The sequence below is a fragment of the Aedes aegypti genome, chromosome 2 (assembly GCF_002204515.2).
Source record: "Aedes aegypti strain LVP_AGWG chromosome 2, AaegL5.0 Primary Assembly, whole genome shotgun sequence".
NCBI lineage: Eukaryota > Metazoa > Arthropoda > Insecta > Diptera > Culicidae > Aedes > Aedes aegypti.
Window position 1 is genome coordinate 288168360 of NC_035108.1, and position 72089 is coordinate 288240448.

At 38.2% G+C, this 72089-nt stretch overlaps 1 protein-coding gene and 1 long non-coding RNA gene across 3 annotated transcripts in view; both read left to right on the forward strand.

Annotated features, from left to right (window-relative positions):
- The first annotated feature begins 1065 nt into the window (after window positions 1-1065).
- LOC5565398 (myosin heavy chain, cardiac muscle isoform) lies at window positions 1066-38355 on the forward strand. Of its 2 annotated transcripts, none has more exons than XM_001649646.2 (6): window positions 1066-1204; window positions 1261-1557; window positions 23156-23292; window positions 23353-23480; window positions 23550-23601; window positions 38070-38355. In XM_001649646.2, exons 1-6 carry the CDS (start codon window positions 1132-1134, stop codon window positions 38190-38192), a joined length of 810 nt encoding a protein of 269 aa, XP_001649696.2. In that variant the 5' UTR covers window positions 1066-1131; the 3' UTR covers window positions 38193-38355. The 2 variants fall into 2 exon arrangements, with proteins under 2 accessions (XP_001649696.2, XP_021700976.1); XM_021845284.1 differs by having other exon boundaries at window positions 1131-1204; window positions 1281-1557.
- A 20417-nt stretch (window positions 38356-58772) lies between these two features.
- Window positions 58773-72089, forward strand: part of LOC110676633 — a 13615-nt gene continuing 298 nt past the window's right edge. The window contains exons 1-3 of the long non-coding RNA XR_002500589.1: window positions 58773-58936; window positions 58997-59115; window positions 59185-59236. This is a non-coding gene — a long non-coding RNA (uncharacterized LOC110676633). The remainder of the gene's footprint in view (window positions 58937-58996; window positions 59116-59184; window positions 59237-72089) is intronic.

A 72089-nucleotide genomic window follows, 5' to 3' on the forward strand; every position in this document is an offset into this window, starting at 1 on the left:
CTGCAACGAAACAGTTTCGTGAAATGTATGCAACCAGCTTCGTAATATGATTCAAGCTCGAAATCAAAACAAACAATGATTGTTATAATGTACTCAACACTTCGTAATCGAAATTAGTTTGTTTCGTATTCAGAACGAACATTTATACGCGCTTCTTCTTACCTCCCTCGGTTGCGGTCGTGTCATGTTACATTTTACGAAATGTGTCTACGAAACCTTTCATTGCAGAAAACAACGAATGATTTCGTAGATTAAACGATCAGTTTCGTAATACTAAACAATTCGTGATACGAACAATACGATAACGCACATCTACGAATTGTATATCGTACATCTTACGATTATTTTGTAAAGTATCTGAATTGCTAAATTCTGTCAAGTACAAATAATTCGTACAATGAATGAAAATAGCGTCTTGTTATTTCGTAAATTGGATTTTGGATAAAATACGAAGAGATGTTTTCAGTTATAACTACTATGAGGAAATTTGTGTCGAAAAGAGCTTAATGTCATCGCTTTGAATGTTGATTTACAGGCAAACAGGGTTATGAAAAATGAGTTTTCTAAGTTACTACGGTGAAATAAATTTTGAATGGTATCAAATATATCTATTATTTTCGGTATTTCTCAAACATGTTTACTTAACTTGTACAATCAATCGAATGTTGAAAAACAACATATCTGTTCGTACTTTTTTTACAAGCATAAATGTTCATTTAACAGGATTTAAATTAATTTTCAGTGCATTCAAAACATTGTATCACTTCTCAAACTTTACTTCTAAAACCAACACGCAGTATGACTGTTTCCTAGTTTTGTTACGTAAATAATAAATACAACATAGAAAAATGAACATATAAAATGAACACTTTTCATTTGGGAGTCATGGATAAGCGAATGTGAGAACAACCCTACCATTCAGATTGGCAAAATCTTGCACTCAACAACTTGTGAGCAAGCTTACGTGCAAGCCAAGCGATTCTTTTGCCACTCACCGCCAGATGGTGCATCATGTTTTATCTTATCACCTTCCTACACCAAAGATAAGTAAATCTTCGATCAAATGTAGAATCATACGAATGCAGCAAATTATCGCTCTCAGTATAGATTTAGTAGATTGAAGTTCAAGAAATGGAACGATATGAGGAGGACATATATCGTTTGAACTTAAGAATCAAAGAGCTGATATCCAGAAACGATTTGCGTGAGTTGTGAACTAACTTAGATTAAAATATGGTCGATAAATAATGTTGCTTTCAGTGGAATCACAAAACGAACAGCTAGCCATCGAAAACCAAACATTGTTGGTGGAAAATGTTCAACTAAAAGCAGAAACCAGTAGTCTATCTCAGAGCAATGTGCAGTACAAGATGCAACTTGAGAAGGAAATCGCCCAACGGGAACAGCTATACGAGGCCAATCAAAGGCACAAAACACGCTATCGGGCGCTGTTGGATCGCTTCACCGAGCAAAGCGAGAAGGTGAAAATGCTGGAACACAGCCTTCGGTCGGCGGCGTCCACCAAGAGGATCAATCACGTGCCGGTGGAAATAATTGGTATGAATAACTGCGGAGGACAGAATTACCTTTTCATAAGGGATGGTATACAAATTATGTCACGTTAAATTTGAACCTTTTCTTCCTCCTACCACCTTGCCATGTATTTATATGAGGCTTCCGAATATTTTGAAAGGCTTGTCACGCTACGTACCCCTTCCTCTTGAAGCATGACAGATTTTTTCGTAATCCCTAAAGAGAAAATGTAGAACGGCTGAAATGCTAACTGGCTAACTGAACAAGTGAAACAAATAATTGATGCAATGTTGAAATCCACCACTATGACTGAAACAGTTCAAGTTGGGGTAAAGTTAACTAATCAAATTGTTATTGGATTACGTTTTTTTCTAAGGGATCCAAATATTTTTTTTAATATTTTTAATTTTTGATCGTTCTTTGAATGGTAAAGAGGACGAACTGCTTAGCCAATAACAGCAGTTATCACTAAGACTTACTTGCAAACTGGATCAAACTCAAAAGAGATCCAAAATTTTTGGTTGGTTGAAACACAGCTTGGTAATAGTAGTTTACGGAACAAGTTGCAGAATGATGATTTTTACAGCACGTGTCGTAAATTTATCCTACGAGGCTTGCCGAGTAGGATAATTACGACGAGTGCTGTAAAAATCGAGTTCTGCAACGAGTTACGTACAACATTTTTTGCAATTTCGTAGAAGACCACTTGAGGGTATCAGAAATTATATCGGAATGCATTCACCATCATTTCACAATTCTGAAAAATTGTTGTGTAATGATTCATTACGCAACTCAAAACAGTTGCGTAATGAGAAAGCGTTGCGTAATAAATCATTACAGCACTGGTTTCAGTTAGGTAATGACTATTCCCGCACTGCATACTTCAGTGCAGGAAAGTAGGCCGTTTCATGACAGATTGGCGTGATGAAAAACAGCCTATTACGATGAGAAATTGCAAAAATATACTTTCATAGTTGCCTATTTGCCTTTTCAATGCTCTGGACAGCAAGTTAATTTGCTTCATACTGACTAGCAAAAATTGACTCGCAATAAGTCATTTTTTTTTGTCATTGGTGACTTTGATGCCAAAAATCGGTCATGGGATAATTCTCAAAGTAATTCCAACCGCAGAATTTTATTTGATTAGCGCTCTTCAGGATATTTCTCAATTCAATACCCTGATAGCCTCACATGCTTTTCCTCTTTTAGAAACCCTTCTAGGATTGATTTGGTCTTAACCAACTCTAGTCACCTTTGTAGACATCTGATTACTCATGTTATTTTTTCAAATATCCCATGAAGCGATTCTCAATCCTATCAGCCCCACTTTCAATTGTTTTCGAGCCGACTGGAATATATATGAAACATATATTGACTCTAATCTTGATGTTAACATTTCTTTACAAACTAAACTTGATATTGACAATGCTCTTGAAAGTTTAACAAATTCCATTGTTGAAGCCCGGAGCATTGCAATTCCAAAATGTGAAGTAAAATTTGAATCCGTGATTATAGACGATGATCTTAAACTCTTGATCCGTCTTAAAAACGTGAGAAGAAGGCAATTTCAACGCACTCGCAATCCTGCTATGGAAATTATATGGCAGGATTTGCAGAAAGAAATTAAAAAACGAATTTCTAATTCTAAAATGTTGAAAAAACCTCAAAAGCCAATACCGGCATTGAACGAGGAAAACAAATTATTACTAACTAATTACGAGAAAGCTCAAAAACTTGATATGCCGTTGAAAAGCGCGCACAATTTTAATTTAGGACTTACTAGTCCAATAGAAAATCAAGTTACTCAGGGCTTCGAAAATATTCTCAATCAAGAGAACGTTTTCGAAAACTCCTGGGAGATTGATTTGGAAGAAGTGAGAACTGTTATTAAAAAAATCAAAAATATGAAAGCTCCTGCCGATGATGCAATTTTCTACATCCTCATCAAGAAACTTCCAGAAAGTAGCTTATCATTCTTAGTTGATATATTTAACATATGTTTTCAGTTGGCATATTTTCCTGACAAATGGAAAAATCCTAAGGTTGTACCAATTTTAAAACTAGACAATAATCCTGTAGAAGCTTCTAGCTTTCTCAGTTTGCTTTTCTCCATCAGTAAACTTTTTGAAAAGGTTATTTTGAACAGAATGATGGCCCACATCAACGAAAATTAAATTTTTGCCAATGAACAGTTCGGATTCCGCCATGGACATTCAACCACTCATCAACTTTTACGTGTAACAAATTTGATCCGTTCCAACAAATCTGAAGGCTACTCTACTGGTCTTGCTCTTCTAGACATAGAAAAAGCATTCGACAGTGTTTGGCATGAAGGTTTGATTGTAAAATTGAAAAACTTTAATTTTCCAACATACATTGTTAGAATAATTCAAAGTTATCTGTCAAATCGTACACTTCAGGTTAATTATCAGAACTCCAGATCTGAAAGACTTCCTGTAAGAGCTGGTTTTCCCCAAGGCAGCATTGTACCATTCAATGCAAATGTAAACATTCTCTAGGCCTTCTTTATACGGATTTATGCTGATTAAAGGCGCTGTACATACGAACGAAAGCTTCTATGCGATCCTTTTACCAACAAATCTGGCGAATCTACTCAGCTACTTTTAAGCTGTGTTGGCAGCTCTTATTCATATCGATCATTGCTCTATCTCGACAGTCATACGATAAGTAGCTGTGTAACATCTTCGGGAGGCGCTTTCTCAACCATTTTGCAACTGTTGAATAATTATTATACAGCTTCGCTGTATTATCGATTAAATATTATTTTCAAGCTGTTTTACAGCTTCCGGAATTCATATCATAAGTATCTGAATTTAATGTTCCCAACGTTACCTGCCACCGCTCGAACTCATGATCTCTGCATCCACAAGTCTCGACGCTGTCCTTGTTGCCACCACAGTCTATATCGAAAGGCAAAGAAAACACACCGTTTTGTTCTACATCGAAAACGGTTCACACAATATTTTATAATGATCGTAAAAGATGCCATAGCCACGCTTACACCACTTCATCAGGCTGTAAAAGGGTGCGAAACGTCAAACGCAATGTTTACATCCAACAAGCTGAGTAGATGCGCCACAAGTTGTTGTTTTACAGCATACTGCTGTATGCTCGCTGTATAACTAACGACAAAGCGCTTCTTAAATATATATTGAGCAGCATAACAAATCATATTGTATAGAAGCTAAGGGTATGCGAAATACCGAATGATTCCGTCAAATACGCTTCGAAACGAAATTCCGCGGAATTCCACGGAACTCGCACAGGCGAAATTTGTATTTTGCTATTTCGTTTCGTTTCGCCAAATTGTTAAAATATTTCCGCGGAAAATTAAAAACAAACGGAATAAAACGGAATTTCGCGAAATTCAAGTTTAATTTCGAACAAAAAAAGGCAAAGCGTTCGCTTCTACTCCTAGCTACAGTCAAAAATGGGTCCGTATTACGGATCAAATCGACTCATATCATGGATCAGAACACTATAACAGCAAATTATCTTCGAGGCAAACGAATGGTGTGCTAGTGAAAGCATACGTTTTGGTGTTTCTTTAGGAATCGTTTTATCTTAGATTCATAACTGGTCGGTGTTCAGACAGACTGAACCAAGTGTTTTTTCATGGTTCCAGAAAAACGTTTCCCAGGCATGCGAAGTATCGAAATATTTGTGTTATTTGCTGTAATAATGGAACTTATCTATTTGATGATACATCTGTATAAAAATAGCATAGGAAAAATCACATTTGATTGAGTCCTTAACGTATCTTTAGAACGCCAAAATATCATCTAGTCCGGTCTGTCTGAACACCCACCAACTGTGGTATGGGTTTCAATGCCCCACAAATATGAATCGACGCGTCTAGGCATATGTATGAAATTTTATATCCTACGAATGGAACAAAAGTGTTTAAGGATGTTATTGTTGATTGTGATGCTGTATAGATTTATGGTTCGCGTAGGTAAAATAGGTTCTGCGTAATTGCTACTCTATTTGATGAGATATTCTCCGTTTAATCCAACTTTGATCCATATCTGTGTGCATTGGCGTAGGAACAGGGGGGACCAGGGGGGCCTAGCCCCCTCCAGAATAATCCAGGCCCCCCCCAGAATTTTTGATGATAATAAAAAACACAACAAATTAACACGTAGCAGAATCTTCTGAATCAATGTAACTACTTAAGAGATTTTTGTCAATAACAAGAGTCATGGTTACTGACAAAAATCTCTTCAGTAGTTACGTTTTCTTATGTTGTACAACTGAAGTGAAGAAACCTCGCTTGTCTCACATAGCAGCAGCGTAATGGTTCTGACTTCGGTGAATCGCACAACAACCGATAGCTTAACGGTTGCTGTCGATCGAATGGTTACTGTTAGAAATATTTTTTGTTGTATGCGATAAGTGCAATTTTTGGACAATATTTTTATAATTCGTTCCAAATCCAATTAATATTGTTTCAACATTAAGCAGCATGTTCCCTGCATTCTCATTTATTATGTTTTTGGAGGATACCCTGCTCGAGGTGTCCGGTTATGAGAATTCACTAGAGAAATCCATACATTATAGTGTCCAACTCGTATAGTGTCCGAAAAAAATAATTGAAAAAATAAAGACAGAATTTCTAAAGGAATTTATAAGACAATACATAGCAAAAATTTTTGTTGAAAATTAAGACATAACTTTCATGGAATTTTGGCGTATCCAAGTTTTCTTTAGATGATGTGAAAAGATGTAACACAATTATCGCATAAACTATGCTTTTCCAAGAAAACTTATTACTTCATAAATTTTAATTTGATTAATTTCTAACAGATTTGTAGAATTTTTTAAATAGCTTGGATATTCTTTACAGAATTTTAGTATAATCAAATTCCTCAAGGAATATTGAAGGGTGGCTTCAGAACTTTTGATGTCTTGTAAATAAGTCAAATAATATTATGGGACTTGTTCATATTTTCATAGTGAATTTCTCCTTGTTGACATTCATTCCTTACCGAGCAGAAGAAAATAACTACTGAATACCAAATTGAGGTATTCCATACCAGATAATTTTCAATACTTACAACCTGAATGAGGTATGAATGAGCCCTGCATAAGAGGTAAAATACCTCAAATAATACCTTCTGCATATTCTACAAATGCCAAGCTGATAATTAGATCAGGTATTGTAATACCTAAATAATACTTGATGGATTTTCATATAAAAGTGATTTTTTTCAATAATAGTTCACCTTCAGCAGTCCTCAATATCTTTCGAATACCAAAATGAAGTATTTATAATTGTTTGAAACATTTTTTTAATGCCTCTATAATACCAAAACGAGGTATTGAAAACTGAACAATACCTAATTATGGTCTTCTTCTTCTTTCTGGCGTTACGTCCCCACTGGGACAGAGCCTGCTTCTCAGCTTAGTGTTCTTATGAGCGCTTCCACAGTTATTAACTGAGAGCTTACTATGCCAATGACCATTTTTGCATGCTTATATCGTGTGGCAGGTACGATGATACTTTATGCCCTGGGAAGTCGAGAAAATTTCCAACCCGAAAAGATCCTCGACCGGTGGGATTCGAACCCACGACCCTCAGCTTGGCCTTGCTGAATAGCTGCGCGTTTACCGCTACGGCTATCTGGGCCCCTAATTATGGTATGATACCAAAATATGGTATGCATAAATTATTGCGAGTTATTTTTTCCTCCTCGGGTTGTTTGTCTATTTTTCATTAGCATATTGATTTCGGAATATGTTCCCGGATTTACCTAAAAAATGTTACTAAAATTTCTCTTCAAATCCCCGGATTATTCTAGAATTGAAAAAAAGGTTTTAGATGTCGCTTGCCTGCGAAATTTTTTGAAAACCCCAGAAATAGTTTTGCTTCCGAAATTGGCATAGCGGTTCAGGAATCTGTAGAGAAATATGTAGCAAAATAACTGAGAAGTAGAAGAGTAAAGAAATTTGTATTGATCTTCCTTAAAACACTTCTTTGGAAATAATGTTATCAATTATTACCAGAATGCATTAGGGCGGAATTTCTATAGGCTCGCTGGCAGAATTCTAGAAAACCGGAAGTCAAGGAAGAATATTTTCCAGAATAAATTCTTAAGAAGATGATGCAACTTCTTGAGAAATTTATTTTATTTGTCAATTAATTAGAGAGGTTTTAACTATCTTGTAATTTACCTCTAGAAATAAGATAAATCATCACTTGTTTTTCATTTTACCATTAACCATCTATTGCTCTACTTGCTTCAACCTTTCAACCTGCTTTTGTTTCTCCTTCCTTCGCAAGACGCTTTGAGGAACTTCGTATAAAAATCTATCCATACTCCAAAAAAATGCAATATTTTAAAGAATTTAAAAAATGGTGAATTATAAGACTTATGATCTATAAACATACTGGCAATGTTTTTGCGTTAAACTCTTGCAGTATTACAGAATAATAGACCCTTCAAAAAGTTTGTTTTGAAATTCTGAACGTAGGAAAAAATCTACATCAATATGTTCACCAGAGTATCATAAAACTTCGGAGTTGATACAAAATATTATCTAAGATTTAAGTTACAAATGTTTTCAGTAAAAACACCAATAATTTTCTATTATAAGAGACGAGGAAAAAAACAAGGACCACTTCACTTTTCTATGAGGTACAATGTCAATTCTTGAATTTTACGACAGGAATTCTGTATTTTTTTTTCGAATATTGTTTATTTAATAGATTACCAACAAAGTACTTTCAAACCTTTTTTTGTATGTGTTTCTCCAGAAATCTGATATGGAGTGATTTGTAGGGGAATATGTAGAGCAATCCCTAAAAATATTGTGATATTCCCGGAGTAGTTTTTGAACCAAAAAATTGAGAATGGATATTTTTTTTAATTTGATTCATGGAAAAATCCTGAGATTACCATTACCAAAAAAATTAGAGTTAATTCTAGACCCTGAAAGAATATTTGATGGAATTTCTAGAGAAATTTTTAAAAAGCTCAAGAATGAATTGCAAAATATTAGTAAATCTGATGAAAATTTTTTTCAAAAATTTCGAAAAGCATCGTAAGTACGGTTTAAACAAAAAAAAAATCTCTGGAAAATATTCAGATGAATCTCTGGTGAGTTTTTTCAGAAGAATCTTAGGGAATCTAAAAAAATATCTGTGAAAATATTGCAAACACAAATGCGGAGAATTTCTCTGAAAAATCATGAATAAAATTTTCTCAATTGTATTTTTTTCACAAATGCTCATGAAATTCTTGTGAAATATTACGAGCAATTCTTAGAGCAACACCTAATACCTGGAATAATCATTTGATTGTTTTGCAGGAAGTCCGGATAATTTTTACTGAGGTTTTTTTTTTTAACAATCCTGCAGAGATATTTAGGAAGAACTTTGAAAGCAAAGTGGGAAGAACTGTTGATGAACTATCTGAAGAATTCGTGGAAAGAATCCTTGCTTGTTGATCTTGAAGACATTTTTAGTGAGAGTCATAGATTTTTTTGTACTATTTTTTGATGAAATTCTTAGTTATTCCTGATCCATTTTTTCCAAATTTTTAATGGACAACTGGAGGATACTTTTAACTAACAATTGGAATTTATATGTAATAAGTATGTAGAAGGCCTTCCAGGAGAATTTATTAAAATAATTTTTAATGCATTCTCTGGAAAAAATCTTTTTTTTTATTTTTTTGCTATTTGATAGAGAAACTTTCTAGTCATCAATAAGTCTAGGAATGATTTTTCGTGAGAATCCCAGGATGAGCTCAGTGGAAACCGGTAAAGGGATTCTTGGAGAAAGCACTAAAAGGTACGAAAATAATTGAGGAAGGAATTTCTTCTCCAAGAAGGAATCTCTTCAAAGCACATGGTTGAATACCTGAATAGTTCGTGGAAGTACCACAAATGACATTCGTTGTAAGTTTTTTTTGCTAGAATTCTTGAAGAATTTTTGACTGGATTACAAAAAGAATCCAGTAGCGAAGATTGAAATTTACAAATATCGCTGATGTGCCGTGAAATGAGACAAAATAATAAACAAATAAAATCAATACAATTCTGATAAAACAACGAAATTTGGGAAAATCGTGATTATTTTTAACCGACATTACTTCTATGAAACAAGTTTTTTCTAGGCCCCCCCCCCCTAGGCCCCCTCCAGGAAAAAATCCTAGCTACGCCAATGTCTGTGTGCTATCCATAACTGTTGGATGACTGTAGTATTGACTGGTCCGCAGAATATGATAAACTGAACTGCCGTTGTAAAGTTTCCAAAAACGCCAATTTGTCATAAATTCCTCGCGGCGAATAGCCCAGGAAAGAAAAAACTGCGTTTGATGAACTACCGCAATGTTATCTTCCATAAGAATGAAGAAAGCAAAACCACGGTTTCCTCCTGGAAACATCGCGTGTCCTGTTGAGCAAATCCGTTAATATATCGCAAAAACTCTTTGTACACAAATGTAAAAAAAAGCTGCGGAGCGTGAGTCCCTGATGTTCTGGATTTGCTCAGGTGGTGCAGATTATTGATGCGCGCGCATTAGTTCTCTCTCTTGCTTTCCCGCTATGACGTCACTTTTAACACAGTATAAGAACAGCTCTTCCAAATCAACGCGATTTTTTCCGCGATGGCGACAAAAAATCGCCGAGATTTCGTTGTTGTGTCATAAAACTCTACATGTAGCAGCGAAATCGCAGCGATTGTTTGTCGCTGTCGCCGTAAAAAATCGCGTTGATTTGTGTGATCCAAAGCCACACCTCAAATCTTCAAGAGCACAAATCTAAAGAACCAGACGTCCATTCAAGCTGAAAACTATCGTTTGGTTACTCGATGGCCAATCGATCAAGTGTTCAGCTTGAACCGCTGTCGAGTTCGTTAGATTTGTGCTCTTGAAATTCTGAGGTATGCCTTCGATTTATATTCACCTTAAACAACGAAGATGCATACACTTTTTCTTATCGAAAAGTGAATCTAGGTTTATTCACGCTGTACCACACCACCAACTCCTCTCTCCTCTTATAACGTGACATAATTTCCTCACCACCCCCAATTAAAAAAAAAATGCGAATATTGATAATATATCATTACAGGTATTAGAAGCCAATTGCCGCAAGGCAAAAGTCTTAACCTTTTCAATACAGACATCAAGTTTCAAAATTCTCTAGTTTCGCCAAATCGCCAGTTATAAATTTGATTCATGTATTGCATGGACCATCAAAATTGATTCCGGATATAGATTCAAGTTTGGTGGGGTAACTAGGGTATTTCACAATGGAAAAGCGCAACATTTTTTTGGATTTTCGCACATCTAAATTCCAAGAAAAAAAAAATGAGCCGAACATTAAATTTAGCTCATTGAAAGACGGATTGTCTGAACGAACATGGGTGAACTTGTCAGCCTTAATTGCGGTTCCTCTATGCTATGTAGTCCAGGTTCAAAACTTTTTTTTTCGAAATTTTCAAATATTTTTTAAAATACTCTCGAGGCTCAAAATTTAGTGAAAATGTGATTTTGTAGTCAGTTTTAAACAATGAATCTGACAATGAGATAATATCAGCAATCCTTAATTCTTCCAGAAATCGTCCAGAAATTCTTTCACAGATTTTGGAATAGGATCATTTCTCCAATATTTGCTCTTCAAAATAATAGAAATACCTTCAGTATTTTCTACAAGGTTTACTCTAAAAGTTTGCTTTCGTCCAAATTTGATCCCTCCAAGAATTAATTCACAGTTTATTCAAGGCTTTTCCAGAAAATTTATTAGGAACTTCTAAATTAACACCAACAGCAATCCTAATTAAGTTGCTGCCGCAATATCTCTTGGAGTTTATTACTTTTGCAGTTATTTTAAATTTATCTTGATTGATTTCTTAGGTAGGGGAACTTACGTATTCTCGGCAGCTTAAGCCGATGCCGTGCTTCTTTTGTAATTTTCTCGGACATAAGCAGACAAATTCCGTGTTTGTCTATTTACATTTATGCGTTGCTCAATCCTCTATCGATTCACACTTACAGACTTGTCAAAATGCTTTTGGAAACGTTTTAAGAACGCTGCGAACATCCCTTGTCATTGTGACTATTGTCGGCAGCCTCAATCTCTTCGGCAACTTTCCCATAACAACTGCTGGTGAATCTCTTCGGCAGCTCCAAATCAGTCGCATTTTGTGGCGTGCTCATTTGAATTGATGACATCTCCGGCGATATCGTTTGTTTAGTCTCGGAAATCTCGCCAGCGGGAAGCGGGCAGAACAAAGAATCATCTGAATGTTTCCACTGATGTGTTTTGATAGAAAAATACTGTATATTTGGCGTTTGAAATTTGGTTGCCGATAATAGTCGAAAGGTGCCGAAGCCGTAAGTCTCCCTATGTGTTGATGGATTCTATAAAATTTAATTTAATTCAATACTCCAGCAAATTCTAAAGCAAATATTCTAGTGATTCCTCTGTTCTACTTATTTTTCTTCTTCTTTCTGGCGTTATGTTCCAACTGGGACAGAGTCTGCTTCTCAGTTTAGTGTTTTCATGATCACTTATCGACTTGTGTCCCCTATCTCATTTATTCATGCCACAAAGCATACAGTACAGTAAAAAAAATGAATATCATTATTCCATGTGTTATGGTATGCATTAACATAACATCATATCCGCATGATTAAAAAAAAATGTAAGGCATTTCTTAAAATCAAATTAATTTTGGGCTCCCCTCAATATTTTTGAGATTGTTTTAAATGTTTGTAACTGCTTTTCGACCCACTTCTTAGTTGTAACATTTAAATTAAACCCACTCATTGCCTTGTGTGAATGTCAGATATGTTGAAATGAAACCTTATAAAGTTATTAAGAAAATTTCAAACAAACAGAAAAGAGTCTTACCAAAACATGTAAGTATTCCGCTGAGCAACACTAAGGTTTCCATATGGTAGAGGATTAAAAAATACGATTCTATGACACTACCCCGAATGCCACTACCCCGAATGCCACTACTCCGAACGCCATTACCCCGAACGCCAGTACCCCCGAACGCCACTACCCCGAATGGGTCATTACCCCGAACGCCATTACCCCGAATGGGTCACTACCCCGAACGCCATTACCCCGAAAGTATAATATTTATGGATATTCATATTAATATACTTGCTTCCTTTTATTATCTTATGTAACTGTTTAAGATATGTCTGATTTTCCGTGTTTAATTTTTTTTTGTCATGATAATTATCAGCCAGTTATTTTCTGTTAGTACCGGGAGCGAAAATCAAATACAACAGGTCAGTTCAACTAGGAAGAACAGCCTATTATTCAAAGAAGGTGAAATTCTGTATTGAAGTATTATAAGTATTACGGCCTTTTTATCATATGCGTTCTTGCGTCTACTTTTAAATGAAGGAATAAACTAATGCGGAAAACTTAACAGCTGCTATATGAAAGATTCGTAAGAAAGAACAGCTTATTCTCAAAAGAAGGGTGAATTTCAGATTAAAATATAAACAGCTTTAATGTGAGCCACTTCTGTGCTGATGTTACAACATGAAGAACACACTTTATAAAGAAGAGAAAATTGAAATACAGGATTTTATCTTGTTGTATAATAGGTAACTATATACCAAAAACTAATGAGGCGCTCTCTCTCCATATATCTAACGACCACCAAAAAATCAAGCAATGTGGGTTTACACCCATACAGTTATCCCTGTGATGTACAATACCTAACCTTCACTTCTTTCGGTGGTTGGATCACTTGCTATTTGACCCCTCAACAGTGTTGCAGCTTGGTAATTGGAGTTTCAAGTGAAAAATGATTTCGAGTGAATCCGAAACATACTTCAGTATCTCTGATGGCGGAGAATATTCTGCCCATCTATTTTCAACACCTGAAAGACCACGTTTTTATCGCCGTATTCGAATGCTATCGAATTCAAGCTCTGATGATTCTTCAGCACCAGAAAACCAGCAGCAAGCGTCTACCACGAGCCACGTTTCAACCGATGAGGTTAGGGTTAACAATGAGACATCGGAAGGTAAACTAATACATTTTAAAATTTATAACTTAACTTATTCTTTCAATGTTCCACTAGAATCTATCACCATAAAACCAATTAAGCGGAAGCGACGCTCTGGTTTGTCGTACGACTCCGTTGGCCGGATTGATCATAATAATCATAAAGAAAATGCATTGTCTCAATCAAAACGCATAAAACTTCATCGGCAAAAGTTCAGAAGCATGGTGATTGAAAAACCACAAGACTCCGCTGAAAGACATCTAGCTAGTGATGATGAGACTATAACAGTTTCACCGTCAACAAGCTCTGAACCCGCTACACATGACGCAGACGATGAAAATATCAAACTTATCCTGCCCATAACTGCATAATTGTAACATTCGACAAAAGTAGGCATTGAGTAAATGGAATACTAAGTGTGCATTTTATTGCAATATGGGAGGAAACTAAAATTTCAAAAAATTACCAGGAACACAAAAATGCTTATTTGAGGCTGATATTATGTACAACGCATTTCGCATACTAGAGGAATAGCCAGAAAATAATTCTGATAGAAATTTCATTGCTATTACATTACGAGGCTCATTTATAATCTCAATGTGACTGTTATGCGGTTATAATTACCAATGTGACAAAACAACTTGGTATTTTTTTCGAATTTTCTAGAACAATCTCACAGATTTCAGTAAGTTGATCAAAAGTATTTATCATTTGATGACTCTCCACGGTATTAACTCCATTTTGTCAAAAATGTCGAATGTGACTGTTTTGCAGTTATGGGCAGTATCCGAACAGTGAGAGGAAAGTTAAAATGTTGCTATAACGGTTTTACATACCATCTCAACAAAAAGGTAAACTATTGTTTTTTTTTTATGTCAAATTGTTTAACTTCTTTCTTTCTAATAGACGAATGACGCTAAATATTGGGACTGTGAGCTACGACGAACGCCTGGACCAGCCGGCCCTTGCGGTGGTCGTGCAATAACACGTGGAACAGAGCAAAATTCAAATATCACCATTACTAAAGAACACAACCATGAGCCAAGTTCTCTCCGAGTCGAGTCGGCAGTGTTTCGTTCAGAGTTAACAGAACGCGCAATTGGTTCATCGGATAAGCCGGAAAAAATCATACGTGAGGTTTCAGCGTCTACAGTACCGGAGGTAATTGTATTAATGTTTTATCTCTCAATTCTTCTCTCATGCTACGTGTGTGTGTCTTGTCTTGAAAATTGATTAGCCTACTGTTCTCTCATACACTTGTGTGAGACCAGAATGAATATAAGGGGTTGTCTGTTAATTACGTAAGACAATTGTGTCGAAAAACGGCCCTCCCCCATGGTAAGATTTATTGTAAGGAAATTAAAAATGATTTGTATGGCGCGTAAGAAATCTCACAACTACACTACCATAAATACTCTTACGTAATTAATGTAAAGCCCCTAAGTCCAAGCAAATATCACTAATACACTTTCTATCAAATAATCTATAGGTACAATCATCGCTAAGCCGAAATGCACAGCGCAAAATCATCCAAAAACGCAGGAGAGCCGATTTTCCAAAAGATCCGGAAGATTTGGACAATATAGACAACATTGACATTCGATTTCAAAAATCTTTGGACGGCAAACCGTTCCTTCGACGTGTACTAAACACTGACGAGGGGACGATAGTCATTTTTATTTCGGACATGCAGCTGCAACTGTTGTCGAAAGCCAAAGTCTGGATCATGGACGGCACGTTCGCCACGGCACCTCGTTGCTTTAAGCAAATATTTACCATCCATGGTAGCATTGGCGAGACACAGTCAAGACGATTTGTTCCTCCCGTATTCATGTTGTTACCCAAGAAAAATGAGTCGACGTAAACAACGGCGTTTACCCACTTATGCGAAATAGCTGAAGAACACCACGTCGAGCTAGATCCCGAATTAATTTTAACGGATTTTGAGCTCGCAGAAATAAATGCTGCTAAGAATTTGTTCTCATCTGCAGAAATACATGGCTGTTTCTTCCATTTCAATCAAAGTTTGTTTAGGAAACTAAAAAAACTTGGGCTACAACGCGAATACGGGAGGAGCAAATCATTGGAACTGTCGTTCAAACAGCTCGTTCCCTTGGCCTTCTTGCCAGCAAAATAAGTACCAATGGCTTTCGACAAGCTGCACAAGCAGTGTCCCAACAAGTTAAAAGATTTTTTTCGATACTTTGATGAATACTATGTTAATGGTCCAGCACAGAAAAGGAATGGCCGTAGACCAAAGTTTCCACCAACATTGTGGTCGGTCTACAAAAACGTATTACGAAAGCTTCCTAGAACTTCTAACAACCTTGAGGGATGGCACACTAAATGGAACAGTCTTCTACGTTCGGAAAATCCATCATTTTACACGGTCCTTCATCAGTTCCAATTTGAAGAGCGGAGTATAAATGTAGAGTATCTACGCGTTCTGAAAGGAGAACCTGGAGCAACAAGACGCAAGAAGCACATTAAACGTGATAAACAGCTCGAAAAGATAGTGAAGAATTATGATCGTAATGTAGATCACCTTGATTTTTTGACTGGTATCGCCTTATTGTTGATAAATACTTAGATTTACTATGATGTAATTTTTGATTCCCTTATAAAGTTGTACATCAAACCTATATTGTTCATTTCATATATAATATTTAGAAATTTTTTAGATGGATAATTTAAACATTCGGGGTAATGGCGTTCGGGTAGGGGCGTTCGGGGTAATGACCCATTCGGGGTAGTGGCGTTCGGGGTAGTGACCCATTCGGGGTAGTGGCGTTCGGGGTAATGGCATTCGGGGTAGTGGCGTTCGGGGTAATGGGATGGAGCCAAAAATACGTAAGCCTATGGTCAAATTTCCAGCTTTTGACAAGAAAAAAAAACTTAAACGTGTATTCCGCGAAACAAATTCAAAAATGTCGTTTCGTTTCGAAATATTCCGTGAGATATTTGATTTCGTATCGAGTTACACGAAACATTTTTTTTAAATTTCGTTTCGTTTCGTTATTATCAGCGCAAAATATTCCGCGTATCGTTTCGTTTCGTATCGTCATGGAAAAAATCCATATCGCATACCCTTAATAGAAGCAGCCGGATTGATGATGGCGAGTTTTATTCCACATCATTAGGTGTCTATCCTTTAGGTGTTGAGTTACAGCTTAGTGAAAGCTGCAAAAGCGATAACTGATGAAATTTATTCAGCTAAGATTTGTAGCTGAAAAACGTTTGCGTTACAGCTGTATTAACGCTAATCGTTCTATTTTTGTCAGCTTTCATATTTTGCTGCGTTCGCTGCTTCAATTCAACTGTTATACAGCACAAAGCAAATAATCTTGGCTTATAGCGCTAAAATTGTTAGTTGGGTAAACTTATTGAAAAGGTCGTTTTGAACATAATGATGGTCCACATCAACGAAAATTCAATTTTTGACAATGAACAGTTCAGATTTCACCATGGACATTCAACCACTCTTCAACTTTTACGTGTAACAAATTTGATTCGTTCCAACAAATCTGAAGGCTATTCCACTGGTATTACTCTTCTAGACATAGAAAAAGCATTCGACAGTGTTTTGAATGAAGGTTTGATCGTAAAATTAAAAAAAACTTTAATTTTCCAACATACATTGTTGGAATAATCCAAAGTTATCTGTCAAATCATACACTTCAGGTTAATTATCAGAACTCCAGATCTGAAAGCCTTCCTCTAATAGTTGGTGTTCCTCAAGGCAGCATTTTGGGACCAATATTATACAATATTTTCACATCTGACTTACCTGAGTTACCTCAGGGATGTCAAAAATCTTTGTTTGCGGATGACACAGGCCTCTCCGCCAAAGGTCGAAGCCTGCGTGTCATATGTAGTCGATTGCAAAAAAGTTTGGATATTTTTTTCTTCATACTTGTAAAAATGGAACATATCTCAACCTAAAGTAGTCCGATTGATCTAAAATTTTCAATACACCTCCCAAATAACATGAATTTCACTCAACTGAACAATCGCAATATTTTAATCACCAACTTTTGAACTATTATGAATCTCAATTTTTGTAAAAAATGGCATAAGTTTATTTTGGAAACTATCAGTTTTACTGAAAAAAAAGTGATTTTCTACAAACTTGGGTATGTTTCTAAATGCACAATTTAGCTCGATATATTTCCATTTAAGAATTATTTTTAACTTAAAGTTTTATATTTTTCATCAAAATTTGAAATTTGCCTCAACTCAAAAGTTTGAATACAAAAAGCCCCGAACTTGCAGGTTGGCAATTTAAAAATACTTTCAAGCTGCGGTGAGAATTACAGGTTAATCGGATTATTAGAATCTGAGATCCAAGTCTCTCAACTTGGCAATATTGTATAGATAAATGTTTTTTGTTCAACTTACCTTCATATTATATGGTTAAACATACCTTGAAGTCTCGTACAGTTCGATTATTTGAACATCATCTTAAAATCAAAAACCTGTACTTTCGTATGCAAATGAAACTATCTGCATCTTTTAGCCTCTGGTTTAGTTGCCCAAAAATACTTCATAAACTGCAATAAATTGTTCTGTTGTGTTGTTTATTTAAACTTTATTTCAATGTTCCTAAAATATTCTAAAGCTTTGAAATCAAAAATGCATTTATGCCGAATAAAACACTTTTAAGGAATTATTATCTAATACTGTATTATACAGGTATGTGTGTTCCGTTTTTATCACGTTCCGATTTCGTAAACAAACAATTCCGTTTTTATCAACACACAAAAAATGATATTTTTATTTTCAGAATTTTAAGAATTCTAACTAAATTCTTATTTTGAAGCAATTTAAATGCTTTTCAATAGCCTCAGAGTTGAATTTTCGACATTATGTTAATGTTGAGCACCTACGACACATGGTAGGTTTCGACTCATATCGTTTCAATAAGGTTTGACATCTTTTTATCGACTAATCAATCGAAGTTCTCAAACTTATCATGGTCTGTTGGACAAGATTGACCCATCCTTTGACAATCGAGAGTTGCTCTGGCCACGTCCTAGCAAGAACTGGAATTTATGATTAGTTGAAAACGCACTTAAGAGGGACTTCTCCTTTTTCTTATATAACATGGCATCAAAAAATTTTGTATGTAAATTCGATACACATCATATTCAGTTCTTTTTTATTAGGGATGCACTTAGGAATGAACTTAAGAATGTTTGGGCAACGGCAAGAGACATGATCGAGATGTTATGTTGGACATTATCTTCTATCTCTCAAACTCGATAGCATTGCACAAATTTGAGCAAACCAGCAATTGAACGATAGCGCACTGACAACCAAATCGGCGATGATTTCGATACGACCGACGAGCATGGACATCCTGTCACACTGGGAGAAACGATGAAGCTCACGATGCTGCTGTTTTCGGAAACGCGGAAGTTGATAGCACTGTGATGAAGTTAAGAGTGTTCACGAAAAAATCGAAGCCGTCAAAATATAACTAAAAAGCGACATCAAGTCAGTGAAAGACGAGTGTTCCGTGAAGTTTCATCAGCAAAATGCCACATTGGAGTCCCAAAGTGTGAGGGTGGATTCTGTGTCAAGCAAGATCGGAGCACTGGAGAATCGTAACGTATTAATCATCAGCGGACTTCCCTCTATACCTGGCGAAAACCTGAGCTATACACTGAAGGCAATCGTAAAACTTTTGGCGGTAAAGGACTCGACTGTCCAAATGGTTGAGACCAGACGAATGAAATCAGGTTACAAGTCGGACAGAAATATCGGATTCCCACTGAAGACAGCACGGGACGATTTCTACAGTGCGTATTTGCGGACACACGATCTGAAGCTGCACCACATCGGCCTAGATTCCGATCGTCGTGTGTACGTCAACGAACGTCAACGTTCAATATTCGAAGCGCGGAAGCTGAAGTTGGCAGTTCTGCGGTTCGGCCAGGTCAGTCTCCTTGCTTTATAACAACACGACCTCATTTTTGCATCAGTAGACTTATGTCCGGCAACTCGAACCGATGCACATATCGTGATTATGTCAATTTTGATCCGCACGCTCTCGAAAACGCAATTTTCTTTCTTCCATGGAATCTGCTCTATAGTATCGAAAACGCAAATGAAGCCATGGAATTTTTCAATGCCCTCGTAAAAACGGTGAACGATACGTATATACCTCTTCGTGATAGTACCAGACATCTGCGACACAACCCGTGGTTTTCGGATATTGTACACCAGGCCCTACTTGAACGTGACCTTGCTTATAAAGACTGGATTTAGGTAGCAGCGCACTTGAAGGTTGAAAAACGGCAATGATACAAGATAATGAGGAACCGTGCTAATTCAAAAATTGCTCAGGCCAAGCAGCAGCGGACGAAGTGAATCGCACATTTTTGGAGAACTTCACAAGCTCAATTGCTCACCGTGAGATAAGGCCTGCGCAATTGTCACTGGCCTCGTCATTCTTTTAGAACTGTGCAAGATTGAGAAGTTGTCAATGCTATCTGGAGTATAAAAACAAATACTGTAGGTTTTGATGGCTTATCGATAAATTTCATTAAGATTATTCTTCCGCTAGTTGTGGAACAAGTAACATACTTGTTTAATTTGTTCATCCATACGTCTACATTTCTGAGTGCTGGAAGCATGCAAAGATTCTGCCACTTAAAAAGAAGCCACATTTGAACAACATTACAAATATACGCCGAATCAGTATTCTCTGTGCTCTGTCGAAAATTTTTGAGAAACATCTCAAGCTACAAATGACAGATTACATCGAAGAGAACAGGCTTCTGTCAGAGTTTCAAGCTGGGTTTCGTAAAGGACAGAGTATCAAAACCGCTATTCTCCACGTGCATGACGACCTAGCATCCATCGTTGATAAAAGAGGCTGATCGCGCACGGGTGGGACATTTCTTCCTACGTTGTGTTTGGGTAATTAATAGATACATTTACGTTTGACCGTCCGGCCATGGCGGAGGTATAGAATCAACTGGCTTTTATTGAGCAGATAGCAGATACAACACATCAGCAGATGAATGTAGTGGGGGCAACACATTTGCACAAACATACCGACCCCCAAAACCTACGGTTTTCTATTACATTGGCATTTATAATCAACGAACAGGGAACAGATACATACAATGATAGAACACTATGATACACAACAATATCGCAAGTCTCCGGCAATCGCACACGCCATTGTAGAGGAACATGGTTCTTGACCAAGCTTGCTGCAGCTCATGGCGAATCAGGAACGCATCATGTTCTGCCAGACGGCTACCTTGACGGCCACACCATCGTAGCTGGGAGGGAAGCGGAGTCCTTGGAGTAAATATCACAAAATTATTGACGCACTGGTCGATAACGGAACAAAATGTTGAAACTGCATGTCAGTATCATTCTCCAGTCAAAGTGATGAATTCATTGCTGCTGTATTGATTGCTTGATTGCGAAGACAGATAGATGTTCGACGAAGCAGGTAGTTCGATTTTTTCACTGCGTTCGGATCTGTTTTGTACATTTTCGATCCATTTGGATTACACTTCCTAACGGCTGGTCACTGCACCATTTATGATCGCGCACGGGTGGGACATTTCTTCCTACGTTGTGTTTGGGTAATTATTAGATACATTTACGTTTGACCGTCCGGCCATGGCGGAGGTATAGAATCAACTGGCTTTTATTGAGCAGATAGCAGATACAACACATCAGCAGATGAATGTAGTGGGGCAACACATTTGCACAAACAGAGGCTTTAGTATACTGCTACTACTAGACTTATCCGAGGCATTTGGTACCATACCTCACACTAAACTAATAAATAAACTTCAAGTGAAATTAAACTTCTCTCCTACCACCGCGAGCCTGATTGAATCATATCTGTACGGTAGGAGACAAACGGTGTTCTGTGGTGATCTTTGTTATAACAGCGTTGAGGTGCCCTCTGGTGTACCGCAAGGTTCAGTCCTCGGTCCTCTACTCTTCAGCTGTCACATCAGTACCTATTGCTTTACACAAATCCATGAAGACGATGTAGAGCTCTACATTGCTCGGTTTGGTCCTTGTACACAAAAACTTGTTCGAATGATAAATTATGACCTTGAACGTGTAGCAGATTGGTCGAGGCGCAACAACCTTCGTGTGAATCCAGCAAAAAGTAAGGCTTTGTTCATCACTAGAAGACGTCGTACCGCTGGTAGTTCTATTGTACCTGGAATCGTGATGGATGGTCAAAACATCGATTGGTCAGATAGAGCTTTAGGATTCATTTTCCAAAATTACTTGCAGTGGGATGGACTGATTGCACAACAATGTGGAAAGATTTATGGCAGCCTGCAAACGCTTTTGGTGTCTCCGACAAAGCTGTTTCAAACAGCATTTTGTACAATCAGTGTCAAGACCCCAACCTTGTAGAGTTCATAAAGTTGAATTTCTTTATCACTTTTGGGGGGATGGATCAAAATGCTGAATATGTACATAAAAAGAAGCGCATTTACTAATTGAAAAACTTTCTAGAATGTTAAGAGCGCTAAAATTACGTTATCTCCCACAGTGCATTCACTAGCTGGGCTCAAGTGCCGTATTGCTTGACGAAGCCAATATCACATGATGATTACATAGAATTGTGATACATAAGGTAATCATGATGATAACAAGTTCCAAAAATAATTGAATCTAGTCAATCAGAGCAAGAAAGCTTCATTAGAACATGAGAAATTTATTTCATGACGTTTTTCCATCCTTTGTAAGGAGAAGTTTTATTGTGCGGCATGCGACTATTGGTGCAAGTAAGCTAATTTTTGCGAAGGCTTAGTTATTCATATGACTTTAAACCTTTAAACACCGTAAAAAATATCATGTGATTTTACGACTTTTGGATACACATAAAAAAGCGAGTCAAATTATGTAAATTTGTGTCACATTTTAGACACAACAGCGTCTGATTCAGGCAATGCCTATCATAGTGACATTGTTTTCGTGTCCTTTAACATTAGTATTTTTATTTTCCTTAGCCATTCATAAACAATCTTTAATTATGTTAAAACTTTTTGACAACTGTCTGATTTCGATTTTCATAATGTTTCGAAGGTTTTCAGAAAAAAAGGGTAAATGTAATTAGATCATAATAATCCTATAAAATAGTCAAGTTTTTCAACTTGAAATTGATTTCTTGTATGTTCCTTTTCATTGGATCGACTCGTAGGTGTCAACAGCCTTATTTAAGTACCAAGTGGTTTCGGTTCACCAAGCCACAACTTTGTCACTTAATGTACGGCAAGCCTCCACCGAGAAAACAAAAATAAGAAGAAAGTAGAGTGCGCAAAAAAAAACTGCTCTCCTTATTCACCTTCTAGAGCACAAATCGAACCTCCCAAATCAGGTCAAAAGAGAATGCACCGACCGACCAGTCAGCATGACATCAACCTCTGGCGCTGCTCTACGACTGACTGTTGTCTTGCCGGTCAAGTATAGCCCAAAGTCCCAAGAAGGTCTCGCCGAAGTCTGTCTCTGTTGGTAGATTGAATCGAAACCATTGAAGGCTGCCCCCAAACCGACTCGCGGCCGGTGCTCTTTAATTACGCAAATTTCGATTTATGACGCATTTGTCTTCTTGTATGTTGCAGGTACGATCTCCGACATCGGGAAAAAGAAAGAATATGAAAAACGATGTCAAGAGCTGCAGAGCAGGTGCGATGAACTGCGGAAAGACCTGACCGGAGCTTACGCTATCATCGATGATCTGGAATTCGAGCTGGAAAGCGTATGGTTGAGGACAGAAGAGTCTCGGAATTGTTCTGAAATCGGTTTTGTTTTTCCGTAGATTGACTACTTAGAAGACGAAAACGACCGGCTACAACAGGAAGTCAAAAGTTTAAGGTCCAAACTGCAAGATCAATCTCCGCTGGCGCTTGCGGGTGCAGCATCCACTGAGTTGTCCGAATCGAAAAGGTTAGATCCCATTACGCTACTGGGGTTTTAAATAACGAGCATTAAATTAAGTGGCTATTTTATTTGCAGCACGCCGTCCGAGATAGAGCAATCTGATGCCGATTCTTCGGTTACAATTAAGGTGAGTTAGGTTTGCAAATTCGAAGAGAATCCTGGTTTAGAAATCTTGAAACAGGATTCTTTGGAACAGGATTCAATTCGAGTCCTGAAACAGGATTCTCTTCGAATCCTGGAGTGGGATTCTCTTCGAATCCTGGAGCAGAATTCTCTTCGAATCCTGGAGTAGGATTCTCTTCGAATTTTGAAGCAGGATTCTCTTTGAATCCTGGAGCAGGGTTCTTTTCGAATCCAGCAACAGGATTCGAATAGAATCCTGCTCCAGGACTCGAATATAATCCTGCTCCAGAATTCGAAGAGAATCCTGCTCCAGGGTTCGAAGAGAATCCCGCTCCAGGATTCGAAAAGAATCCTGCTTCAGGATTCTAAGAGAATCCTGCTTCAGCTGGGATTCGAAGAGAACCCCACTCTAGGATGTGAAGAGAATCTTGTCTCTCCTGCTGCAGAACTCTCCAGGGTTCAAAGGGAATCCTGCTCCAGGATTTGAAGAGACTCCTGCTCCTGGATTCGAAGAGAATCCTGTTTCAGGACTCGAAGAGAATCCTGCTCAAGGATCCAAAAATATCCCTGCTGAAGGATTTGAAAATAATCTTGCTTCATAGTTGCCTATTAGTGTTAACCTCTAGTCTAATTCAATCTTTAAAAAATGTGTTTATCACAATTAAGCTTGAAATTAATTCCGAATAATGCATGCCATGGTGTGGCTACACAATGACCATTAAAAATTCGTTAACGTTCAACGCTCCGACATCGTAATCATCGTCATCATCAAAACTTCCAAAGCAGTTTTTTTGTTCAAAACAAAAAATATTCAATGAAAATATATTCACTGTGTTTTGTTTGGAGAATAGAATACAGTGAACACATTTTCCTGTAAATTTTCTTGATTTTGAACGAAAAAAACTGGTTTTGAAAATTCCGAAATCAATGACGGATCCTGCCCCCTTAAATCCACTAGCTCTCCTTAGATCATCTCAATCACGATCGGGTATGATGTCTGCTATTAAACCAGCAGCTACGATTTCTGTTATTCATTCAATCCAATGTTCATACAATTTGTTCAATTGATTAATTCGAACCTCCGTTTCGGAAGTGGTAATGTTTGCACTTAGACTAATTATGTCGCTTGCTTCTACGACGTTTTTTTGCAGCGCAAATCGTTTTACGCTCAAGACAATCAATTCGCAAGGAGGTACCAACGGATTAAAACGTTTGCCATGGGCTGCGGTCGTGCTGAACGCACAGCCAAACAAGCAACATAAAAAAAACTCTTGTTATGCAGCGAAGGCACCACCAATGAATGACTGTGGGGTGTAGGACATGCTCGAGAATGGACCCCTCAGGGGCACTTGCCGATTTATTTTTGGCACTGAATCATTTTTACATGGGCTGTTACCGAGTGTTGACGTTGACCCAAACCGTCACCACAGCAGTGGAATCAACCTTGAACGCACGATCTGGGGTCACACCTTCGCTTGGTGAGTCGTTGGGTCAACCGCAAAGTGCTAATATGTTTGTTGAGTGTAGTTTACGGATGCGGGGCAATCGGAAAAAAAAGACCTTGCCGAGAATTGTGATGTAGCCACTAAGGTGGAAGGGAAAGAATTTACGGTGAAGCCGGTGAAAAAACACATGTTACGAATAGTGTATACCTTCTATATCAACAGTGATTCATGGTAAAATTCCAATAAATTAGGAATGTATTTACTGGAAAGTGTGAAAGACCATTTGAACTTTTGACATGTTCAAATAGAGATACCATAACTCTCTCTTTGTTTGTTAATCCTTCAATAGTATCATTTCAAACATTGCATTCTTTTCTTATAACTAGGTGTTCTTTGTTAGGCCGCAACACTATCATCCTAATTTGGTAGAACTGAAATAAACTTTTATAATCATTTTGTAAATTATAATACATTTCATTTGCCGTACCAGTTCAGATTTTTTCCAGGTAATTTGATTTTACCTGCTTATAAGAGAAAGAAAAACAGCAATTAACCTTAATATAACCTTAACCTTAACCTAAATATATAACGCATTAATCGTGGCAATAGAAGATTGAAATGATTTTTGCCTGAAATTATTTATTATTTTATTTGACATTTGTTCTAATGTTTCAACATTGGATATTCTATATAACTCATTGGTACTATACCAGGGAGGAAGTGTCAGAATCATTTTCAAAATATTATTTTTAATTCTCTGCAGAGCTTTCTTCCTGGTATCACAACAGCTAGTCCATATTGGTACAGCATACAACTTGGCTGGCCTGAACATTTCTTTGAATATCAATAGCTTTTTCTTAAGAAAAAGTTTTGATTTTCTATTAATAAGGGGATAGAGACATTTTACATATTCGTTGCATTTGGCTTGAAAGCCCGCAATGTGATTTTTGAAAGTTAAATTCTTATCTCGCATGAGCCCTAGATACTTAACTTCATCTGACCAATTTATTGGATCCCCTCTCATCGTGACAACATGCCTACTTGAAGGTTCCAAATAAAGAGCTTTTGGTTTATGTGGGAGTACTATTAGTTGACCTTTGGAAGCATTAGGAGAAATCTTTTATTTTTGCAAATATGAAGACAAAATATCCAAACTTTAAACCTTCATGCCAAACACTGTCGAATGCTTTTTCTATGTCTAGAAGAACAAGACCAGTAGAATAGCCTTCAGATTTGATGGAACGGATCAAATTTGTTACACATAAAAGTTGATGAGTGGTCCATGGTGGAATCCGAACTGTTCATTGGCAAAAATTTAATTTTCGTTGATGTGGACAATCATTCTGTCCAAAATGACCTTTTCAAAAAGTTCACTGATGGAGTAAAGCAATCTGATTGGACGATAGCTAGAAGCTTCTGCAGGATTTATATCTGGTGTTGAAGTTGGTCTAGAAGCTCGAATAACAGATTTCTCGTTTCGGCCATGACCGATAGTATCAAACTGGTCACGAACGCTTTGGAAGCAAAACGAACCATCTTGTTGTACGCCGTGGCAAGGATCTGCAGAGTTGCTGGCCCTCGTTGACTCACCAGCCGTATCCCATAACTCAGCTTAGCACTTACAAGGGCAGAACTAACCTGCATCAAAATAGATCGATTGCTACGGGGAAGCTTGGCCTCGATCATTTTCAAAATCCGAAGTAAAGACACGCACGCATTCTTCATTGTTTGACAGTAAGGTTTGAACGTTAATGCTGATTCCAAGGTACCGTAAAACGGGGTAACTTTGATAGTTTTTTCGAAGAAAACTTGATTATTTTTGCATGCTGTTTCAAAGATTTACAATTTATATTTTTAAAACAAGTACTGGCATCCTAGCTATCGATTACAGTCGATAAATTGGCAAAAGATTCATTATGAATGGATATATAATTTTTCATATAATCGAAAGTTGGTTTTCTGTTTTGGGGTAACTTTGATAATGGAGTATGATTCGAACAAAATTGAATGAATAACGAACATTTGTAGGGCATTACATACCTCTAGGCGTTTAACGTTATATGGAAATTTCTGACTTAGATTACAAAAATGGTCCCAGTTTGTGAATATGCTTTTCGCTAAGAGATTTGAGACCGTATTCAAGTTCTATGATAACAAGGCTGTCAAAAATAAGTGGCCAACTATTCAAAACTACACCAAATAGTGATCGTAGAACAGATTGTTTGTAAGCGTTTTGAAAATGCTAAATTGTGTAAATTTTTTAAATTCGTATAAAAAGCCTAAAATGTTCTTGATTCAAATGAAAACCGCTCTTACATGAAGTGTCATACTAATATTCTTTAGTTTTGCATTCGTTTTGCATAACTGATTAACAGAAATTATGATATTTCATTTGGTATGCGGTGGGTTTACGCACTATCAAAGTTACCCGCATTATCAAAGTTACCCCGTTTTACGGTAATTCCCAGGATCTTCAATCGGTTGGTCTTCGGAACTGTGGTTTGATCGATGGAGGCGCGCTTTCGAACTGCAATAGAAACTTTGCCGCAGTTATGTTGACTCCAACGATCTTCGACCTGTTGTCGACTGCTTTCACGGCTGCCTGAAGTTTCTTGAATACCGTAATCCGGGGTAACATTGATCAGCGGGGTAAAATTGATTGCAATGTAAAGTAAAGCTCGAATCAACATTTGTTGATGAAACATTTTCAATGCATGAATGGCGATTCTCTTTCTTCTAATCATGAGCTAATAAACAATAAGGTTTTTGCGAAAATAAAGTTGTGTTCATGCGTAATTTTTTTCAACTTTTGTAAACAATGATTTTCATGATTATGGATGACACCATAAAAGAATCATGTCTCACATGAGTTCTGTAAACGATATGAGCAAGAGAAATGCGGTTGTTACTAAAAATGACATCGCCGAAAACGACTCCGTTGTCAAAATTTTCATAAATATGTTCAATAAAACATAATTCACAAACTATTATAAAGCGTGAAGAATTTCCTTAGGAAATTGCATACATTTAGGCGTATTCCACAATTCAAGGTGTTTTTAATTTTAAAATAACTCAAAAAGTAAATGACTTATAAGAGTTTGACCTTCATATTCGGCTTCAGGGACCATGATTTTAGTAAGTAATGATATTTTCAATATTACCGAACGATGTTTTCATGGTGTGATCAATGTTACCCCATATCAGCTAAATCAAAAACTCACTTAAATCATTTTTTAAACATGCTTTAAACTTTCAGAAAACAAAATACAGTACATAATTACGAACAATGGGTGGCAGTACTTGTTTTAAAAATATAAAATTTGCAACACATGCATTTTCAAATCAAATGTTTAAGAAATATTCAAAAAAATGATCAATGTTACCCCGGATTACGGTACCGCTTCATATTTCGCTCTACAAGCATCTCATCGGCGTATAGAAGAATTTCGACTCCGATTTTGCAGCGAGGATCAGCGTCACGGATAGCACTGAACCCTATGACACCCCGTTCTCCAGCCTGTTCGAGGGACAATCGTCCTCCTACAGCCACTTGTTGGGTTCGCTCCGAGAGGAAGTTTTGCAGTATGTTGATCATGCAACCTCGTATTCTTATATCCTACGCTTTTAATAAATCTAGGAAAGCTATCAAGTAGCGATCTCTCTAGCTCAGCGAAGTAGTTGTCAGTGCCTCGTCCTGCACGAAAGGCGTGCTGACGTTTCACAAGCCGACCACTAGACTCTAGCTCCGTGATCAATCGCCGGTTGAAGATCCGTTCAAACAACTTCGCTATGCAGCTAGTGAGCGACATTGGCTGGACGGCAGCTAGAGCGAAATCCTGGCAATTCAGGAAGGAGAAGTTGAAGAAGAGGTAGCCTATCAAAACTGCATCTGTTGAGACACTTCGCCTTTTGTCGAGAACCCATAGAAGTTCTTCTAGGTTGATATTGATGATGTACACTCGCCGGTGTAAGGCGAAAAATCCTTGAACTCCTGTTCAGCTGCCGATCTCACTATTTGGAAAGATGGAGTTTAGCTTGAAGTCGCAGATCTCTCACTTTAACCCGTTAACGCCCAAAGTATCTCACAATTGGAATTCAGCTCAGTTTTCGTTATTCATAGTCGTATTCCCATAAATTAAACCTTATTTCACCAAAAAATTTCAAGTCTATGGTGGAGATCGTTTTCGAAGATACCAAATTTTTCATCACAGGACTTCAATATAGGCGAATGAAATATTTGCCGACTAGTGCCATCATGAGAATGACTTCCGAAATAAGAATGATTTAGGCGAATAGCTTTCTTTGGATTTATTCAGTGGACTGATATATAAGCGAATAAAATGTTTGCCCAGTAGGTGATTTCCGAAGTAATAAGTCTCCATGCAAATAGGTCTCATTTAGTTCTTCAACTTTGTCAAAGACTCTAACTTTGTATTCAATCACTGAATTGAGATATAAGCAAATAATATGTTTGTCTACTAGCGCCACCTTGGTAGAGTTTTTCAAACTACTGTTTCTGGGCGAATAGATCCCATTTAGTTGAACACTTTTGTCGAAGACACCAATTTCGAATCTCATCGCTGAACTAAGATATATAAAAAATTGACCACTAGCGCCACATTTTGTGTGTTTTCCGAACTAATAAGTTTCTAGGTGAATAGGATTCATTTAGTTGTTCAACATTGTCCAAGATACAAACTTTGTATCTAATCACTTGACACAAAATAAATCTTTGCCCACTAGCGCCATCTAGTGAATGTTTTCCGAACTAATAAGTTTTCGGGTGAATAGATCTCATTTAGTTGAACACATTTGTCGAAGACACCAATGTCGTATCTCATCACTGAACTGAGATATGAACAATCAAAATATTCGACCATTAGCGCCATCTTTTGAGTGTTTTCCGAGCTAATAAGGTTTTAGGCGAATAGGTCTCATTTAGTTGATCAACTTTATCGACGACACCAATTTTGTATCTAATAACTGGACTAAGATATAAGCAAATGAAGTTTTGGATCACTAGCGCCATTTTGGGAGCGTTTTCGGAATTTATAAGGTTCTATGCAAGACACCATTTTTGTATCTCATAACTGGACTAAGATATAAGCAAATAAAGTTTTGGCTCACTAGCGCCATCTTAGGAGTGTTTTCCGAATTTATAAGGTTCTATGCAAATAGGTATTATTTAGTTGTGTAACCTTTGTCGAAGACACCATTTTTGTATCTCGTAACTGGACTTAGATATAAGCAAATATAGTTTTGGCTCACTAGCGCCATCTTGGGAGTGTTTTCCGAATTTATAAGGTTCTGTGCAAATTGGTATTATTTAGTTGTTCAACTTTGTCGAAGACACCAATTTTGTATCTCATCGCTGGACTGAGATATAAACGAAGCAAATATTTGTACGTCGGAAAGTTGTTTCATATGTTGCTTATATATGCAACATTTGTTGGCGTCCGTGCGCCACCTGGTGAGTTAATTCTGAATTAAAATAATTACCAAGTGGAAGTCAGCAGTCCTGTGATCAACTTTGCAGAAGACAGTTTTCTCGTAAACCTCTTTATTTTCAAGATATTTGCACTACAAGTACTGTCCTATTTATAGGACGCTGGCGTTCGGGGCTTCTGTCCTATTTTTAGGACGCTGGGCGGATATTGGTTAATACGTCGCCAGTTCTTCTTCAGTCCGTAAACCCGTTCGTTTACTTGAATATAACTAATTGCTCGCTGCAGTCGGCGGCCGTGTAATGTGTTCAACGTGTTCGAGGGATGGGCTTCTTCGCTGCTGCTATAAGCTTTTCCGTAAAGTTCTCTACGTCTCACTCGCCATCTGGGTGAATGGTTTCTGCTGTGATGCCACCAATCAGCTCGATCATAAAGCCACTTTTGACGTAACGTTTGATGATTGTACTACCCGGGTATGGACGCCACAATCGTAAAGTGATCGCTCTTGTATGTTTCCGACAAGGTCCACCAGGTGATTCTACACCATTATTCCGAATGACATTACCCCTAATGCTATTGGTACGTATGCCATCACCCCGAATTCCATATCCCCGGACGATCCATTATCCCGAATGACATTACATTACATTACAATTAAAATATCACGGGCCAATGTAATTCAAAGTAATTATACTTTCGGGGCAACAGCATTCGATGTATTGGAATTATAATTGGGTTGATGGAATTCGGTGGCATTTTCGATACGAGTATTAGAACCATCGTTAAAAGGAAAATAACCATCATCGTTTTACAAATTTTCAAAACCAGTTTTTTTGCTCAAAATTGAAGCAATGCTCAAGAAAATCTATCATTGCATTGTACTTGCTATCTGAAATACGATGATAGATTTTCATAGGGATCAATTGAAATTTGAACAAAAAAAAAACTAGTTTTCAAATTGTGATGATTGAAAGATGCATTCTTGAGCCTTAAAGATCACCAATGAATTGGTTATGTAGAGTTGTATCGGAAATATACCAGCCAAGCGTATTCGACTGGGAAAGACCCCACGTGAGATGGTTCGCGTTAATGTTTCCCATAAATCGAGCTTCTAGCTACTCAAAAAGGTTTCAAAAAGGTGTGGTTTGGATTCTACCCCATTACCCCGAATCCCATCACCTCGAATTCCATTACCCCGAATGTGCCGTTACCCCGAATTCCATCACCCCGAATGCTATTTCCCCGAATTCACAATTATCTTGCCATGATGATATTGATGACATTTCCCCATGATTTTTAAATTCGGGGTAATGTCATTCGGGGTGATGGGTCGTTGGGGGTTTTGGAATTCGGGGGTAATGGCGTTCGGGTTAATGGCATTCGGGGTAATGGGATTCGGGGTAATGGGGTAGAATCGTGGTTTGACATTTATTTGCCTTCAGTGTGATATACACTGAAACAACGATCACCTGGATAGGTGCGAAGATGCGTACAGCGACGAAATGGAGGTGTTGATCTGTACCTACACGCTAGAAGAGTATGCTTTCCTAGATAGCAAGGCCTACTCCGTGTTGCCAGTGGTGCGTGGTGTTTGATGCCAGCAACAGCGTGTAGGTATTGCTTACCAACGAAGTCTTGGAGAATGACATGCTCGCTGACTTTGGTCTCCTGGAGTGCTACCACGCAAGGATCGAGGTCGGCTTTGAGGAGTTTAAATTCGCTAATGTTGTCCCTTAGACCACGGATGTTCCATTGAAGAGTAAAGCAACAACCAGAACGACCATCGATGGCGATACGAGTTTCAGACGGTGAGGTTGATGATCTCATCGTGGGTATGTCAGTTGTAGGAGACAAGAGTGCCGCAATAACTTCTGCTGCTGATTGTACGTGAACGGCACTTGCATGTGGGACGCTTTGCCCCACATTGCCAGCCGCTGTCAAAACCATTGCGCTAGAACTTTCAATACCGACAACAGCCGGCACTGGGGAAGAGCTTTGTGTAATGTTCGTTCAATGAGTTCTGGAAGGACCTTCTCCGGGGGATGGGAAAGCGAGATAAACTGGATGAATACCAGGCGCGGCGGTATTTGTTTGGCGTCTTGCCCCACAGTACCAGTCATTGCTGAAACTACTACACGACTGTTTCCAGAAACACCGACAATAGAAATGCCGGCACTGGTGATGGCGAAAGCCTTTGTAAAGTATCGTCGGTGTTCTCATTGTTACTTACGTTGCTGTTGTTTGAGTGGTTGATGTTTTTGTGGATTTGTGATATCGTGGTGTGATCTAAGATTCCTTCGGGTACGGAGGAGAATTCGTCATTAGTGAGATGGTGTAAGACGTCTCGAATGGCTTTTTAGCTTGCTGTACTTGCGTCAGAAGAGGACTACACTTTCCCTGTTTCCGAATCTATAAATTTCGTTGTCCATATACGGGCCAGATAGCCGTAGGGGTAAACGCGCAGCTATTCAGCAAGACCAAGCTGAGGGTCGTGGGTTCGAATCCCACCGGTCGAGGATCTTTTCGGGTTGGAAATATTCTCGACTTCCCAGGGCACAGAGTATCTTCGTACCTGCCACACGAAATACGCATGCAAAAATGGACATTGGCATAGTAAGCTGTCAGCTAATAACTGTGGAAGTGCTCATAAGAACACTAAGCTGAGAAGCAGGCTCTGTCCCAGTGGGGACGTAACGCCAGAAAGAAGAAGATACGTGCGAGAATCATCAAACTTGTTTTTTAGAGTAGAATTAACGAAAACGCTGTTTAGGGGGTGTCTCCGATACCTCAGACTCTTCGCCGGAATACTTTGTATGAGGTCGTGTTCACTGAATGCGGTCTTCTTTGGTGGTGGTGGTGGACTGATTTCTGGTCAGGTAGCTGGTTTCGGGTAGTTGAACTTCGGAGATATTTCGCTGGAGAGTTGTTCTTTGATCACGTCATTGTGCCAGCCGTCATTGGGCCACTTGTTGCTCTTGGCTTTGGCGGGGCTTTTCTACGACGACGGTTTCACAGTCATGGTGTACTCGTTTTGGGTTTGACTGCTACTTTACCTGCTTCATGGAAGCCATCAGCTGCAGAATTCTCTCATCTTTTCGCTTGCTCTCTTCCTGCAGTTTTACGATCTTCTTGTCTAGCATAGCCGCCGAAAGGACAAAGCTATCGTTGCGAAAAAGATCATATTACTTGCGAAAATTGAAGATTTTTTGGTTATGTTATTTAACTAAATTTGGACAACTAAGGCAGTGGTATTTAGCATTTTGGGATCGCTGAGCATTGAAATAAAATTATCCTCACCACCAATCTGTTTGAAATCAGGATTTTATAAAATCCTTAACTTGACACTATAATTCCTACAAAAAATAGTAGAGTAAGAATTATGTTCGTCATCTTTCATTAAGTATTTATTATACAGGCCTAAACTGTGACAATTGAGCTTCTAAATGAAATTATATTTGTTTTTTTCGTCGAATGTTGAACGTGATTTGAAAATAGCAGATTTGCTTTACATGGGAAATTTTACAATTTTTGATTTCAGTTCAGTTACAACTGTGCGAGATTCTATAGCGATATATTTCTTTTTGAGCCTTTATTAATGTGTTTGTATGGATTGACCACAAGTTCAGCACTCACAGAAATATTCATAATTCTCAAATATTCCTTATATTGTATATCGGTGTTAATATCTTGATTATTATCGTAGTTGCATTGCCTAATTTTTTTTACAAGGATAAGTATTTCGACAAAACATACACATTCTGAAATTTTCAAAATATTCTGTCGTGGAAAATTGGATTTCTTCATCTTTAAGGATTGTTTTGTTTTCCAAATTTGTATTCTTGAAAATTATAGGTTTGCTTTGGTTTAGAATACCGTAAAATGGGTAACTTTTATAGTTTTTTCGAAGAAAACTTGAATATTTTGGCATGCTGTTTCAAAGAATTTTAAATTATATTTTTAAAAAATGTACTGGCATCCTACCTATCGATTGCTGTTGATAGATTGCCAAAAGATTTATTTTGAATGGATACATAATTTTCATATAATCTAAAGTCAGTTTTCTGTTCTGGGGTAACTTTGATAATGGAGTATGCATCGAACAAAATTTAATGAATTACGAACATTTGTAGGGCATTGCATAACTCTAGGCGTTCAACGTTATATTTAAATTTCTGACTAAGATTACAAAAATGGTCCCAGTTTGTGAAAATGCTTTCGCTAAGAGATTTGCGACCGTATTTAAGTTCTATGATAACTAGGCTGTCAAATATAAGTGGCCTATAGACCTATTCAAATGTCTGGAAGCTCCTCAGTCAACCAATATTTTGATTTTTCATGTAAAAATGAACTTCTGGTCGAAATGTCAGTCAATTTGGAGAAAATTTAGATGTGCTTCAAATCAATTAATTCAAATTACCGTAATCCGGGGTAACATTGATCATTTTTCTGAATGTTTCTTCAATATTTCGTTCGAAAATGCAAATGTTGCAGGTTTTATATTTTTAAAACAAGTACTACCACCCATAGCTCAAGACTATATACTGTATTTTGTTTATTGAAAGATTTAAGCATGTTGAAAAAAATGTTTTAGGCGATTTTTTGATTTAGTTGATATGGGGTAACATTGATCACCTATATAAACAACATTCGGTAATAATGAAAATGTCGTTACTTACTTAAATCATGGCCCCTGAAGCCGAATATGAAGACCAAACGCTTACAAGTCATTTACTTTTTGAGTTATTTTAAAATTAAAAACACCTCGAACCTCGGAATACGCCTAAATGTAGGCAATTTCCTAAGGGAATTTTACATTACTAACAGTAATTCAGTAATGTTGCCTAATTGAGCATACTTATAAGAGTTTTGACAACGGAATCGTTTTCGGCGATGTCATTTTAAGTAAGAATCACATTTTGCTTGCTTATATCGTTTGCAGAACTTATGTGAGACATGAATCTTCGGTAGTGTCATCCTTAACAATAAAAAATTATTATTTCGAAAAGTTGACAAATTCACGCATAAGGTAAACACAATTTTCACAAGAATATTAACTTTTATAAGCTTATGAATATAAGAAAGAGAAGCATCATTCATGATTTGGAAATGTTTCATCAATAAATGATAATACGAACTTTTGATGAGGTGAGTCATTCCGATCAATGTTACCCCGCTGATCAATGATACCCCGGATTACGGTACCTATGTTTAAACTTGCTCCAATCATAAAATCGTGTTCGGCAAAAGTTCGTAGAATTGGATAAACTACTAAGTAGAAGTATTTCCGACAAATTTTGATGTTTCGTATGGTAGTTATGATTTTTCAAAGCTTGAAAATAGCCCAAAAACACATAATTGATTTGAAGCACATCTAAATTTACTCTAAATTGAGTGAAATTTTGGCCAGAAGTTCATTTCGCAATGAAAAATCAAAGTATTGGTTGACTGGGGAGTTTCCAGACATTTTTGAAAATATGAATAGGTCTAATGCTTATGCTTCTTCGGTGGCCAACACAAGTTTTTCAACTCCAATGCTAGAATTTCAATCGCTCTGAACCGCGTCAATCCTTTCATACTGCATACGGACTGTTTAATCCATGGTTTGATCCCTTTTCCTTGCTTATGGAACCTTCGCCTGCGAGTCTCAAATGCACTGTCACATTGGGAGTTTCTCATGAGACGGCGCATGAGCCAGTGAAGATGATCGTTTGAGCTATCATTGCTACATGAGATCTAAGCACGTGCTCAAGCGCGCGATTATTTTTGTGCGTTCATGGCAAGCTGATCTCAAAGCTCTTGATATGAAGCGCGTATACATGACGTCTGCCTGAAAAACATAGGGGAAGGGGTGGTTAAAATGAACACCTTAAGGAAATCATCTTGTTTCTGATAGAAAAACGAGGAATTTGTATAGTTCTATCTCAAACAACATCAATAACAGGGATGTTATCTATAGCAACAACACAAATTCAGACTAAAATTGCTGAATTTTCACATATTTTTGTCGCTAGCAAAAAACCGATGGAAATGTTCATTTTTACCTGCACTATGTTTGGTAAAATGAACAGTTGTTGGTGGTAAAATGAACATCATTGGAAAAACGCGAGTAAAACAAATATTTCTGAAAATTTTTATTTGCTTCACCCGAAAACATATCCATTAATGATTGTAACCCATTCAAACAGAATTCCAAAAGTATCAGATTTGACCTCATATCATAACGATTACTCACCTCACTGAAAAACCTCATGTCTTCCGAGCTAAAAGTTACGTCAGTTCTAATTTTCAAAACGTGGTTTTCTTAAATCTTAGTTTTCGTTGATATTTTCACTTCAATTGACCTACGTATCAACTCGAACACTCTTATTTATGCTATAAATCGGCCCCCGTGCGTGATAAAAATTAATCGAAAATTTGTTTTTTTCTCGATAAAAGGCAAGGTGTTCATTTTTACCACCCCTGTTCATTTTACCATCACTTCCCCTACCTGTATGAAAATTTTTGATCAGGTTGGGATGGGTTGTTCGATCTTTGGGCATTTTTTTGTAATTTATTGCCTAAAGCAACATGTTAGCTGTTAATGGTCAATGATTTCATAGATTTATTATGTCTGTTTCCTGTTGACTAAGGGCTGGAAAAATAATGCCAATGTGTGTTTCTTATAACATACATATTTAGAAAACCGTGATTTCTGGGTACCGTGGAGAACATATCTAGATCAAACAATGTTTTAACTTAATTTAATCTCATTGGCGTGTTCGACAAACTTTACCAGAAAAGAATTAGCTTTTAATAGGTGGTAAAAGCAAGTGATTTTGATTAATTAGTATTGAGTTATGATTTTTCAAACCTTAAAATAAGCCTAAAAACACTTTTTCAACTTTAAGCATAGTGTAATCTTTATCAAATGAGCTAAAAATTTGACCAGACATTGTTCTTAGCATGAGAATTCAAAATATTGCTTGACCGGAAGATTTCAAGACATTTTTTCAATTATGAACAGGTCTAGTGGCCAACTATTCAAAACTACATCAAATAGTGATCGTACAACAGATTGTTTGTAAGCGTTTCGAAAATGCTAAAATTGTGGCAATTTTTACTATTCGTATAGAAAGCCTCAAATGGTCTCGATTCAGCTCTTACATGAAATGTCATACTAATATTCTTCAGTTTTGCATTAGTTTTGCTTAATCGATTAACAGAAATTATGATATTTCGTTTAGTATGTGATGGGTTACGCACTATCAAAGTTACCCGCGTTATCAAAGATAAACCGTTTTACGGTACTTAATTGAAAGCTTATTTTATTGAGAAAAGTTGAGATATTTTAAAGCATTTATAAAGTTTTCAAAACTGTCGCGGAGCATTTGCCAATGCTTGGCGGAACAATATGTGTAACAAACTGAAAACCGCTGCATTGGGGCTATTGATTCGTATACCATCCATAAAAAAACTTACATGTGAGAGTGAACTTGTTTCACATTTTTTTAGAAATTCTGTTTCTTTTGAACGGTCCCTTAGATTATCGTTTATGGTTTACGGTACATACATTTCAACGATTTTGTTTTTATTATTTTTTACAGTTCAACTCTGAAGTGGATAGCACCGACAATGGCGAAAACAGCAGAAAATCCCGACGAGACGGACTAAACAGGAAACTGTATACCTTGCACGAAAAACAGTTTGGTCACTCCTCAAGGACATAGGTTACGGTCTCAGAAGCATAATAACTGCGCCACACAACTTTTTACCCATATTTGCACTCTGAGGGTCAAACAACTGCCGGCGATGCATTTTCTCTCCGATCAATCATAGTGTTTATCCCCGGACTAAATAAATGCACCGTCTCATTATGGATTTTACCCCCTTTTCCTACACGCGTATCGATTTCAGCCACCCCTGAAGAACGCCCCGATGAAATGATCACCATTAATCACCATTATTCGCAAGTGCACACCTATTTTCGCCATTAATGAACCAAGCTTGGGACAGGTATTGTAGCCGTTCGCGATTACTATTTCCCGCGCAATCGTGTTCCCGACGACAGCCGCCGCAGACCTTGCCATGTCAATAATTTGTTTGGACAGTGGCTTTTACGTGCCAGAATGGAGGTAGCGAGTGACTCCTTCAACTCGGACCTCGACGGGATAGAAATGATTCGTCACCCCCGGGCATCCCAAGCAAATGACCAGTCAAATTTGCATAAGGTTACGTAACCCTCTGGCAAAACTGACAGTGTCGAAGAGTGTACCTACCCTTGTGTTGAACACTAGCCGGGCGGGCGGGCAAAAGGAAAACTCCTTCTATACTTGAATGCGTGCCGGCAAAATCTTGGAACAATCAATATGTGTCAGACAGGTATTGGCAATCGCGAGGTCAGCACCACCGGACGATTGTGAAAAAGGAATAATTGGCTCAAAGGAGCGTGATGGTGAACACGGTTCGAGGACGAACAACATACAAATATGCGCCGAATCAGTATTCCTGTGCTCTGTCGAAAATTTTTGAGAAACATCTCAAGCTACAAATGACAGATTACATCGAAGAGAACAGACTTTTGTAAGAGTTTCAAGCTGGGTTTCGTAAAGGACAGAGTATCAAAACCGCTATTCTCCGCGTGCATGACGCCTAGCATCCATCGTTGATAAAAGAGGCTGATCGCGCACGGGTGGGACATTTCTTCCTACGTTGTGTTTGGGTAATTAATAGATACATTTACGTTTGACCGTCCGGCCATGGCGGAGGTATAGAATCAACTGGCTTTTATTGAGCAGATAGCAGATACAACACATCAGCAGATGAATGTAGTGGGGCAACACATTTGCACAAACAGAGGCTTTAGTATACTGCTACTACTAGACTTATCCAAGGCATTTGGTACCAATACCTCACACTAAACTAATAAATAAACTTCAAGTGAAATTAAACTTCTCTCCTACCACCGCGAGCCTGATTGAATCATATCTGTACGGTAGGAGACAAACGGTGTCTGTGGTGATCTTTGTTCTAACAGCGTTGAGGTGCCCCTGGTGTACCGCAAGGTTCAGTCCTCGGTCCTCTACTCTTCAGCTGTCACATCAGTACCTATTGCTTTACACAAATCCATGAAGACGATGTAGAGCTCTACATTGCTCGGTTTGGTCCTTGTACACAAAAACTTGTTCGAATGATAAATTATGACCTTGAACGTGTAGATTGGTCGAGGCGCAACAACCTTCGTGTGAATCCAGCAAAAAGTAAGGCTTTGTTCATCACTAGAAGACGTCGTACCGCTGGTAGTTCTATTGTACCTGGAATCGTATGGATGGTCAAAACATCGATTGGTCAGATAGAGCTTTAGGATTCATTTTCCAAAATTACTTGCAGTGGGATGGACTGATTGCACAACAATGTGGAAAGATTTATGGCAGCCTGCAAACGCTTTTGGTGTCTCCGACAAAGCTGTTTCAAACAGCATTTTGTACAATCAGTGTCAAGACCTCAACCTTGTAGAGTTCATAAAGTTGAATTTCTTTATCACTTTTGGGGGGATGGATCAAAATGCTGAATATGTACATAAAAAGAAGCGCATTTACTAATTGAAAAACTTTCTAGAATGTTAAGAGCGCTAAAATTACGTTATCTCCCACAGTGCATTCGCTAGTGGGCTCAAGTGCCGTATTGCTTGACGAAGCCAATATCACATGATGATTACATAGAATTGTGATACATAAGGTAATCATGATGATAACAAGTTCCAAAAATAATTGAATCTAGTCAATCAGAGCAAGAAAGCTTCATTAGAACATGAGAAATTTATTTCATGACGTTTTTCCATCCTTTGTAAGGAGAAGTTTTATTGTGCGGCATGCGACTATTGGTGCAAGTAATATAATTTTTGCGAAGGCTTAGTTATTCATATGACTTTAACCTTTAAACACCGTAAAAAATATCATGTGATTTTACGACTTTTGGATACACATAAAAAAGCGAGTCAAATTACGTAAATTTGTGTCACATTTTAGACACAACAGCGTCTGATTCAGGCAATGCCTATCATAGTGACATTGTTTTCGTGTCCTTTAACATTAGTACCGTAATTTCGGGTGAAATTGATCACTTTTCAAGGTTTTCTTGTCTGATTTCTATAATGTTGACAATGCCAAACAACTAATGCAGGAAAACAAGTATGAAGGTGAGCCTCATTGACTCAAGTACCGAAATTTTCTAACAAAAGTAATTTTAGTGCTAAATATATGTTTAAAATAAAAAATCATGAGATCTCATTTCGGGGTGAAATTGATCACTTATCAATGCCATTATTGTTAGTTTTCAAAACAACTTTACATAATAAATTTGAGCTCCCTGAATCCGAATCTGCTTGCCAAATTCCTAACAATACAATATTTATAGAATTAATGAATGTTTAAATTTCAAGAATAACGCAGAAAACGCCTAAATGTATGCAATTTCCTAAGGAATTTCTTGATATATTACAGAAATTCAATTACTTCAATGAAATCAACGAATTGGTACGAGTTTTGGTTATGAAATCTAGTTTAGGGATATATCTTTAGTATCCTCACAAACTTTCAGGATTATACCATGTCAAATCCTTGTCTAGAACTAGAAGTTTATTGATGTTTGTCAACACTGCATTGCACAAGATTTTGAATTTTTACATATTTTTCATATAAATAAACATTTTGAACGCAAAAAACTTCACAAACACACATTTGGACATACTTACGACAAACAACGTTCATTCACTGCAGGTTACATTGATATTTGTGCTCCATTAGGAAGAAATAAAATCGAGTAACACAGTGATCAATTTCACCCTACTGATCATTTTCACCCGAATTTACGGTATTTTTATTTTCCTTAGCCATTCATAAACAATCTTAAATTATGTTAAAACTTTTTGACAACTGTCTGATTTCGATTTTCATAATGTTTCGAAGGTTTTCAGAAAAAAAAGGGTAAATGTAATTAGATCATAATAATCCTATAAAATAGTCAAGTTTTTCAACTTGAAATTGATTTCTTGTATGTTCCTTTTCATTGGATCGATCGTAGGTGTCAACAGCCTTATTTAAGTACCAAGTGGTTTCGGTTCACCAAGCCACAACTTTGTCACTTAATGTACGGCAAGCCTCCACCGAGAAAAACAAAAATAAGAAGAAAGTAGAGTGCGCAAAAAAACTGCTCTCCTTATTCACCTTCTAGAGCACAAATCGAACCTCCCAAATCAGGTCAAAGAGAATGCACCGACCGACCAGTCAGCATGACATCAACCTCTGGCGCTGCTCTAGCATGACTGTTGTCTTGCCGGTCAAGTATAGCCCAAAGTCCCAAGAAGGTCTCACCGAAGTCTGTCTCTGTTGGTAGATTGAATCGAAACCAATTGAAGGCCTGCCCAAACCGACTCGCGGCCGGTGCTCTTTAATTACGCAAATTTCGATTTATGACGCATTTGTCTTCTTGTATGTTGCAGGTACGATCTCCGACATCGGGAAAAAGAAAGAATATGAAAAACGATGTCAAGAGCTGCAGAGCGGTGCGATGAACTGCGGAAAGACCTGACCGGAGCTTACGCTATCATCGATGATCTGGAATTCGAGCTGGAAAGCGTATGGTCGAGGACAGAAGAGTCTCGGAATTGTTCTGAAATCGGTTTTGTTTTTCCGTAGATTGACTACTTAGAAGACGAAAACGACCGGCTACAACAGGAAGTCAAAAGTTTAAGGTCCAAACTGCAAGATCAATCTCCGCTGGCGCTTGCGGGTGCAGCATCCACCGAATCGAAAAGGTTAGATCCCATTACGCTACTGGGGTTTTAAATAACGAGCATTAAATTAAGTGGCTATTTTATTTGCAGCACGCCGTCCGAGATAGAGCAATCTGATGCCGATTTCGGTTACAATTAAGGTGAGTTAGATTATAAAATTCGAAGAGAATTCTGCTTTAGGAATCTTGAAACAAGATTCTTTGGAGCAGGATTCAATTCGAGTCCTGAAACAGGATTCTCTTCGAATCCTGGAGCAGGATTCTTTTCGAATCCTGGAGCAGAATTCTCTTCGAATCCTGGAGTAGGATTCTCTTCAAATTTTGATGCAGGATTCTCTTTGAATCCTGAAGCAGGGTTCTTTTCGAATCCAGCAACAGGATTCGAATAGAATCCTGCTCCAGGACTCGAATATAATCCTGCTCCAGAATTCGAAGAGAATCCTGCTTCAGGATTCTAAGAGAATCCTGCTTCAACTGGGATTCGAAGAGAACCCCACTCTAGGATGTGAAGAGAATCTTGTCTCTCCTGCTGCAGAACTCTCCAGGGTTCAAAGGGAATCCTGCTCCAGGATTTGAAGAGACTCCTGCTCCTGGATTCGAAGAGAATCCTGTTTCAGGTCTCGAAGAGAATCCTGCTCAAGGATCCAAAAATATCCCTGCTGAAGGATTTGAAAATAATCTTGCTTCATAGTTGCCTATTAGTGTTAACCTCTAGTATAATTCAATCTTTAAAAAATGTGTTTATCACAATTAAGCTTGAAATTAATTCCGAATAATGCATGCCATGGGTGGCTACACAATGACCATTAAAATTCGTTAACGTTCAACGCTCCGACATCGTAATCATCGTCATCATCGAAACTTCCAAAGCAGTTTTTTTGTTCAAAACAAAAAAAAATATTCAATGAAAATATGTTCACTGTGTGTTTGTTTGGAGAATAGAATACAGTGAACACATTTTCCTGTAAATTTTCTTGATTTTGAACGAAAAAACTGGTTTTGAAAATTCCGAAACCAATGACGGATCCTGCCCCTTAAATCCACTAGCTCTCCTTAGATCATCTCAATCACGATCGGGTATGATGTCTGCTATTTAACCAGCAGCTACGGTTTCTGTTATTCATCAATCCAATGTTCATACAATTTGTTCAATTGATTAATTCGAACCTCCGTTTCGGAAGTGGTAATGTTTGCACTTAGACTAATTACATCGCTTGCTTCTACGACGTTTTTTTGCAGCGCAAATCGTTTTACGCTCAAGATAATCAATTCGCAAGGAGGTACCAACGGATTAAACCGTTTGCCATGGGCTGCGGTCATGCTGAACGCACAGCCAAACAAGCAACATAAAATTCACCACCAATGATTGACTGTGGGGTGTAGGACATGCTCGAGAATGGACCCCTCAGGGCACTTGCCGATTTATTTTTGGCACTGAATAATTTGTACATGGGCTGTTACCGAGTGTTGACGTTGACCCAAACCGTCACCACAGCAGTGGAATCAACCTTGAACGCACGATCTGGGGTCACACCTTCGCTTGGTGAGCCGTTGGGTCAACCGCAAAGTGCTAATATGTTTGTTGAGTGTAGTTTACGGATACGGGGCAAACGGAAAGATAGACCTTGCGTTGAATTGTGATGTAGCCACTAAGTTGGAAGGAAAAGAATTAACTGAGCAACCAGTGAAAATACACATGTTACGAGTAGTGCAAACCTTATTTTTTACCAGTTATTCAAGGTAAAACTTCAATAAATTTGGAATGTATTCATGTAAAAGTTAATGAATTTAGTATGTATCATATCTAGTGATCCTTTTTTATTAATTTTGTATAAGTATCATAAACTAATACTAGTAAAACTAATTTGAGATTTTATTAACATATTGTTAACAACATATTATATTTCATTTGCCGTAGCAGTTAGAAACTTTTACAGGTGAGTTGATTTCACTGCTAATAAGAAAAAAACGATTTAAATTTACTTAACCTAAATATGTAACCCACTAATCGTGGCAATAGATGATTGCAACGATTTTTGCCTGAAATTATTTATTATTTTATTTGACATTTGTTCCAATGTTTCAACATTGGATATTCTATGTAACTCATTGGTACTATACCAGGCGGAAGCATCAGAATCATTTCAAAATTTTGTTTTGAATTCTCTGCAGAGCTTTCATCCTGGTATTACAACAGCTAGTCCATATTGGTACAGCATACAACATGGCTGGCCTGAAAATTTGTTTGAATATCAAAAGCTTGTTCTTAAGGCAAAGTTTTGATTTTCTATTAATAAGGGGATAGAGACATTTTACATATTCGTTGCATTTGGCTTGAAAGCCCGCAACGTGATTTTTGAAAGTTAAATTCTTATCTAGCATGAGCCCTAGATACTGAACTTCATCCGACCAATTTATTGGATCCCCTCTCATCGTGACAACATGTCTACTTGAAGGTTCCAAATAAAGAGCTTTTGGTTTATGTGGGAAAACTATTAGTTGAGTTTTGGAAGCATTAGGAGAAATCTTCCATTTTTGCAAGTATGAAGAAAAAATATCCAAACTTTTTTGCAATCGACTACAGATGACACGCAGACTTCGTCTTTGGCGAAGAGACCTGTGTCATCCGCAAACAAGGATTTTTGACATCCCTGAGGTAACTCAGGTAAGTTAGATGTGAAAATATTGTATAATATTGGTCCCAATGCTGCCTTGAGGAACACCATCTCTTACAGGAAGTCTTTCAGATCTGGAGTTCTGATAATTAACCTGATGTGGTCGATTAGACAGATAACTTTGAAGTATTCTAACAATGCATGTTGGAAAATTAAAGTTTTTTAATTTTACAATCAAACCTTCATGCCAAAAACTGTCGAATGCTTTTTATATGTCTAGAAGAGCAAGACCAGAAATAAGCCATCAGATTTGTTGGAACGGATCAAATTTGTTACACATAAAAGTTGATGAGTGGTCGAATGTCCATGGCGGAATCCAAACTGTTCATTGGCAAAAATTTAATTTTCGTTGATGTGGACAATCATTGTGTTCAAAATGACCATTTCAAAAAGTTTACTGATGGAGGAAAGCAAACTGATTGGACGATAGCTAGAAGCTTCTGCAGGATTTATATCTGGTTTTGAATTTGGTCTAGAAGCTCGAATAACAGATTTCTCGTTGCGGCCATGACCGATAGTATCAAACTGGTCACGAACGCTTTGGAAGCAAAACGAACCATCTTGTTGTACCTATGCCGTGGCATGGATCTGCAGAGTTGCTGGCCCTCGTACCAAAGTAGATCGATTGCTACGGGGAAGCTTGGCCTTGATCATTTGCAAAATCCGAAGTAAAGACACGCACGCATTCTTCATTGTATGACAGTAAGGTTTGAACGTTAATGCTGAATCCAAGGTAATTCCCAGGATCTTCAATCGGTTGGTCTTCGGAACTGCGGTTCGATCGATGGATGCGCGCTTTCGAACTGCAATAGAAACTTTGCCGCAGATATGGTGACTCCAACGCTCTCGACCTATTGTCGACTGCTTTCACGGCTGCCTGAAGTTTCTTGAATACCGCTTCATGTTTCGCTCTACAAGCATCTCATCGGCGTATAGAAGAATTTCGACTCCGATTTTGCAGCGAGGATCAGCGTCACGGATAGCACTGAACCCTATGACACCCCGTTCTCCAGCCTGTTCGAGGGACAATCGTCCTCCTACAGCCACTTGTTGGGTTCGCTCCGAGAGGAAGTTTTGCAGTATGTTGATCATGCAACCTCGTATTCTTATATCCTACGCTTTTAATAAATCTAGGAAAGCTATCAAGTAGCGATCTCTCTAGCTCAGCGAAGTAGTTGTCAGTGCCTCGTCCTGCACGACGTTTCACAAGCCGACCACTAGACTCTAGCTCCGTGATCAATCGCCGGTTGAAGATCCGTTCAAACAGCTTCGCTATGCAGCTAGTGAGCGACATTGGCTGGACGGCAGCTAGAGCGAAATCCTGGCAATTCAGGAAGGAGAAGTTGAAGAAGAGGTAGCCTATCAAAACTGCATCTGTTGAGACACTTCGCCTTTTGTCGAGAACCCATAGAAGTTCTTCTAGGTTGATATTGATGATGTACACTCGCCGGTGTAAGGCGAAAAATCCTTGAACTCCTGTTCAGCTGCCGATCTCACTATTTGGAAGATGGAGTTTAGCTTGAAGTCGCAGATCTCTCACTTTAACCCGTTAACGCCCAAAGTATCTCACAATTGGAATTCAGCTCAATTTTCGTTATTCATAGTCGTATTCCCATAAATTAAACCTTATTTCACCAAAAAATTTCAAGTCTATGGTGGAGATCGTTTTCGAAGATACCAAATTTTTCATCACAGGACTTCAATATAGGCGAATGAAATATTTGCCGACTAGTGCCATCATGAGAATGACTTCCGAAATAAGAATGATTTAGGCGAATAGCTTTCTTTGGATTTATTCAGTGGACTGATATATAAGCGAATAAAATGTTTGCCCAGTAGGTGATTTCCGAAGTAATAAGTCTCCATGTAAATAGGTCTCATTTAGTTCTTCAACTTTGTCAAAGACTCTAACTTTGTATTCAATCACTGAATTGAGATATAAGCAAAATAATATGTTTGTCTACTAGCGCCACCTTGGTAGAGTTTTTCAAACTACTGTTTCTGGGCGAATAGATCCCATTTAGTTGAACACTTTTGTCCAAGACACCAATTTCGAATCTCATCGCTGAACTAAGATATATAAAAAATTGACCACTAGCGCCACATTTTGTGTGTTTTCCGAACTAATAAGTTTCTAGGTGAATAGGATTCATTTAGTTGTTCAACATTGTCCAAGATACAAACTTTGTATCTAATCACTTGACTGAGATATTAGCAATAAAAATCTTTGCCCACTAGTGCCATCTAGTGAATGTTTTCCAAACTAATAAGTTTTCGGGTGAATAGATCTCATTTAGTTGAACACATTTGTCGAAGACACCAATGTCGTATCTCATCACTGAACTGAGATATGAACAATCAAAATATTCGACCATTAGCGCCATCTTTGAGTGTTTTCCGAGCTAATAAGGTTTTAGGCGAATAGGTCTCATTTAGTTGATCAACTTTATCGACGACACCAATTTTGTATCTAATAACTGGACTAAGATATAAGCAAATGAAGTTTTGGATCACTAGCGCCATTTTGGGAGCGTTTTCGGAATTTATAAGGTTCTATGCAAGACACCATTTTTGTATCTCATAACTGGACTAAGATATAAGCAAATAAAGTTTTGGCTCACTAGCGCCATCTTAGGAGTGTTTTCCGAATTTATAAGGTTCTATGCAAATAGGTATTATTTAGTTGTGTAAACTTTGTCGAAGACACCATTTTTGTATCTCGTAATTGGACTTAGATATAAGCAAATATAGTTTTGGCTCACTAGCGCCATCTTGGGAGTGTTTTCCGAATTTATAAGGTTCTGTGCAAATTGGTATTATTTAGTTGTTCAACTTTGTCGAAGACACCAATTTTGTATCTCATCGCTGGACTGAGATATAAACGAAGCAAATATTTGTACGTCGGAAAGTTGTTTCATATGTTGCTTATATATGCAACATTTGTTGGCGTCCGTGCGCCACCTGGTGAGTTAATTCTGAATTAAAATAATTACCAAGTGGAAGTCAGCAGTCCTGTGATCAACTTTGCAGAAGACAGTTTTCTCGTAAACCTCTTTATTTTCAAGATATTTGCACTACAAGTACTGTCCTATTTATAGGACGCTGGGCGTTCGGGGCTTCTGTCCTATTTTTAGGACGCTGGGCGGATATTGGTTAATACGTCGCCAGTTCTTCTTCAGTCCGTAAACCCGTTCGTTTACTTGAATATAACTAATTGCTCGCTGCAGTCGGCGGCCGTGTAATGTGTTCAACGTGTTCGAGGGATGGGCTTCTTCGCTGCTGCTATAAGCTTTTCCGTAAATTCTCTACGTCTCACTCGCCATCTGGGTGAATGGTTTCTGCTGTGATGCCACCAATCAGCTCGATCATAAAGCCACTTTTGACGTAACGTTTGATGATTGTACTACCCGGGTATGGACGCCACAATCGTAAAGTGATCGCTCTTGTATGTTTCCGACAAGGTCCACCAGGTGATTCTACACCATTATTCCGAATGACATTACCCCTAATGCTATTGGTACGTATGCCATCACCCCGAATTCCATATCCCCGGACGATCCATTATCCCGAATGACATTACATTACATTACAATTAAAATATCACGGGCCAATGTAATTCAAAGTAATTATACTTTCGGGGCAACAGCATTCGATGTATTGGAATTATAATTGGGTTGATGGCATTCGGTGGCATTTTCGATACGAGTATTAGAACCATCGTTAAAAGGAAAATAACCATCATCGTTTTACAAATTTTCAAAACCAGTTTTTTTGCTCAAAATTGAAGCAATGCTCAAGAAAATCTATCATTGCATTGTACTTGCTATCTGAAATACGATGATAGATTTTCATAGGGATCAATTGAAATTTGAACAAAAAAAAAACTAGTTTTCAAATTGTGATGATTGAAAGATGCATTTTGAGCTTTAAGGGCACGGGAGACCGTGTTATTTTCCTATCTTTCGTCTCACTCTAACAATAATCATCAAAACTTTGCGGAAGCAAATCTCGAGTTTTATTGAACCGATGAAGCTGAAAATTTATCGGGTTGTGCACTACATATATAGAATCATAGTGATACATTTCGCATCGATATATGGAGTGGTTCTTGGATTTGCTTCTTGAAATGGATAGGGTGATTATGATGACGTCCCGTGCGGCTTAAAGATCACCAATGAATTGGTTATGTAGAGTTGTATCGGAAATATCCAGCCAAGCGTATTCGCCTGGGAAAGACCCCACGTGAGATGGTTCGCGTTAATGTTTCCCATAAATCGAGCTTCTAGCTACTCAAAAGGTTTCAAAAAGGTGTGGTTTGGATTCTACCCCATTACCCCGAATCCCATCACCCGAATCCCATCACCTCGAATTCCATTACCCCGAATGTGCCGTTACCCCGAATTCCATCACCCCGAATGCTATTTCCCCGAATTCACAATTATCTTGCCATGAATATTGATGACATTTCCCCATGATTTTTAAATTCGGGGTAATGTCATTCGGGGTGATGGGTCGTTGGGGGTTTGGAATTCGGGGTAATGGCGTTCGGGTTAATGGCATTCGGGGTAATGGGATTCGGGGTAATGGGGTAGAATCGTGGTTTGACATTTATTTGCCTTCAGTGTGATATACACTGAAACAACGATCACCTGGATAGGTGCGAAGATGCGTACAGCGACGAAATGGAGGTGTTGATCTGTACCTACACGCTAGAAGAGTATGCTTTCCTAGATAGCAAGGCCTACTCCGTGTTGCCAGTGGTGCGTGGTGTTTGATGCCAGCAACAGCGTGTAGGTATTGCTTACCAACGAAGTCTTGGAGAATGACATGCTCGCTGACTTTGGTCTCCTGGAGTGCTACCACGCAAGGATCGAGGTCGGCTTTGAGGAGTTTAAATTCGCTAATGTTGTCCCTTAGACCACGGATGTTCCATTGAAGAGTAAAGCAACAACCAGAACGACCATCGATGGCGATACGAGTTTCAGACGGTGAGGTTGATGATCTCATCGTGGTATGTCAGTTGTAGGAGACAAGAGTGCCGCAATAACTTCTGCTGCTGATTGTACGTGAACGGGACTTGCATGTGGGACGCTTTGCCCCACATTGCCAGCCGCTGTCAAAACCATTGCGCTAGAACTTTCAATACCGACAACAGCCGGCACTGGGGAAGAGCTTTGTGTAATGTTCGTTCAATGAGTTCTGGAAGGACCTTCTCCGGGGGATGGGAAAGCGAGATAAACTGGATGAATACCAGGCGCGGCGGTATTTGTTTGGCGTCTTGCCCCACAGTACCAGTCATTGCTGAAATACTACACGACTGTTTCCAGAAACACCGACAATAGAAATGCCGGCACTGGTGATGGCGAAAGCCTTTGTAAAGTATCGTCGGGTTCTCATTGTTACTTACGTTGCTGTTGTTGAGTGTTGATGTTTTTGTGGATTTGTGATATCTGTGGTGTGATCTAAGATTCCTTCGGGTACGGAGGAGAATTCGTCATTAGTGAGATGGTGTAAGACGTCTCGAATGGCTTTTTAGCTTGCTGTACTTGCGTCAGAAGAGGACTACACTTTCCCTGTTTCCGAATCTATTAATTTCGTTGTCCATATACGGGCCAGATAGCCGTAGGAGTAAACGCGCAGCTATTCAGCAAGACCAAGCTGAGGGTCGTGGGTTCGAATCCCACCGGTCGAGGATCTTTTCGGTTGGAAATATTCTCGACTTCCCAGGGCACAGAGTATCTTCGTACCTGCCACACGAAATACGCATGCAAAAATGGACATTGGCATAGTAAGCTGTCAGTTAATAACTGTGGAAGTGCTCATAAGAACACTAAGCTGAGAAGCAGGCCTCGTCCCAGTGGGGACGTAACGCCAGAAAGAAGAAGATACGTGCGAGAATCATCAAACTTGTTTTTTAGAGTAGAATTAACGAAAACGCTGTTTAGGGGGTGTCTCCGATACCTCAGACTCTTCGCCGGAATACTTTGTATGAGGTCGTGTTCACTGAATGCGGTCTTCTTTGGTGGTGGTGGTGGACTGATTTCTGGTCAGGTAGCTGGTTTCGGGTAGTTGAACTTCGGAGATATTTCGCTGGAGAGTTGTTCTTTGATCACGTCATTGTGCCAGCCGTCATTGGGCCACTTGTTGTTCTTGGCTTTGGCGGGGCTTTTCTACGACGACGGTTTCACAGTCATGGTGTACTCGTTTTGGTTTGACTGCTACTTTACCTGCTTCATGGAAGCCATCAGCTGCAGAATTCTCTCATCTTTTCGCTTGCTCTCTTCCTGCAGTTTTACGATCTTCTTGTCTAGCATAGCCGCCGAAAGGACAAAGCTATCGTTGCGAAAAAGATCATATTACTTGCGAAAATTGAAGATTTTTTGGTTATGTTATTTAACTAAATTTGGACAACTAAGGCAGTGGTATTTAGCTTTGGGATCGCTGAGCATTGAAATAAAATTATCCTCACCACCAATCTGTTTGAAATCAGGATTTTATAAAATCCTTAACTTGACACTATAATTCCTACAAAAAATAGTAGAGTAAGAATTATGTTCGTCATCTTTCATTAAGTATTTATTATACAGGCCTAAACTGTGAACATTGAGCTTCTAAATGAAATTATATTTGTTTTTTCGTCGAATGTTGAACGTGATTTGAAAATAGCAGATTTGCTTTACATGGGAAATTTTACAATTTTTGATTTCAGTTCAGTTACAACTGTGCGAGATTCTATAGCGATATATTTCTTTTTGAGCCTTTATTAATGTGTTTTGTATGGATTGACCACAAGTTCAGCACTCACAGAAATATTCATAATTCTCAAATATTCCTTATATTGTATATCGGTGTTAATATCTTGATTATTATCGTAGTTGCATTGCCTAATTTTTTTACAAGGATAAGTATTCGACAAAACATACACATTCTGAAATTTTCAAAATATTCTGTCGTGGAAAATTGGATTTCTTCATCTTTAAGGATTGTTTTGTTTCCAAATTTGTATTCTTGAAAATTATAGGTTTGCTTTGGTTTAGAATACCGTAAAATGGGTAACTTTTATAGTTTTTTCGAAGAAAACTTGAATATTTGTGCATGCTGTTTCAAAGAATTTTAAATTATATTTTTTAAAAAATGTACTGGCATCCTACCTATCGATTGCTGTTGATAGATTGCCAAAAGATTTATTTGTGAATGGATACATAATTTTCATATAATCTAAAGTGGTTTTCTGTTCTGGGGTAGCTTTGATAATGGAGTATGCATCGAACAAAATTAATGAATTACGAACATTTGTAGGGCATTGCATAACTCTAGGCGTTCAACGTTATATTTAAATTCTGACTAAGATTACAAAATGGTCCCAGTTTGTGAAAATGCTTTCGTTAAGAGATTTGCGACCGTATTTAAGTTCTATGATAACTAGGCTGTCAAATATAAGTGGCCTATAGACCTATTCAAATGTCTGGAAGCTCCTCAGTCAACCAATATTTTGATTTTTCATGTAAAAATGAACTTCTGGTCGAAATATCAGTCAATTTGGAGAAAATTTAGATGTGCTTCAAATCAATTAATTCAAATTACCTATGTTTAAACTTGCTCCAATCATAAAATCGTGTTCGGCAAAAGTTCGTAGAATTGATAAACTACTAAGTAGAAGTATTTCCGAAAATTTTGATGTTTCGTATGGTAGTTATGATTTTTCAAAGCTTGAAAATAGCCCAAAAACAATAATTGATTTGAAGCACATCTAAATTTACTCTAAATTGAGTGAAATTTTGGCCAGAAGTTCATTTCGCAATGAAAAATCAAGTATTGGTTGACTGGGGAGTTTCCAGACATTTTTTGAAAATATGAATAGGTCTAATGCTTATGCTTCTTCGGGGCCAACACAAGTTTTTCAACTCCAATGCTAGAAATTTCAATCGCTCTGAACCGCGTCAATCCTTTCATACTGCATACGGACTGTTTAATCCATGGTTTGATCCCTTTTCCTTGCTTATGGAACCTTCGCCTGCGAGTCTCAAATGCACTGTCACATTGGGAGTTTCTCATGAGACGGCGCATGAGCCAGTGAAGATGTGATCGTTTGAGCTAGTACATTGCTACATGAGATCTAAGCACGTGCTCAAGCGCGCGATTATTTTTGTGCGTTCATGGCAAGCTGATCTCAAGCTCTTGATATGAAGCGCGTATACATGACGTCTGCCTGAAAAACATAGGGGAAGGGGTGGTAAAATGAACACCTTAAGGAAATCATCTTGTTTCTGATAGAAAAACGAGGAATTTGTATAGTTCTATCTCACAACATCAAAAACAGGATGTTATACCCAACAGGTATGTTCCGTTTTTATCACGTTCCGATTTCGTAGACACATTATTCCGTTTTTATCAACACACAAAAAATTATATTTTTAATTTCCATAATGTTCAGAATTCAAACTAAAATCTTATTTTGAAGAAACGATGAAGCTCACGATGCTGCAGTTTTCGCAAACGCGGAAGTTGATAGATACAGTGCGTGATGAACTTAAGAGTGTTCACGAAAAAATCGAAGCAGTCAAAATAAAACTAAAAAGCGACATCAAGTCAGTGAAAGACGAGTGTTCCATGAAGTTTCATCAGCAAAATGCCACATTGGAGTCCCAAAGTGTGAAGGTGGATTCTGTGTCAAACAAGATCGGAGCACTGGAGAATCGTAACGTATTAATCATCAGCGGACTTCCTTATATACCTGGCGAAAACCTGAGCTATACCTACACTGAAGGCAATCGTAAAATTTTTGGCGGTAAAGGACTCGACTGTCCAAATGGTTGAGACCTGGGAGGGAGGCACCGATACTACACACGAAATATAAGACAACGTTATTTTGAACTGCAAGATAACTCCAGTATGCCAACAACAATCAAGGCAGGCTTCAAGAAAATCGGTAGTTTCCTTTTGTTGTGCACCTTCGATCTTTCCTGACAAACATGAAAAAGGGCCACAGTTTTCTATGCATTAAATATTCATTTTCATTGGAAAAAGTAGAACGATGCGTTTTTCAATGCTTTATGTTCAATCAGATTAAATGGTGCTCACGTGACATTACTTGCATTATGTGCATGAATTGATTTTTATTCGATTTTTATCACTTTTGAATAAATACGAAAATGTGTTTTAATCAGTTACGCGCTTTTTTCATGTTAGTCCAATGTTTTAGATCTGGGCTCACAGTGACAGTTCGTGACAGCGGAATCTCGGCTCACTATGACGTACAGAAATTTTGTATTGGTTTCTCCCTCCCAGGTTGAGACCAGACGAATGAAATCAGGTTACAAGTCGGACAGAAATGTCGAATTCAATCTGAAGACAGCACGGGACGATTTCTACAGTGCGTATTTGTGGACACGCGATCTGAAGCTGCACCACATCGGCCTAGATTCCGATCGTCGTGTGTACGTCAACGAACGTCAACGTTTAATATCCGAAGCGCGGAAGCTGAAGTCGGCAGCACTACATTTGAAGAAGGTGGGCAAGTTCGCATCGGTGTTTGCAAAGCAAGGGATCGTCAACGTCAGACTTGCGGCTGGCGCAACAGCTTTAGCTATACAGGCAGAAGACGAGCTGCTTAAATTTTCGTAATTATGTATTCATAGTTCATTTTTGAAGTCTGTTTATGTAGTAATGTTTATTTGTAGATTGTGTAATTGTTGATTGAAGATTGTATGTATCGCAGTATCGGTGTCTCCGGTTACTCTGTTGTGAGGAATGTCAGAGTCGCGGCGGAGGTATTGTTGTTTACTATAGATAATCTGACTTGCGCCAATGTGTTCGGCACGGTTCTAACAGCAGAGTTATCTGACAAAACTGAATCAATGCTTTTCAGTCATTCATTGTCGTCTGTGAGTGAAGAACCGATTTTTTTATAACAGTAGTCGATGCTCACAGCTTGATCTTTTCTTAACCAACAACACAGAAAGCGTTCTGCGGTTCGGTCAGGTCAGTCTCCTTGCTTTATCACAACACGACCTCATTTTTGCATCAGTAGACTTATGTCCGGTAACTCGAACCGATGCACATATCGTGATTATGTCAATTTTGATCCGCACGCTCTCGAAAGCGTAATTTTCTCTCTTACATGGAACCTTCCATGAAACGCAAATGAAGCCATGGAATTTTTCAATGCCCACGTAAAAACGGTGAACGATACGTATATATCTCTTCGTGATAGTACCAGACATCTGCGACACAACCCGTGGTTTTCGGATAATGTACACCAGGCCCTACTTGAACGTGACCTTGCTTATAAAGAATGGATTTAGGTAGCAGCGCACTTGAAGGTTGAAAAACGGCAATGATACAAGATAATGAGGAACCGTTCTAATTCAAAAATCGCTCAGGCCAAGCAGCATTATTTGAACCGTTATCTGGACTGCAGAATCCCGTCTAAAGCTCTTCGGTAACGTGTGAAGAATCTCGGCGTCGGTAAGGCTAAGTCACCGTAAGCGTGTGGCTTCCATCCGGACGAAGTGAATCGCACATTTTTGGAGAACTTCACAGGCTCAATTGCTCACCGTGAGATAAGGCCTGCGCAATCGTCACTGGCCTCGTCATAAAGCTTTTCTTTTAGAACTGTGCAAGATTGAGAAGTTGTCAATGCTATCTGGAGTATAAAAACAAATGCTGTAGGGTTTAATGGCTTATCAATAAATTTCATTAAGATTATTCTTCCGCTAGCTGTGGAACAAATAACATACTTGTTAAATTTGTTCATCCAGACGTTTACATTGCCTGAGTGCTGGAAGCATGCAAAGATTCTGCCACTTAAAAAGAAGCCACATTTGAACAACATTACAAATATGCGCCGAATCAGTATTCTCTGTGCTCTGTCGAAAATTTTTGAGAAACATCTCAAGCTACAAATGACAGATTACATCGAAGAGAACAGACTTTTGTAAGAGTTTCAAGCTGGGTTTCGTAAAGGACAGAGTATCAAAACCGCTATTCTCCGCGTGCATGACGACCTAGCATCCATCGTTGATAAAAGAGGCTGATCGCGCACGGGTGGGACATTTCTTCCTACGTTGTGTTTGGGTAATTAATAGATACATTTACGTTTGACCGTCCGGCCATGGCGGAGGTATAGAATCAACTGGCTTTTATTGAGCAGATAGCAGATACAACACATCAGCAGATGAATGTAGTGGGGCAACACATTTGCACAAACAGAGGCTTTAGTATACTGCTACTACTAGACTTATCCAAGGCATTTGGTACCATACCTCACACTAAACTAATAAATAAACTTCAAGTGAAATTAAACTTCTCTCCTACCACCGCGAGCCTGATTGAATCATATCTGTACGGTAGGAGACAAACGGTGTTCTGTGGTGATCTTTGTTCTAACAGCGTTGAGGTGCCCTCTGGTGTACCGCAAGGTTCAGTCCTCGGTCCTCTACTCTTCAGCTGTCACATCAGTACCTATTGCTTTACACAAATCCATGAAGACGATGTAGAGCTCTACATTGCTCGGTTTGGTCCTTGTACACAAAAACTTGTTCGAATGATAAATTATGACCTTGAACGTGTAGCAGATTGGTCGAGGCGCAACAACCTTCGTGTGAATCCAGCAAAAAGTAAGGCTTTGTTCATCACTAGAAGACGTCGTACCGCTGGTAGTTCTATTGTACCTGGAATCGTGATGGATGGTCAAAACATCGATTGGTCAGATAGAGCTTTAGGATTCATTTTCCAAAATTACTTGCAGTGGGATGGACTGATTGCACAACAATGTGGAAAGATTTATGGCAGCCTGCAAACGCTTTTGGTGTCTCCGACAAAGCTGTTTCAAACAGCATTTTGTACAATCAGTGTCAAGACCTCAACCTTGTAGAGTTCATAAAGTTGAATTTCTTTATCACTTTTGGGGGGATGGATCAAAATGCTGAATATGTACATAAAAAGAAGCGCATTTACTAATTGAAAAACTTTCTAGAATGTTAAGAGCGCTAAAATTACGTTATCTCCCACAGTGCATTCGCTAGCTGGGCTCAAGTGCCGTATTGCTTGACGAAGCCAATATCACATGATGATTACATAGAATTGTGATACATAAGGTAATCATGATGATAACAAGTTCCAAAAATAATTGAATCTAGTCAATCAGAGCAAGAAAGCTTCATTAGAACATGAGAAATTTATTTCATGACGTTTTTCCATCCTTTGTAAGGAGAAGTTTTATTGTGCGGCATGCGACTATTGGTGCAAGTAATATAATTTTTGCGAAGGCTTAGTTATTCATATGACTTTAAACCTTTAAACACCGTAAAAAATATCATGTGATTTTACGACTTTTGGATACACATAAAAAAGCGAGTCAAATTACGTAAATTTGTGTCACATTTTAGACACAACAGCGTCTGATTCAGGCAATGCCTATCATAGTGACATTGTTTTCGTGTCCTTTAACATTAGTACCGTAATTTCGGGTGAAATTGATCACTTTTCAAGGTTTTTCTTGTCTGATTTCTATAATGTTGACAATGCCAAACAACTGAATGCAGGAAAACAAGTATGAAGGTGAGCCTCATTGACTCAAGTACCGAAATTTTCTAACAAAAGTAATTTTAGTGCTAAAATATATGTTTAAAATAAAAAATCATGAGATCTCATTTCGGGGTGAAATTGATCACTTATCAATGCCATTATTGTTAGTTTTCAAAACAACTTTACATAATAAATTTGAGCTCCCTGAATCCGAATCTGCTTGCCAAATTCCTAACAATACAATATTTATAGAATTAATGAATGTTTAAATTTCAAGAATAACGCAGAAAACGCCTAAATGTATGCAATTTCCTAAGGAATTTCTTGATATATTACAGAAATTCAATTACTTCAATGAAATCAACGAATTGGTACGAGTTTTGGTTATGAAATCTAGTTTAGGGATATATCTTTAGTATCCTCACAAACTTTCAGGATTATACCATGTCCAAATCCTTGTCTAGAACTAGAAGTTTATTGATGTTTGTCAACACTGCATTGCACAAGATTTTGAATTTTTACATTATTTTCATATAAATAAACATTTTTGAACGCAAAAAACTTCACAACACACAATTTGGACATACTTACGACAAACAACGTTCATTCACTGCAGGTTACATTGATATTTGTGCTCCATTAGGAAGAAATAAAATCGAGTAACACAGTGATCAATTTCACCCTACTGATCAATTTCACCCGAATTTACGGTATTTTTATTTTCCTTAGCCATTCATAAACAATCTTAAATTATGTTAAAACTTTTTGACAACTGTCTGATTTCGATTTTCATAATGTTTCGAAGGTTTTCAGAAAAAAAAGGGTAAATGTAATTAGATCATAATAATCCTATAAAATAGTCAAGTTTTTCAACTTGAAATTGATTTCTTGTATGTTCCTTTTCATTGGATCGACTCGTAGGTGTCAACAGCCTTATTTAAGTACCAAGTGGTTTCGGTTCACCAAGCCACAACTTTGTCACTTAATGTACGGCAAGCCTCCACCGAGAAAACAAAAAATAAGAAGAAAGTAGAGTGCGCAAAAAAACTGCTCTCCTTATTCACCTTCTAGAGCACAAATCGAACCTCCCAAATCAGGTCAAAAGAGAATGCACCGACCGACCAGTCAGCATGACATCAACCTCTGGCGCTGCTCTACGACTGACTGTTGTCTTGCCGGTCAAGTATAGCCCAAAGTCCCAAGAAGGTCTCACCGAAGTCTGTCTCTGTTGGTAGATTGAATCGAAACCATTGAAGGCTGCCCCCAAACCGACTCGCGGCCGGTGCTCTTTAATTACGCAAATTTCGATTTATGACGCATTTGTCTTCTTGTATGTTGCAGGTACGATCTCCGACATCGGGAAAAAGAAAGAATATGAAAAACGATGTCAAGAGCTGCAGAGCAGGTGCGATGAACTGCGGAAAGACCTGACCGGAGCTTACGCTATCATCGATGATCTGGAATTCGAGCTGGAAAGCGTATGGTCGAGGACAGAAGAGTCTCGGAATTGTTCTGAAATCGGTTTTGTTTTTCCGTAGATTGACTACTTAGAAGACGAAAACGACCGGCTACAACAGGAAGTCAAAAGTTTAAGGTCCAAACTGCAAGATCAATCTCCGCTGGCGCTTGCGGGTGCAGCATCCACCGAATCGAAAAGGTTAGATCCCATTACGCTACTGGGGTTTTAAATAACGAGCATTAAATTAAGTGGCTATTTTATTTGCAGCACGCCGTCCGAGATAGAGCAATCTGATGCCGATTCTTCGGTTACAATTAAGGTGAGTTAGATTATAAAATTCGAAGAGAATTCTGCTTTAGGAATCTTGAAACAAGATTCTTTGGAGCAGGATTCAATTCGAGTCCTGAAACAGGATTCTCTTCGAATCCTGGAGCAGGATTCTTTTCGAATCCTGGAGCAGAATTCTCTTCGAATCCTGGAGTAGGATTCTCTTCAAATTTTGATGCAGGATTCTCTTTGAATCCTGAAGCAGGGTTCTTTTCGAATCCAGCAACAGGATTCGAATAGAATCCTGCTCCAGGACTCGAATATAATCCTGCTCCAGAATTCGAAGAGAATCCTGCTTCAGGATTCTAAGAGAATCCTGCTTCAACTGGGATTCGAAGAGAACCCCACTCTAGGATGTGAAGAGAATCTTGTCTCTCCTGCTGCAGAACTCTCCAGGGTTCAAAGGGAATCCTGCTCCAGGATTTGAAGAGACTCCTGCTCCTGGATTCGAAGAGAATCCTGTTTCAGGTCTCGAAGAGAATCCTGCTCAAGGATCCAAAAATATCCCTGCTGAAGGATTTGAAAATAATCTTGCTTCATAGTTGCCTATTAGTGTTAACCTCTAGTATAATTCAATCTTTAAAAAATGTGTTTATCACAATTAAGCTTGAAATTAATTCCGAATAATGCATGCCATGGTGTGGCTACACAATGACCATTAAAAATTCGTTAACGTTCAACGCTCCGACATCGTAATCATCGTCATCATCGAAACTTCCAAAGCAGTTTTTTTGTTCAAAACAAAAAAAAATATTCAATGAAAATATGTTCACTGTGTTTTGTTTGGAGAATAGAATACAGTGAACACATTTTCCTGTAAATTTTCTTGATTTTGAACGAAAAAACTGGTTTTGAAAATTCCGAAACCAATGACGGATCCTGCCCCCTTAAATCCACTAGCTCTCCTTAGATCATCTCAATCACGATCGGGTATGATGTCTGCTATTTAACCAGCAGCTACGGTTTCTGTTATTCATTCAATCCAATGTTCATACAATTTGTTCAATTGATTAATTCGAACCTCCGTTTCGGAAGTGGTAATGTTTGCACTTAGACTAATTACATCGCTTGCTTCTACGACGTTTTTTTGCAGCGCAAATCGTTTTACGCTCAAGATAATCAATTCGCAAGGAGGTACCAACGGATTAAACCGTTTGCCATGGGCTGCGGTCATGCTGAACGCACAGCCAAACAAGCAACATAAAATTCACCACCAATGATTGACTGTGGGGTGTAGGACATGCTCGAGAATGGACCCCTCAGGGGCACTTGCCGATTTATTTTTGGCACTGAATAATTTGTACATGGGCTGTTACCGAGTGTTGACGTTGACCCAAACCGTCACCACAGCAGTGGAATCAACCTTGAACGCACGATCTGGGGTCACACCTTCGCTTGGTGAGCCGTTGGGTCAACCGCAAAGTGCTAATATGTTTGTTGAGTGTAGTTTACGGATACGGGGCAAACGGAAAGATAGACCTTGCGTTGAATTGTGATGTAGCCACTAAGTTGGAAGGAAAAGAATTAACTGAGCAACCAGTGAAAATACACATGTTACGAGTAGTGCAAACCTTATTTTTTACCAGTTATTCAAGGTAAAACTTCAATAAATTTGGAATGTATTCATGTAAAAGTTAATGAATTTAGTATGTATCATATCTAGTGATCCTTTTTTATTAATTTTGTATAAGTATCATAAACTAATACTAGTAAAACTAATTTGAGATTTTATTAACATATTGTTAACAACATATTATATTTCATTTGCCGTAGCAGTTAGAAACTTTTACAGGTGAGTTGATTTCACCTGCTAATAAGAAAAAAAACGATTTAAATTTACTTAACCTAAATATGTAACCCACTAATCGTGGCAATAGATGATTGCAACGATTTTTGCCTGAAATTATTTATTATTTTATTTGACATTTGTTCCAATGTTTCAACATTGGATATTCTATGTAACTCATTGGTACTATACCAGGGCGGAAGCATCAGAATCATTTTCAAAATTTTGTTTTGAATTCTCTGCAGAGCTTTCATCCTGGTATTACAACAGCTAGTCCATATTGGTACAGCATACAACATGGCTGGCCTGAAAATTTGTTTGAATATCAAAAGCTTGTTCTTAAGGCAAAGTTTTGATTTTCTATTAATAAGGGGATAGAGACATTTTACATATTCGTTGCATTTGGCTTGAAAGCCCGCAACGTGATTTTTGAAAGTTAAATTCTTATCTAGCATGAGCCCTAGATACTGAACTTCATCCGACCAATTTATTGGATCCCCTCTCATCGTGACAACATGTCTACTTGAAGGTTCCAAATAAAGAGCTTTTGGTTTATGTGGGAAAACTATTAGTTGAGTTTTGGAAGCATTAGGAGAAATCTTCCATTTTTGCAAGTATGAAGAAAAAATATCCAAACTTTTTTGCAATCGACTACAGATGACACGCAGACTTCGTCCTTTGGCGAAGAGACCTGTGTCATCCGCAAACAAGGATTTTTGACATCCCTGAGGTAACTCAGGTAAGTTAGATGTGAAAATATTGTATAATATTGGTCCCAAAATGCTGCCTTGAGGAACACCATCTCTTACAGGAAGTCTTTCAGATCTGGAGTTCTGATAATTAACCTGATGTGGTCGATTAGACAGATAACTTTGAAGTATTCTAACAATGCATGTTGGAAAATTAAAGTTTTTTAATTTTACAATCAAACCTTCATGCCAAAAACTGTCGAATGCTTTTTATATGTCTAGAAGAGCAAGACCAGTAGAATAGCCATCAGATTTGTTGGAACGGATCAAATTTGTTACACATAAAAGTTGATGAGTGGTCGAATGTCCATGGCGGAATCCAAACTGTTCATTGGCAAAAATTTAATTTTCGTTGATGTGGACAATCATTGTGTTCAAAATGACCATTTCAAAAAGTTTACTGATGGAGGAAAGCAAACTGATTGGACGATAGCTAGAAGCTTCTGCAGGATTTATATCTGGTTTTGAATTTGGTCTAGAAGCTCGAATAACAGATTTCTCGTTGCGGCCATGACCGATAGTATCAAACTGGTCACGAACGCTTTGGAAGCAAAACGAACCATCTTGTTGTACCTATGCCGTGGCATGGATCTGCAGAGTTGCTGGCCCTCGTACCAAAGTAGATCGATTGCTACGGGGAAGCTTGGCCTTGATCATTTGCAAAATCCGAAGTAAAGACACGCACGCATTCTTCATTGTATGACAGTAAGGTTTGAACGTTAATGCTGAATCCAAGGTAATTCCCAGGATCTTCAATCGGTTGGTCTTCGGAACTGCGGTTCGATCGATGGATGCGCGCTTTCGAACTGCAATAGAAACTTTGCCGCAGATATGGTGACTCCAACGCTCTTCGACCTATTGTCGACTGCTTTCACGGCTGCCTGAAGTTTCTTGAATACCGCTTCATGTTTCGCTCTACAAGCATCTCATCGGCGTATAGAAGAATTTCGACTCCGATTTTGCAGCGAGGATCAGCGTCACGGATAGCACTGAACCCTATGACACCCCGTTCTCCAGCCTGTTCGAGGGACAATCGTCCTCCTACAGCCACTTGTTGGGTTCGCTCCGAGAGGAAGTTTTGCAGTATGTTGATCATGCAACCTCGTATTCTTATATCCTACGCTTTTAATAAATCTAGGAAAGCTATCAAGTAGCGATCTCTCTAGCTCAGCGAAGTAGTTGTCAGTGCCTCGTCCTGCACGACGTTTCACAAGCCGACCACTAGACTCTAGCTCCGTGATCAATCGCCGGTTGAAGATCCGTTCAAACAGCTTCGCTATGCAGCTAGTGAGCGACATTGGCTGGACGGCAGCTAGAGCGAAATCCTGGCAATTCAGGAAGGAGAAGTTGAAGAAGAGGTAGCCTATCAAAACTGCATCTGTTGAGACACTTCGCCTTTTGTCGAGAACCCATAGAAGTTCTTCTAGGTTGATATTGATGATGTACACTCGCCGGTGTAAGGCGAAAAATCCTTGAACTCCTGTTCAGCTGCCGATCTCACTATTTGGAAAGATGGAGTTTAGCTTGAAGTCGCAGATCTCTCACTTTAACCCGTTAACGCCCAAAGTATCTCACAATTGGAATTCAGCTCAATTTTCGTTATTCATAGTCGTATTCCCATAAATTAAACCTTATTTCACCAAAAAATTTCAAGTCTATGGTGGAGATCGTTTTCGAAGATACCAAATTTTTCATCACAGGACTTCAATATAGGCGAATGAAATATTTGCCGACTAGTGCCATCATGAGAATGACTTCCGAAATAAGAATGATTTAGGCGAATAGCTTTCTTTGGATTTATTCAGTGGACTGATATATAAGCGAATAAAATGTTTGCCCAGTAGGTGATTTCCGAAGTAATAAGTCTCCATGTAAATAGGTCTCATTTAGTTCTTCAACTTTGTCAAAGACTCTAACTTTGTATTCAATCACTGAATTGAGATATAAGCAAATAATATGTTTGTCTACTAGCGCCACCTTGGTAGAGTTTTTCAAACTACTGTTTCTGGGCGAATAGATCCCATTTAGTTGAACACTTTTGTCCAAGACACCAATTTCGAATCTCATCGCTGAACTAAGATATATAAAAAATTGACCACTAGCGCCACATTTTGTGTGTTTTCCGAACTAATAAGTTTCTAGGTGAATAGGATTCATTTAGTTGTTCAACATTGTCCAAGATACAAACTTTGTATCTAATCACTTGACTGAGATATTAGCAAAATAAAATCTTTGCCCACTAGTGCCATCTAGTGAATGTTTTCCAAACTAATAAGTTTTCGGGTGAATAGATCTCATTTAGTTGAACACATTTGTCGAAGACACCAATGTCGTATCTCATCACTGAACTGAGATATGAACAATCAAAATATTCGACCATTAGCGCCATCTTTGAGTGTTTTCCGAGCTAATAAGGTTTTAGGCGAATAGGTCTCATTTAGTTGATCAACTTTATCGACGACACCAATTTTGTATCTAATAACTGGACTAAGATATAAGCAAATGAAGTTTTGGATCACTAGCGCCATTTTGGGAGCGTTTTCGGAATTTATAAGGTTCTATGCAAGACACCATTTTTGTATCTCATAACTGGACTAAGATATAAGCAAATAAAGTTTTGGCTCACTAGCGCCATCTTAGGAGTGTTTTCCGAATTTATAAGGTTCTATGCAAATAGGTATTATTTAGTTGTGTAAACTTTGTCGAAGACACCATTTTTGTATCTCGTAATTGGACTTAGATATAAGCAAATATAGTTTTGGCTCACTAGCGCCATCTTGGGAGTGTTTTCCGAATTTATAAGGTTCTGTGCAAATTGGTATTATTTAGTTGTTCAACTTTGTCGAAGACACCAATTTTGTATCTCATCGCTGGACTGAGATATAAACGAAGCAAATATTTGTACGTCGGAAAGTTGTTTCATATGTTGCTTATATATGCAACATTTGTTGGCGTCCGTGCGCCACCTGGTGAGTTAATTCTGAATTAAAATAATTACCAAGTGGAAGTCAGCAGTCCTGTGATCAACTTTGCAGAAGACAGTTTTCTCGTAAACCTCTTTATTTTCAAGATATTTGCACTACAAGTACTGTCCTATTTATAGGACGCTGGGCGTTCGGGGCTTCTGTCCTATTTTTAGGACGCTGGGCGGATATTGGTTAATACGTCGCCAGTTCTTCTTCAGTCCGTAAACCCGTTCGTTTACTTGAATATAACTAATTGCTCGCTGCAGTCGGCGGCCGTGTAATGTGTTCAACGTGTTCGAGGGATGGGCTTCTTCGCTGCTGCTATAAGCTTTTCCGTAAAGTTCTCTACGTCTCACTCGCCATCTGGGTGAATGGTTTCTGCTGTGATGCCACCAATCAGCTCGATCATAAAGCCACTTTTGACGTAACGTTTGATGATTGTACTACCCGGGTATGGACGCCACAATCGTAAAGTGATCGCTCTTGTATGTTTCCGACAAGGTCCACCAGGTGATTCTACACCATTATTCCGAATGACATTACCCCTAATGCTATTGGTACGTATGCCATCACCCCGAATTCCATATCCCCGGACGATCCATTATCCCGAATGACATTACATTACATTACAATTAAAATATCACGGGCCAATGTAATTCAAAGTAATTATACTTTCGGGGCAACAGCATTCGATGTATTGGAATTATAATTGGGTTGATGGCATTCGGTGGCATTTTCGATACGAGTATTAGAACCATCGTTAAAAGGAAAATAACCATCATCGTTTTACAAATTTTCAAAACCAGTTTTTTTGCTCAAAATTGAAGCAATGCTCAAGAAAATCTATCATTGCATTGTACTTGCTATCTGAAATACGATGATAGATTTTCATAGGGATCAATTGAAATTTGAACAAAAAAAAAACTAGTTTTCAAATTGTGATGATTGAAAGATGCATTCTTGAGCTTTAAGGGGACACGGGAGACCGTGTTATTTTCCCTATCTTTCGTCTCACTCTAACAATAATCATCAAAACTTTGCGGAAGCAAATCTCGAGTTTTATTGAACCGATGAAGCTGAAAATTTATCGGGTTGTGCACTACATATATAGAATCATAGTGATACATTTTCGCATCGATATATGGAGTGGTTCTTGGGATTTGCTTCTTGAAATGGATAGGGTGATTATGATGACGTCCCGTGCGGCCTTAAAGATCACCAATGAATTGGTTATGTAGAGTTGTATCGGAAATATACCAGCCAAGCGTATTCGCCTGGGAAAGACCCCACGTGAGATGGTTCGCGTTAATGTTTCCCATAAATCGAGCTTCTAGCTACTCAAAAAGGTTTCAAAAAGGTGTGGTTTGGATTCTACCCCATTACCCCGAATCCCATCACCCCGAATCCCATCACCTCGAATTCCATTACCCCGAATGTGCCGTTACCCCGAATTCCATCACCCCGAATGCTATTTCCCCGAATTCACAATTATCTTGCCATGATGATATTGATGACATTTCCCCATGATTTTTAAATTCGGGGTAATGTCATTCGGGGTGATGGGTCGTTGGGGGTTTTGGAATTCGGGGTAATGGCGTTCGGGTTAATGGCATTCGGGGTAATGGGATTCGGGGTAATGGGGTAGAATCGTGGTTTGACATTTATTTGCCTTCAGTGTGATATACACTGAAACAACGATCACCTGGATAGGTGCGAAGATGCGTACAGCGACGAAATGGAGGTGTTGATCTGTACCTACACGCTAGAAGAGTATGCTTTCCTAGATAGCAAGGCCTACTCCGTGTTGCCAGTGGTGCGTGGTGTTTGATGCCAGCAACAGCGTGTAGGTATTGCTTACCAACGAAGTCTTGGAGAATGACATGCTCGCTGACTTTGGTCTCCTGGAGTGCTACCACGCAAGGATCGAGGTCGGCTTTGAGGAGTTTAAATTCGCTAATGTTGTCCCTTAGACCACGGATGTTCCATTGAAGAGTAAAGCAACAACCAGAACGACCATCGATGGCGATACGAGTTTCAGACGGTGAGGTTGATGATCTCATCGTGGGTATGTCAGTTGTAGGAGACAAGAGTGCCGCAATAACTTCTGCTGCTGATTGTACGTGAACGGGACTTGCATGTGGGACGCTTTGCCCCACATTGCCAGCCGCTGTCAAAACCATTGCGCTAGAACTTTCAATACCGACAACAGCCGGCACTGGGGAAGAGCTTTGTGTAATGTTCGTTCAATGAGTTCTGGAAGGACCTTCTCCGGGGGATGGGAAAGCGAGATAAACTGGATGAATACCAGGCGCGGCGGTATTTGTTTGGCGTCTTGCCCCACAGTACCAGTCATTGCTGAAACTACTACACGACTGTTTCCAGAAACACCGACAATAGAAATGCCGGCACTGGTGATGGCGAAAGCCTTTGTAAAGTATCGTCGGTGTTCTCATTGTTACTTACGTTGCTGTTGTTTGAGTGGTTGATGTTTTTGTGGATTTGTGATATCGTGGTGTGATCTAAGATTCCTTCGGGTACGGAGGAGAATTCGTCATTAGTGAGATGGTGTAAGACGTCTCGAATGGCTTTTTAGCTTGCTGTACTTGCGTCAGAAGAGGACTACACTTTCCCTGTTTCCGAATCTATTAATTTCGTTGTCCATATACGGGCCAGATAGCCGTAGGAGTAAACGCGCAGCTATTCAGCAAGACCAAGCTGAGGGTCGTGGGTTCGAATCCCACCGGTCGAGGATCTTTTCGGGTTGGAAATATTCTCGACTTCCCAGGGCACAGAGTATCTTCGTACCTGCCACACGAAATACGCATGCAAAAATGGACATTGGCATAGTAAGCTGTCAGTTAATAACTGTGGAAGTGCTCATAAGAACACTAAGCTGAGAAGCAGGCTCTGTCCCAGTGGGGACGTAACGCCAGAAAGAAGAAGATACGTGCGAGAATCATCAAACTTGTTTTTTAGAGTAGAATTAACGAAAACGCTGTTTAGGGGGTGTCTCCGATACCTCAGACTCTTCGCCGGAATACTTTGTATGAGGTCGTGTTCACTGAATGCGGTCTTCTTTGGTGGTGGTGGTGGACTGATTTCTGGTCAGGTAGCTGGTTTCGGGTAGTTGAACTTCGGAGATATTTCGCTGGAGAGTTGTTCTTTGATCACGTCATTGTGCCAGCCGTCATTGGGCCACTTGTTGTTCTTGGCTTTGGCGGGGCTTTTCTACGACGACGGTTTCACAGTCATGGTGTACTCGTTTTGGGTTTGACTGCTACTTTACCTGCTTCATGGAAGCCATCAGCTGCAGAATTCTCTCATCTTTTCGCTTGCTCTCTTCCTGCAGTTTTACGATCTTCTTGTCTAGCATAGCCGCCGAAAGGACAAAGCTATCGTTGCGAAAAAGATCATATTACTTGCGAAAATTGAAGATTTTTTGGTTATGTTATTTAACTAAATTTGGACAACTAAGGCAGTGGTATTTAGCTTTGGGATCGCTGAGCATTGAAATAAAATTATCCTCACCACCAATCTGTTTGAAATCAGGATTTTATAAAATCCTTAACTTGACACTATAATTCCTACAAAAAATAGTAGAGTAAGAATTATGTTCGTCATCTTTCATTAAGTATTTATTATACAGGCCTAAACTGTGACAATTGAGCTTCTAAATGAAATTATATTTGTTTTTTCGTCGAATGTTGAACGTGATTTGAAAATAGCAGATTTGCTTTACATGGGAAATTTTACAATTTTTGATTTCAGTTCAGTTACAACTGTGCGAGATTCTATAGCGATATATTTCTTTTTGAGCCTTTATTAATGTGTTTGTATGGATTGACCACAAGTTCAGCACTCACAGAAATATTCATAATTCTCAAATATTCCTTATATTGTATATCGGTGTTAATATCTTGATTATTATCGTAGTTGCATTGCCTAATTTTTTTACAAGGATAAGTATTTCGACAAAACATACACATTCTGAAATTTTCAAAATATTCTGTCGTGGAAAATTGGATTTCTTCATCTTTAAGGATTGTTTTGTTTTCCAAATTTGTATTCTTGAAAATTATAGGTTTGCTTTGGTTTAGAATACCGTAAAATGGGTAACTTTTATAGTTTTTTCGAAGAAAACTTGAATATTTGTGCATGCTGTTTCAAAGAATTTTAAATTATATTTTTAAAAAATGTACTGGCATCCTACCTATCGATTGCTGTTGATAGATTGCCAAAAGATTTATTTTGAATGGATACATAATTTTCATATAATCTAAAGTCGGTTTTCTGTTCTGGGGTAGCTTTGATAATGGAGTATGCATCGAACAAAATTTAATGAATTACGAACATTTGTAGGGCATTGCATAACTCTAGGCGTTCAACGTTATATTTAAATTTCTGACTAAGATTACAAAAATGGTCCCAGTTTGTGAAAATGCTTTCGTTAAGAGATTTGCGACCGTATTTAAGTTCTATGATAACTAGGCTGTCAAATATAAGTGGCCTATAGACCTATTCAAATGTCTGGAAGCTCCTCAGTCAACCAATATTTTGATTTTTCATGTAAAAATGAACTTCTGGTCGAAATATCAGTCAATTTGGAGAAAATTTAGATGTGCTTCAAATCAATTAATTCAAATTACCTATGTTTAAACTTGCTCCAATCATAAAATCGTGTTCGGCAAAAGTTCGTAGAATTGGATAAACTACTAAGTAGAAGTATTTCCGACAAATTTTGATGTTTCGTATGGTAGTTATGATTTTTCAAAGCTTGAAAATAGCCCAAAAACACATAATTGATTTGAAGCACATCTAAATTTACTCTAAATTGAGTGAAATTTTGGCCAGAAGTTCATTTCGCAATGAAAAATCAAAGTATTGGTTGACTGGGGAGTTTCCAGACATTTTTGAAAATATGAATAGGTCTAATGCTTATGCTTCTTCGGTGGCCAACACAAGTTTTTCAACTCCAATGCTAGAATTTCAATCGCTCTGAACCGCGTCAATCCTTTCATACTGCATACGGACTGTTTAATCCATGGTTTGATCCCTTTTCCTTGCTTATGGAACCTTCGCCTGCGAGTCTCAAATGCACTGTCACATTGGGAGTTTCTCATGAGACGGCGCATGAGCCAGTGAAGATGTGATCGTTTGAGCTAGTACATTGCTACATGAGATCTAAGCACGTGCTCAAGCGCGCGATTATTTTTGTGCGTTCATGGCAAGCTGATCTCAAGCTCTTGATATGAAGCGCGTATACATGACGTCTGCCTGAAAAACATAGGGGAAGGGGTGGTAAAATGAACACCTTAAGGAAATCATCTTGTTTCTGATAGAAAAACGAGGAATTTGTATAGTTCTATCTCACAACATCAAAAACAGGGATGTTATCTATAGCAACAACACAAATTCAGACTAAAATTGCTGAATTTTCACATATTTTTGTCGCTAGCAAAAAACGATGGAAATGTTCATTTTACCTGCACTATGTTGGTAAAATGAACAGTTGTTGGTGGTAAAATGAACATCATTGGAAAAACGCGAGTAAAACAAATATTTCTGAAAATTTTTATTGCTTCACCGAAAATATATCCATTAATGATTGTAACCCATTCAAACAGAATTCCAAAAGTATCAGATTTGACCTCATATCATAACGATACTCACCTCACTGAAAAACCTCATGTCTTCCGAGCTAAAAGTTACGTCAGTTCTAATTTTCAAACGTGGTTTTCTTAAATCTTAGTTTTCGTTGATATTTTCACTTCAATTGACCTACGTATCAACTCGAACACTCTTATTTATGCTATAAATCGCCCGTACGTGATAAAAATTAATCGAAATTTGTTTTTTCTCGATAAAAGGCAAGGTGTTCATTTTACCACCCCTGTTCATTTTACCACCACTTCCCCTACCTGTGTGAAAATTTTTGATGTTAAATTTCCAGAACGTGATGACTAAGTATTTCTGAAACTCAATCCCGTTTAAAGGTACTTTTTATCTTATGAAAACAAATTGTAACAAATAGGTAATTAGGAAGCACATTCGTAAATCCGCTGTGGTTGAGCCAAGAACACCACCATGAGCTTCAAGGAATGTAAAAATGAACACGTTAGCACTGCTTTTTCTCAGTCGATGATAATGATTGTTTTCAAATCGTTCTGAATAGTCAGTGAAATACGATCAAAACAATCATCACTTGGAAAGAAAAAGCAATGCTAACTTGTTCAATTCATTCATTCGACGGTACATGTGTCATGGACGATTTAACTATAATCAGGTTGGGATGGGTTGTTCGATCTTTGGGCATTTTTTGTAATTTATTGCCTAAAGCAACATGTTAGCTGTTAATGGTCAATGATTTCATAGATTTATTATGTCTGTTTCCTGTTGACTAAGGGCTGGAAAAATAATGCCAATGTGTGTTTCTTATAACATACATATTTAGAAAACCGTGATTTCTGGGTACCGTGGAGAACATATCTAGATCAAACAATGTTTAAACTTAATTTAATCTCATTGGCTTGTTCGACAAACTTTACCAGAAAAGAATTAGCTTCCAATAGGTGGTAAAAGCAAGTGATTTTGATTAATTAGTATTGAGTTATGATTTTTCAAACCTTAAAATAAGCCTAAAAACACTTTTTCAACTTGAAGCATAGTGTAATCTTTATCAAATGAGCTAAAAATTTGACCAGACATTGTTCTTAGCATGAGAATTCAAAATATTGCTTGACCGGAAGATTTCAAGACATTTTTTCAATTATGAACAGGTCTAGTGGCCAACTATTCAAAACTACATCAAATAGTGATCGTACAACAGATTGTTTGTAAGCGTTTCGAAAATGCTAAAATTGTGGCAATTTTTACTATTCGTATAGAAAGCCTCAAATGGTCTCGATTCAGCTCTTACATGAAATGTCATACTAATATTCTTCAGTTTTGCATTAGTTTTGCTTAATCGATTAACAGAAATTATGATATTTCGTTTAGTATGTGATGGGTTACGCACTATCAAAGTTACCCGCGTTATCAAAGATAAACCGTTTTACGGTACTTAATTGAAAGCTTATTTTATTGAGAAAAGTTGAGATATTTTAAAGCATTTATAAAGTTTTCAAAACTGTCGCGGAGCATTTGCCAATGCTTGGCGGAACAATATGTGTAACAAACTGAAAACCGCTGCATTGGGGCTATTGATTCGTATACCATCCATAAAAAAACTTACATGTGAGAGTGAACTTGTTTCACATTTTTTTAGAAATTCTGTTTCTTTTGAACGGTCCCTTAGATTATCGTTTATGGTTTACGGTACATACATTTCAACGATTTTGTTTTTAT

Coding starts and splice junctions, on each gene's coding strand:
- LOC5565398 (XM_001649646.2), top strand. CDS start 1,132: ATGGAACGATATGAGGAGGACATATATCGTTTGAACTTAAGAATCAAA. Junction 1,205..1,260: donor GATATCCAGAAACGATTTGC/GTGAGTTGTGAA, acceptor TGTTGCTTTCAG/TGGAATCACAAAACGAACAG. Junction 23,481..23,549: donor GAGTTGTCCGAATCGAAAAG/GTTAGATCCCAT, acceptor TTTTATTTGCAG/CACGCCGTCCGAGATAGAGC.